At 47.3% G+C, this 70656-nt stretch overlaps 1 protein-coding gene across 1 annotated transcript; it reads left to right on the forward strand.

The window, feature by feature from the left end:
* Positions 1–25271: 25271 nt before the first annotated feature.
* LOC116745403 (myosin-3) lies at positions 25272–46827 on the forward strand. Its single transcript, XM_032616099.1, has 40 exons — positions 25272–25348; positions 25985–26196; positions 27934–28077; positions 28518–28674; positions 29741–29768; positions 30125–30233; positions 30820–30912; positions 31629–31692; positions 31775–31873; positions 32724–32827; positions 32916–33054; positions 33690–33808; positions 33892–34041; positions 34756–34926; positions 35022–35328; positions 35444–35514; positions 36087–36174; positions 36259–36376; positions 36762–36885; positions 36974–37110; positions 37196–37451; positions 37646–37888; positions 37981–38157; positions 38267–38412; positions 38492–38582; positions 38972–39361; positions 39460–39586; positions 40662–40780; positions 40952–41148; positions 41519–41702; positions 42313–42478; positions 42766–42890; positions 43398–43706; positions 43822–44025; positions 44107–44232; positions 45352–45522; positions 45615–45719; positions 45886–45981; positions 46080–46217; positions 46729–46827. Exons 2-40 carry the CDS (start codon positions 25993–25995, stop codon positions 46753–46755), a joined length of 5823 nt encoding a protein of 1940 aa, XP_032471990.1. The 5' UTR covers positions 25272–25348; positions 25985–25992; the 3' UTR covers positions 46756–46827.
* Positions 46828–70656: the final 23829 nt, after the last annotated feature.

The raw sequence follows: 70656 nt of genomic DNA on the forward strand, positions 1-70656 counted from the left end.
TAATTTTAGGAATTGCTTTTTTCCTTTTTCTTAAAATTTATTTTTGAATAAGCCATTTACATGGTTCAAAAGTCAAAACCATGTACGAAGGCATTCACTCTCTATGGGGAACCATTTGCTTAGTTTCTGGTTTACCTTTCTTATGTTTCTTTTTCCAAAAATGAGCAAATATGTATAGATATTCTTATATCTTCTTTCTTACACGGAAGTTAGCATTCTGTATACACTGTTCTGGGCCTTCCTTTTTTCCTTTTACAAACAATATACCCTAGAAATGACTCCATCTCAGCTTTTAGAGATCATTCTAATTCTTTTTCATGGCAGGCTCACCATATAGCCACATATTCTGTCATAGGGGTAAAGCATAATGTATTCAATAAGTTTTCTATTGCTCAATACTTGGGTTACTTTCAATCTTTTGCTCTTATGATAGTGCCACTATAAATAACCTGGCACTTACAGCGTTTTAGTATTTGTGGACTTACATCTTAGGGGTTGACTCCTAGAAGTGGTTTTGCTGGGTCAAAGGGAAATCGCATATTTAGTTTTTTTCTGAATTCCCCTCCATAGCAGTTGCTATGGAATTTTTCACCCACTAGGAAAGCATGAGAGTGTGTGTTTCATCACAGCTTTGCCAACAGAATGTTTTGCCCAGCATTTGGATTTGTTCCATTCTAATTAGCGAGAAAGTGCGGTTTCAATATGCATTTCTCTTAAAATAATGATGAGCATTTTTTCTCATGTTTAAAGACCACCTGTGTATCTTTTTGTGTGTTTTCTGCTTGTTTATTTGCCACTTGTTTCCATCTGAGAGTTTTTTTAAATCCTTCTCAATGTTTAAGAATTATTTATATATTAAAGACATTGGCCCTTTGTGATGCAAATTACAGATATTTTCTCCCAATTTGCCATTTTGTCTTTTGCTCTAATTTTTTTTTTTTACCATGAAGTTCTTTTTAATTGCTATGATGTTGTCTTTATTTTTTTACAGTTCTGAATTTTGAGTCATAGTTGGCCTCTCCCACTCCCAGATTAGAAAGGAATTCACCCATGTTTTCTTTTAGTACTTGTTTCATTTCTTTACATTTGGGCCTGATACATTTATTATTTAATGTGTGGTATGTGTGTGGTATGAGGCATGGATCCAAATTTATCTTTTTCCAACTGGCCATCCAGTTGTCACTCTACCACTTACTAGAGTCTGTCTTTGCCCTGATGACTTGAGATGCCCCCTTCATTTTGAATCAAATTTCCATATGTATTTGGTCCTTTTCCTGGCCTTTCTAGTATGTTCCTCTGGTGAGTCTGTCTCTTCCTGTATCAGTACAACATTCTGCATTATGTAGACTTTATTGTGTATGTTTTAATATCTGGTAGGATGTCCTGCCTGTGACTTTCCTTTTTTCTGGGTTTTCTTTATTGTGCATGTATGAAATTTAGAATTAACTATTTAGCTCCAGAAAGAAATAAAGTTGGTATTTTTATTGAGATTACATTAAATTCATATATTAATCTGGGTATAATTGGCATCTTTATGATGTTACATCATCCTATCCAATAGCAAGGAAAACCTATGTTTTTGTCTTTCAGTATTATTTTAAGGTTTTGTACATATCTTAAGTTTATTCTTCAGTATTTTATCTTATTTGTTGCTAATGGAGTCTTTTCTTCCATAGGAGGTCATATCTTTCAGTTGGTTATGCAAATTTTTTTAAACAGCTCCTCGGGTGTTTCTAAGGTATAGCCAAATTTGAAAAGCACAACTTTATTTATTTTTTTATTGAGGTATAGTTGATTTATTGTGTTAGTTTCAGATGTATAGCAAAGTGATTCAGATACACACACACATATATGTATATACTTTTTCAGATTCTTTTCCATTATAAGTTATTACAAGATATTGAATATAGTTCCCTGCACTATACTGTAGGACCTTGTTGTTTATCTATTTTATATAGAGTGGTGTGTATCTGTTCATCCCAAACGCCTAATTTATCCCTCCCCACCCTTTCCCCTTTGGTAATCATAGGTTTGTTTTCTATGTATGTGAGCCTTTTTCTGTTTTGTCAGTAAGTTCATTGGTATTATCAGTTTTTTTAGATTCCACACATAAGTGATATATGATATTTGTCTTTATCTGACTTCACTTAGTATGATAATCTCTAGGTCCATCCATTTTGATGCAAATGGAATTATTTCATTCTTTTTTATGGCTAATAGTCCATTTTGCATATATGTACCACATCTTCTTCATTCATTCATCTTTCTTTGGACACTTAGGTTGCTTCCATGTCTTGGCTATTGTAAATAGTGCTGCTATGAACATTGAGGAGCATGTATCTTTTTGAACTAGAGTTTTTGTTTTTTCTGGATATATGTCCAGAAGTGGGATTGCTGCATCATATGGTAACTCTATTTTTAGTTTTTTAAGGAACCTCCATACTGTTCTCCATAGTGGCTGCACCAATTTACATTCCCACCAACAGTGTAAGAGGGTTCCCTTTTCTCCACACCCTCCCAGCATTTGTTATTTGAAGACTTTCTGATGATGGCAGTTCTGACTGGTGCAAGGTGATAACCTTATTGTAGCTCTGAGTTGCATTTCTCTAACAATTAGTGATGTTGAGCATCTTTTCATGTGCCTGTTGGCCATCTTCGTGTCTTCTTTGGAGAAATGTCTATTTAGCCTTTCTGCCTGGTTTTTTTTTTTTTTTTTTTTTGCGGTACGTGGGCCTCTCACTGCCGTGACCTCTCCCATTGCGGAGCACAGGCTCCGGACGCGCAGGCCCAGTGGCCATGGCTCACGGGCCCAGCCGTTCCGCGGCATGTGGGATCCTCCCGGACCGGGGCACGAACCCGAGTCCCCTGCATCTGCAGGCGGACTCTCAACCATTGTGCCACCAGGGAAGCCCTCTGCCTGTTTTTTGATTGGGTGGGTTGTTTGTGTGGTTTTTTATTTTTGGCTGTGTTGGGTCTTCGTTGCTCCACGCAGGCTTTCTCGAGTTGCAGGGAGTGGAGGCTGCTCTTCGTTGTGGTGCACGGGCTTCTCATTGCAGTGGCTTCTCTCATCGAGCAGCATGGGCTTTAGGCACGTGGGCTCAGTAGTTGTGGCTCACAGGCTCTAGAGCGCAGGCTCAGTAGTTGTGGCGCATGGGCTTAGTTGCTCCGTGGCATGTGGGATCTTCCCGGACCAGGGATCGAACCGGTGTCCCTTGCATTGGCAGGCAGATTCTTAACCACTGCCCTCCAAGGAAGTCCCCAGTTGTTTGTTTTCTTGATATTGAGCTGTATGAGCTGTTTGTATATTTTGGAAATTAAGCTCTTGTCAGTTGCATTGTTTGCAAATATTTTCTCCCATTCTGTAGGTTGTATTTTTGTTTATGGTTTCCTTTGCTGTGCAAAAGCTTATAAGTTTGATTAGGTCCCATTTCTTTATTTTTGCTTTTATTTCCTTTGCCTTGGGAGACTGACCTAAGAAAACATTGCTACAGTTTATGTCAGAATGTTATGCCTATGTTCTCTTCTAGGAATTTTACGGTGTCATGTCTTATATTTAAGTCTTTAAGCCATTCTGAGTTTATTTTTGTATATGGTGTGAGGCAGTGTTCTAACTTCATTGATTTATATGTGGCTGTCCAGCTTTCCCAGTATCACTTGCTGAAGAGACTGTCTTTTCTCCATTATGTATTCTTGCATCCTTTGTCGAAGATTAATCGACTCTAGGTATGTGGGTTTATTTCTGGGCTCTCTGTTCTGTTCTATTGATCCAAATATCTGTTTTTGTGCCAATATCACACTACTTTGATTACTGTAGCTTTGTAGTATTGTCTGAAGTCTGGGAGGGTTATGCCTCTAGCTTTGTTTTTTTTTTCCTCAGGATTTCCTTGGCAATTCTGGATCTTTTGTGGTTCTATATAAACTAGGATTATTTGTTCTAGTTCTGTGAAAAATGTCATGGGTAATTAGATAGGGATCACAATAAATCCATAGATTGCTTTGGGTAGTATGGCCATTTTAACAATGTTAATTCTTCCAATCCAAGAGCATGGGGTAGCTTTCCATTTCTTTGAATCATCTTTAGTTTCCTTTATTTATTTTATTATTATTTTTTTGCGGTATGCGGGCCTCTCACTGTTGTGGCCTCTCCCGCTGTGGAGCACAGGCTCCAGACGCGCAGCCTCACGGGCCATGGCTCACGGGCCCTGCCGCTCTGCGGCACATGGAATCTTCCCAGACCAGGGCACGAACCTGTGTCCCCTGCATCGGCAGGCAGACCCTCAACCACTGCGCCACCAGGGAAGCCCTCGTTTCCTTTATTAATGTTTTATAGTTCTCAGCGTATAAGTCTTTCACCTCCTTGGTCAGGTTTATTCCCAGGTATTTTTTTTTTGGATGAAATTTTAAAAGGGATACTTTTTTCACATTGTCTTTTTTTTTTTTTTTAACATCTTTATTGGGGTATAATTGCTTTACAATGGTGTGTTAGTTTCTGCTTTATAACAAAGTGAATCAGTTATACATACACATATGTTCCCATATCTCTTCCCTCTTGCATCTCCCTCCCTCCCACCCTCCCTATCCCACCCCTCCAGGCGGTCACAAAGCACCGAGCTGATCTCCCTGTGTTATGTGGCTGCTTCCCACTAGATATCTACCTTACGTTTGGTAGTGTATATATGTCCATGCCTCTTTCTTGTTTTGTCACAGCTCACCCTTCCCCCTCCCCATATCCTCAAGTCCATTCTCTAGTAGGTATGTGTCTTTATTCCTGTCTTACCCCTAGGTTCTTCATAACATTTTTTTTCTTAAATTCCATATATATGTGTTAGCATACGGTATTGGTCTTTCTCATTCTGACTTACTTCACTCTGTATGACAGACTCTAGGTATACCCACCTCATTACAAATAACTCAATTTCGTTTCTTTTTATGGCTGAGTAATATTCCATTGTATATATGTGCCACATCTTCTTTATCCATTCATCCGATGATGGGCACTTAGGTTCTTTCCATCTCCGGGCTATTGTAAATAGAGCTGCAATGAACATTTTGGTACATGACTCTCTTTGAATTATGGTTTTCTCAGGATATATGCCCAGGAGTGGGATTGCTGGCTCATATGGTAGTTCTATTTGTAGATTTTTAAGGAATCTCCATACTGTTCTCCATAGTGGCTGTACCAATTCACATTCCCACCAGCAGTGCAGGAGTGTTCCCTTTTCTCCACACCCCCTCCAGCATTTATTGTTTCTAGATTTTTTGCTGATGGCCATTCTGACTGGTGTGAGATGATATCTCATTGTAGTTTTGATTTGCATTTCTCTAATGATTAACGATGTTGAGCATTCTTTCATGTGTTTGTTGGCAGTCTGTATATCTTCCTTGGAGATACGTCTATTTAGGTCTTCTGCCCATTTTTGGATTGGGTTGTTTGTTTTTTTGTTATTGAGCTCCATGAGCTGCTTATGAATTTTGGAGAGTAATCCTTTGTCAGTTGCTTCATTTGCAAATATCTTCTCCCATCCTGAGGGTTGTCTTTTGGTCTTATTTATGGTTTCCTTTGCTGTGCAAAAGCTCTGAAGTTTCATTAGGTTCCATTTGTTTATCTTTGTTTTTATTTCCATTTCTCTAGGAGGTGGGTCAAAAAGTATCTTGCTGTGATTTATGTCATAGAGTGTTCTGCCTATGTTTTCCTCTAAGAGTTTGATAGTTTCTGGCCTTACATTTAGGTCTTTAATCTATTTTGAGCTTATTTTTGTGTATGGTGTTAGGGAGTGATCTAATCTCATACTTTTCCGTGTACCTGTCCTGTTTTTCCAGCACCACTTGTTGAAGAGGCTGTCCTTTCTCCACTGTACATTCCTGCCTCCTTTACCAAAGAAAAGGTGGCCATATGTGCGTGGGTTTATCTCTGGGCTTTCTATCCTGTTCTGTTGATCTATCTTTCTGTTTTTGTGCCAATACCATACTGTCTTGATTACTGTAGCTTTGTAGTATAGTCTGAAGTCAGGGAACCTGATTCCTCCAGCTCTGTTTTTCATTCTCAAGATTGCTTTGGCTATTCGGGGTCTTTTGTGTTTCCATACAAATTGTGAAATTTTTTGTTCTAGTTTTGTGAAAAATGCCAGTGGTAGTTTGATAGGGATTGCATTGAATCTGTAGATCGCTTTGGGTAGTAGAGTCATTTTCACAATCCAAGAACATGGTATATCTCTTCATCTATTTGTATCATCTTTAATTTCTTTCATCGGTGTCTTATAAGTTTCTGCATATAGGTCTTTTGTCTCCTTAAGTAGGTTTATTCCTAGATATTTTATTCTTTTTGTTGCAGTGGTAAATGGGAGTGTTTTCTTGATTTCACTTTCAGATTTTTCATCATTAGTGTATAGGAATGCCAGAGATTTCTGTGCATTAATTTTGTATCCTGCCACTTTACCAAATTCATTGATTAGCTCTAGTAGTTTTTTGGTAGCATCTTTAGGATTCTCTATGTATAGTATCGTGTCATCTGCAAACAGTGACAGCTTTACTTCTTCTTTTCCGATTTGGATTCCTTTTATTTCCTTTTCTTCTCTGATTGCTGTGGCTAAAACTTCCAAAACTATGTTGAATAAGAGTGGTGAGAGTGGGCAACCTTGTCTTGTTCCTGATCTTAGTGGTAATGTTTTCAGTTTTTCACCATTGAGGATGATGTTGGCTGTGGGTTTGTCATATATGGCCTTTATTATGTTGAGGAAAGTTCCCTCTGTGCCTACTTTCTGCAGGGTTTTTATCATAAATGGGTGTTTAATTTTGTTGAAAGCTTTTTCTGCATCTATTGAGATGATCATATGGTTTTTCTCCTTCAATTTGTTAATATGGTGTATCACGTTGATTGATTTGCGTATATTGAAGAATCCTTGCATTCCTGGAATAAACCCCACTTGATCATGGTGTATGATCCTTTTAATGTGCTGTTGGATTCTGTTTGCTAGTATTTTGTTGAGGATTTTTGCATCTATGTTCATCAGTGATATTGGCCTGTAGTTTTCTTTCTTTGTGACATCCTTGTCTGGTTTTGGAATCAAGGTGATGGTGGCCTTATGGAATGAAATTGGGAGTGTTCCTCCCTCTGCTATATTTGGAAGGGTTTGAGAAGGATAGGTGTTAACTCTTCTCTAAATGTTTGATGGAATTTGCCTGTGAAGCCATCTGGTCCTGGGCTTTTGCTTGTTGGAAGATTTTTTTTTTTTTTTTTTTTTTGTGGTTGTTTTTTATTGAACTTGGTTAATGTAACATGCTTCTGTGATTTTAGGTTTTTTTTTTTAAACATCTTTATTGGAGTATAATTGCTTTACAATGGTGTGTTAGTTTCTGCTTTATAACAAAGTGAATCAGCTATACATATACATATGTTCCCATATGTCTTCCCTCTTGCGTCTCCCTCCCTCCCACTCTCCCCATCCCACCCCTCCAGGCTGTCACAAAGCACCGAGCTAATATCCCTGTGCCTTGCGGCTGCTTCCCCCCAGCTATCTACCTTACTACGTTTGTTAGTGTGTATATGTCCATGACTCTCTCTCGCCCTGTCAAAACTCACCCTTCCCCCTCCCCATATCCTCAAGTCCGTTCTCCAGTAGGTCTGCGTCTTTATTCCTGTCTTACCCCTAGGTTCTTCATGACATTTTTTTTTCCTTAAATTCCATATATATGTGTTAGCATACTGTATTTGTCTTTTTCTTTCTGACTTACTTCACTCTGTATGACAGACTCTAGGTCTATCCATCTCATTACAAATAGCTCAATTTCATTTCTTTTTAAGGCTGAGTAATATTCCATTGTGTATATGTGCCACATCTTCTTTATCCATTCATCCGATGATGGGCACGTAGGTTCTTTCCATTTCCGGGCTATTGTAAATAGAGCTGCAATGAACATTTTGGTACATGACTCTTTTTGAATTTTGGTTTTCTCAGGGTATATGCCCAGTAGTGGGATTGCTGGGTCATCTGGTAATTCTATTTGTAGTTTTTTAAGGAACCTCCATACTGTTCTCCATAGTGGCTGAACCAATTCACATTCCCACCAGCAGTGCAAGAGTGTCCCCTTTTCTCCACACCCTCTCCAGCATTTATTGTTTCTAGATTTTTTGCTGATGGCCATTCTGACTGGTGTGAGATGATATCACATTGTAGTTTTGATTTGCATTTCTCTAATGATTAATGATGTTGAGCATTCTTTCATGTGTTTGTTGGCATTCTGTATATCTTCTTTGGAGAAATGTCTATTTAGGTCTTCTGCCCATTTTTGGATGGGGTTGTTTTTTTTTTGTTATTGAGCTGCATGAGCTGCTTGTAAATTTTGGAGATTAATCCTTTGTCAGTTGCTTCATTTGCAAATGTTTTCTCCCATTCTGAGGGTTGTCTTTTGGTCTTGGTTATGGTTTCCTTTGCTGTGCAAAAGCTTTGAAGTTTCATTGGGTCCCATTTGTTTATTTTTGTTTTTATTTCCAATACTCTAGGAGGTGGGTCAGAAAGGATCTTGCTGTGATTTATGTCATAGAATGTTCTTCCTATGTTTTCCTCTAAGAGTTTGATAGTTTCTGGCTTTACATTTAGGTCTTTAATCCATTTTGAGCTTATTTTTGTGTATGGTGTTAGGGAGTGATCTAATCTCATACTTTTACATGTACCTGTCCAGTTTTCCCAGCACCATTTATTGAAGAGGCTGTCCTTTCTCCACTGTACATTCCTGCCTCCTTTATCAAAGATAAGGTGTCCATATGTGCGTGGGTTTATCTCTGGGCTTTCTATCCTGTTCCACTGATCTATCTTTCTGTTTTTGTGCCAGTACCATACTGTCTTGATTACTGTTGCTTTGTAATATAGTCTGAAGTCAGGAAGCCTGATTCCTCCAGCTCCTTTTTTCGTTCTCAAGATTGCTTTGGCTATTCGGGGTCTTTTGTGTTTCCGTACAAATTGCGAAATTTTTTGTTCTAGTTCTGTGAAAAATGCCAGTGGTAGTTTGATAGGGATTGCATTGAATCTGTAGATTGCTTTGGGTAGTAGAGTCATTTTCACAATGTTGATTCTTCCCATCCAAGAACATGGTATATCTCTCCATCTATTTGTATCATCTTTAATTTCTTTCATCAGTGTCTTATAATTTTCTGCATACAGGTCTTTCGTCTCCTTAGGTAGGTTTATTCCTAGATATTTTATTCTTTTTGTTGCAATGGTAAATGGGAGTGCTTTCTTGATTTCACTTTCAGATTTTTCATCATTAGTATATAGGAATGCCAGAGATTTCTGTGCATTAATTTTGTATCCTGCTACTTTACCAAATTCATTGATTAGCTCTAGTAGTTTTCTGTTAGCATCTTTAGGATTCTCTATGTATAGTATCATGTCATCTGCAAACAGTGACAGCTTTACTTCTTCTTTTCCGATTTGGATTCCTTTTATTTCCTTTTCTTCTCTGATTGCTGTGGCTAAAACTTCCAAAACTATGTTGAATAAGAGTGGTGAGAGTGGACAGCCTTGTCTTGTTCCTGATCTTAGTGGAAATGCTTTCAGTTTTTCACCATTGAGGATGATGTTGGCTGTGGGCTTGTCATATATGGCCCTTATTATGTTGAGGAAAGTTCCCTCTATGCCTACTTTCTGGAGGGTTTTTATCATAAATGGGTGTTGAATTTTGTCAAAAGCTTTCTCTGCATCTATTGAGATGATCATATGGTTTTTCTCCTTCAATTTGTTAATATGGTTTATCACATTGATAGATTTGCGTATATTGAAGAATCCTTGCATTCCTGGAATAAACCCCACTTGATCATGGTGTATGATCCTTTTAATGTGCTGTTGGATTCTGTTTGCTAGTATTTTGTTGAGGATTTTTGCATCTATGTTCATCAGTGATATTGGCCTGTAGTTTTCTTTCTTTGTGACATCCTTGTCTGGTTTTGGTATCAAGGTGATGGTGGCCTCGTAGAAGGAATTTGGGAGTGTTCCTCCCTCTGCTATATTTTGGAAGAGTTTGAGAAGGATAGGTGTTAGCTCTTCTCTAAACGTTTGATAGAATTCACCTGTGAAGCCATCTGGTCCTGGGCTATTGTTTGTTGGAAGATTTTTAATCACAGTTTCAATTTCAGTGCTTGTGATTGGTCTGTTCATATTTTCTATTTCTTCCTGATTCAGTCTTGGCAGGTTGTGCATTTCTAAGAATTTGTCCATTTCTTCCAGGTTGTCCATTTTATTGGCATAGAGTTGCTTGTAGTAATCTCTCATGATTTTTTTTATTTCTGCAGTGTCAGTTGTTACTTCTCCTTTTTCATTTCTAATTCTATTGATTTGAGTCTTCTCCCTTTTTTTCTTGATGAGTCTGGCTAGTGGTTTATCTATTTTGTTTATCTTCTCAAAGAACCAGCTTTTAGTTTTATTGATCTTTGCTATCGTTTCCTTCGTTTCTTTTTCATTTATTTCTGATCTGATTTTTATGATTTCTTTCCTTCTGCTAGCTTTGGGGTTTTTTTGTTCTTCTTTCTCTAATTGCTTGAGTGCAAGGTTAGGCTGTTTATTCGAGATGTTTCCTGCTTCTTAAGGTGGGCTTGTATTGCTATAAACATCCCCCTTAGAACTGCTTTTGCTGCATCCCATAGGTTTTGGGTCGTTGTGTCTCCATTGTCATTTGTTTCTAGGTATTTTTTTATTTCCTCTTTGAGTTCTTCAGTGATCACTTCGTTATTAAGTAGTGTATTGTTTAGCCTCCATGTGTTTGTATTTTTTACAGATCTTTTCCTGTAATTGATATCTAGTCTCATGGCGTTGTGGTCAGAAAAGATACTTGATACAATTTCAGTTTTCTTAAATTTACTAAGGCTTGATTTGTGACCCAAGATATGATCTATCCTGGAGAATGTTCCATGAGCACTTGAGAAAAATGTGTATTCTGTTGTTTTTGGATGGAGTGTCCTATAAATATCAATTAAGTCCATCTTGTTTAATGTATCGTTTAAAGCTTGTGTTTCCTTATTTATTTTCATTTTGGATGATCTGTCCATTGGTGAAAGTGGGGTGTTAAAGTCCCCTACTATGAATGTGTTACTGTCGATCTCCCCTTTTATGGCTGTTAGTATTTGCCTTATGTATTGAGGTGCTCCTATGTTGGGTGCATAAATATTTACAATTGTTATATCTTCTTCTTGGATCGATCCCTTGATCATTATGTAGTGTCCTTCTTTGTCCCTTTTAATAGTCCTTATTTTAAAGTCTATTTTGTCTGATATGAGAATTGCTACTCCAGCTTTCTTTTGGTTTCCATTTGCATGGAATATCTTTTTCCATCCTCTTACTTTCAGTCTGTATGTGTCTCTAGGTCTGAAGTGGGTCTCTTGTAGACAGCATATATAAGGGTCTTGTTTTTGTATCCATTCAGCCAATCTGTGTCTTTTGGTGGGAGCATTTAGTCCATTTACATTTAAGGTAATTATCGATATGTATGTTCGTAGTCCCATTTTCTATATTGTTTTGGGTTCGTTACTATAGGTCGTTTCCTTCTCTTGTGTTTCTTGTCTAGAGAAGTTCCTTTAGCATTTGTTGTAAAGCTGGTTTGGTGGTGCTGAACTCTCTCAGCTTTTGCTTGTCTGTAAAGGTTTTAATTTCTCCATCAAATCTGAATGAGATCCTTGCTGGGTAGAGTAGTCTTGGCTGCAGGTTTTTGTCCTTCATCACTTTCAGTATGTCCTGCCACTCCCTTCTGGCTTGTAGGGTTTCTGCTGAGAGATCAGCTGTTAATCTTATGGGGATTCCCTTGTGTGTTATTTGTTGTTTTTCCCTTGCTGCTTTTAATATGCATTCTTTGTATTTAATTTTTGACAGTTTGATTAATATGTGTCTTGGCGTATTTCTCCTTGTATTTATCCTGTATGGGACTCTCTGTGCTTCCTGGACTTGATTAACTATTTCCTTTCCCATATTAGGGAAGTTTTCAACTATAATCTCTTCAAATATTTTCTCAGTCCCTTTCTTTCTTTCTTCTTCTTCTGGAACCCCTATAATTCGAATGTTGGTGTGTTTAATGTTGTCCCAGAGGTCTCTGAGGCTGTCCTCAGTTCTTTTCATTCTTTTTTCTTTATTCTGCTCTGCAGTAGTTATTTCCACTACTTTATCTTCCAGGTCACTTATCCGTTCTTCTGCCTCAGTTATTCTGCTATTGATCCTATTTAGAGTACTTTTAATTTCATTTATTGCGTTGTTCATCGTTGCTTGTTTCATCTTTAGTTCTTGTAGGTCCTTGTTAACTGTTTCTTGCATTTTGTCCATTCTACTTCCAAGATTTCGGATCATCCTTACTATCATTATTCTGAATTCTTTTTCAGGTAGACTGCCTATTTCCTCTTCATTTGTTAGGTCTGGTGGGATTTTATCTTGCTCCTTCATCTGCTGTGTGTTTTTCTGTCTTCTCATTTTGCTTATCTTACTGTGTTTGGGGTCTCCTTTTGCAGGCTGCACGTTCGTAGTTCCCGTTGTTTTTGATGTCTGTCTCCAGTGGCTAAGGTTGTTTCAGTGGGTTGTGTAGGCTTCCTGGTAGAGGGGACTAGTGCCTGTGTTGTGGTGGATGAGGCTGGATCTTGTCTCTCTAGTGGGCAGGTTCACGTCTGGTGGTGTGTTTTGGGGTGTCTGTGGCCTTATTATGATTTTAGGCAGCCTCTCTGCTAATGGGTGGGGTTGTGTTCCTGTTTTGCTAGTTGTTTGGCATAGGTTGTCCAGCACTGTGGCTTGCTGGTCGTTGAGTGAAGCTGGGTGCTGGTGTTAAGATGGAGGTCTCTGGGATATTTCCACCGTTTAATATTATGTGGAGCTGGGAGGTCTCTTGTTGACCAGTGTCCTGAAGTTGGCTCTCCTACCTCAGAGGCAGAGCCCTGACTCCTGGGCTGGAGCACCAAGAGCCTTTCATCCACACGGCTCAGAATAAAAGGGAGAAAAAGTAGAGAGAATTGGTAGAAGTATGAGGAAAGAAAGAGGGAAAGGAGGAAAGGAAGGAAGGAAGAAAGAAGCAAAGAAGGAAAGAAAGGAGGGAGGGAGGGAGGAAGGAAGGAAGGAGGGAGGGAGGAAGGAAGGAAGGAGGGAAAGAAGGAAAAAAGACAGAAAGAAAGAAGATACAGTAAAAATAAAATAAAGTGGGGCTTCCCTGGTGGCGCAGTGGTTGAGAGTCCGCCTGCCGATGCAGGGGACACGGGTTCGTGCCCCGGTCTGGGAGGATCCCACATGCCGCGGAGCGGTTGGGCCCGTGAGCCATGGCCGCCGAGCCTGCGCGTCCGGAGCCTGTGCTCCGCAACGGGAGAGGCCACAGCGGTGAGAGGCCCGCGTACCGAAAAAATAAATAAATAAATAAAATAAAGTATAATATAGTTATTGAATTAAAAAATATTTAGAAAAAAAAAAGGGACGGATAGAACCTTAGGACAAATGTTGGAAGCAAAGCTATACAGAGAAAATCTTACACAGAAGCATACACATACACCTTCACAAAAAGAGGTAAAGGGGGAAAAATCATAAATCTTGCTCTCAGAGACCACCTCCTCAATTTGGGGTGATACGTTGTCTAAAGGAGGGAAGGAAGGAAGGAAAGAAAGAACGAAGGTAAAGTATAATAAGTTTATTACAATTAAAATTAATTATTAAGAAAAAAAATTTTTTTAAAAAACCATGGACGGATAGAGCCCTAGGACAAATGGTGGAAGCAAGAGTATACAGACAAGATCTCACACAGAAGCATACACGTACACATTCACAAAAAGAGGAAAAGGGAAAAAAATCATAGATCTCGCTCCTAAATTCCCCCTCTTCAATTTGGGATCATTCCTTGTCTATTCAGGTATTCCACAGATGCAGGGTACATCAAGTTGATTGTGGAGCTTTAATCCGCTGCTTCTGTGGCTGCTGGGAGAGATTTCCCTTTCTCTTCTTTGTTCTCACAGCTCACAGGAGCTCAGCTTTGGATTTGGCCCTGCCTCTGCGTGTAGGTCGCTGGAGGGCGTCTGTTTTTTGCTCAGACAGGACGGGGTTAAAGGAGCCGCTGATTCGGGGGCTCCGGCTCACTCAGGCCGGGGGTTGGGGGATGGGGGAAGGAGGGGCACTGCGTGCGGGGCGGGCCTGCGGCGGCAGAGGCGGCGTGACATTGCGGCAGAGGCCGGCGTGACGTTGCACCAGCCTGAGGCCCGCCGTGCGTTGTTCCGGGGAAGTTGTCCCTGGATCCCGGGAACCTGGCAGTGGCGGGCTGCACAGGCTCCGCGAAAGAGGGGTGTGGAGAGTGACCTGTGCTCGCACACAGGCCCCTTGGTGGCGGCAGCAGCAGCCTTAGCGTCTCCCGCCCGTCTCTGGGGTCCGCGGTTTTAGCCGCGGCTCACGCCCGTCTCTGGGGTTCACGCTTTTAGCCGCGGCTCGCGCCCGTCTCTGGAGATCCTTTAAGCAGCGCTCTTAAACCCCTCTCCTCGCGCACCAGGAAACAGAGGGAAGAAAACGTCTCTTGCCTCTTCGGCAGGTGCAGGCTTTTCCCCGGACTCCCTCCCGGCTAGTCGTGGCGCACCAACCCCTTCAGGCTATGTTCAAGCCGCCAACCCCAGTCCTCTCCCTGAGCTCCGTCCAAAACCGAAACCCGAGCCTCAGCTCGCAGTCCCGCCCGCCCCAGCGGGTGAGCAGACAAGCCTCTCGGGTTGGTGAGTGCCGGTCGGCACCGATCGTCTGTGCAGGAATCTCCCCACTTTGCCCTCCGCACCCGTCGCTGTGCACTACTCCGCGGTCCCGAAGCTCCCCCCTCCGCCTCCCGCAGTCTCCGCCCGTAGAGGGGCTTCCTAGTGTGTGGAAACTTTTCCTTCTTCACAGCTCCCTCCCACTGGTGCAGGTGCCGTCCTTATTCTTTTGTCTCTGTTTTTTCTTTTGCCCTACCCAGGTACGTGGGGAGTTTCTTGCCTTTTGGGAGGTCTGAGGTCTTCTGCCAGCCTTCAGTAGGTGTTCTGTAGGAGTTGTTCCACGTGTGGATGTATTTCTGGTGTATCTGTGGGGAGGAAGGCGATCTCCGCGTCTTACTCTTCCGCCATCTTCAAGGTCCCCCCTTGTTGGAAGATTTTTAATCAGAGTTTCAATTTCAGTGCTTGTGATTGGTCTGTTCATATTTTCTATTTCTTCCTGATTCAGTCTTGGCACGTGTGCATTTCTCCCAGGTTGTCCATTTTATTGGCATAGAGTTGCTTGTAGTAATCTCTCATGATCTTTTGTATTTCTGCAGTGTCAGTTGTTACTTCTCCTTTTTCATTTCTAATTCTATTGATTTGAGTCTTCTCCCTTTTTTTCTTGATGAGTCTGGCTAATGGTTTATCAATTTTGTTTATCTTGTCAAAGAACCAGCTTATAGTTTTATTGATCTTTGCTGTCGTTTCCTTCATTTCTTTTTCATTTATTTCTGATCTGATCTCTATGATTTCTTTCCTTCGCTAACTTTGGATTTTTTTTGTTCTTCTTTCTCTAATTGCTTTAGGTACAAGGTTAGGTTGTTTATTCGAGATGTTTCCTGTTTCTTAAGGTAGGATTGTATTGTTATAAACTTCCCTCTTAGAACTGCTTTTGCTGCATAGATTTTGGGTCGTCGTGTCTCCATTGTCATTTGTTTCTAGGTATTTTTTGATTTCCTCTTGGATTTCTTCAGTGATCACTTCGTTATTAAGTAGTGTATTTTTTAGCCCCCATGTGTTTGTATTTTTTACAGATCTTTTCCTGTAATTGATATCTAGTCTCATAGTGTTGTGGTCAGAAAGGATACTTGATACAGTTTCAATTTTCTTAAATTTACCAAGGCTTGATTTGTGTCCCAAGATATGATCTATCCTGGAGAATGTTCCATGAGCACTTGAGAAAAATGTGTATTCTGTTGTTTTTGGATGGAGTTTCCTATAAATATCAATTAAGTCCATCTTGTTTAATGTATCATTTAAATCTTGTGTTTCCTTATTTATTTTCATTTCGGATGATCTGTCCATGGGTGAAAGTGGGGTGTTAAAGTCCCCTACTATGAATGTGTTACTGTCGATCTCCCCTTTTATGGCTGTTAGTATTTGCCTTATGTATTGAGGTGCTCCTATGTTGGGTGCATAAATATTCACAGTTGTTATATCTTCTTCTTGGATCGATCCCTTGATCATTGTGTAGTGTCCTTCTTTGTCTCTTCTAATAGTCTTTATTTTAAAGTCTATTTTGTCTGATATGGGAATTGCTACTCCAGCTTTCTTTTGGTTTCCATTTGCATGGAATATCTTTTTCCATCCCCTTACTTTCAATCTGTATGTGTCTCTAGGTCTGAAGTGGGTCTCTTGTAGACAGCATATATATGGGTCTTGTTTTTGTATCCATTCAGCCAATCTGTGTCTTTTGATGAGAGCATTTAGTCCATTTACATTTAAGGTAATTATCGATATGTATGTTCCTATTCCCATTTTCTAAATTGTTTTGGGTTCGTTATTGTAGGTCTTTTCCTTCTCTTGTGTTTCTTGCCTAGCATTTGTTGCGTAGCATTTGTTGCCTTTAGCATTTGTTGTAAAACTGGTTTGGTGGTGCTGAATTCTCTCAGCTTTTGCTTGTCTGTAAAGGTTTTAATTTCCCCATCAAATCTGAATGAGATCCTTGCTGGGTAGAGTAATCTTGGTTGCAGGTTTTTCTCCTTCATCATTTTCAGTATGTCCTGCCACTCCCTTCTGGCTTGCGGAGTTTCTGCTGAGAGATCAGCTGTTAACCTTATGGGGATTCCCTTGTGTGTTATTTTTTGTTTTTCCCTTGCTGCTTTTAATATGCTTTCTTTGTATTTAATTTTTGACAGTTTGATTAATATATGTTTTGTCGTATTTCTCCTTGGATTTATCCTGTATGGGACTCTCTGTGCTTCCTGGACTTGATTAACTATTTCCTTTCCCATATTTGGGAAGTTTTCAACTATAATCTCTTCAAATATTTTCTCAGTCCATTTCTTTTTCTCTTCTTCTTCTGGAACCCCTATAATTCGAATGTTGGTGCATTTAATTTTATCCCAGAGGTCTCTGAGACTGTCCTTGGTTCTTTTCATTCTTTTTTCTTTATTCTGCTCTGCAGTAGTTATTTCCACTGTTTTATCTTCCAGGTCACTTATCTGTTCTTCTGCCTCAGTTATTCTGCTATTGATCCCATCTAGAGTATTTTTCATTTCATTTTTTGTGGTGTTCATCGTTGTTTGTTTCATCTTTAGTTCTTCTAGGTCCTTATTAAACGTTTCTTGCATTTTCTCTATTCTGTCTCCCAAGATTTTGGATCATCTTTATTATAATTACTCTGAATTCTTTTTCAGGTAGACTGCCTATTTCCTCTTCATTTGTTAGGTCTGGTGGGTTTTTATCTTGCTCCTTCATCTGCTGTGTGTTTTTCTGTCTTCTCATTTTGCTTATCTTACTGTGTTTGGGGTCTCCTTTTTTCAGGCTGTAGGTTCGTAGTTTCCGTTGTTTTTAGTGTCTGTCCCCAGTGGCTAAGGTTGGTTCAGTGGGTTGTGTAGGCTTCCTGGTGGAGGGGACTAGTGCCTGTGTTCTGGTGGATGAGGCTGGATCTTGTCTGTCTAGTGGGCAGGTCCACGTCTAGTGGTGTGTTTTGGGGTGTCTGTGGCCTTATGATTTTAGGCAGCCTCTCTGCTAATGGGTGGGGTAGTGTTCCTGTTTTGCTGGTTGTTTGGCATAGGGTGTCCAGCACTGTAGCTTGCTGGTCGTTGAGTGAAGCTGGGTGCTGGTGTTGAGATGGAGATCTCTGGGAGATTTTCGCTGTTTGATATTATGTGGAGCTGGGAGGTCTCTTGTTGCCCAGTGTCGTGAAGTTGGCTCTCCCACCTCAGAGGCACAGCACTGACTCCTGGCTGAAGCACCAACAGCCTGTCATCCACACGGCTCAGAATAAAAGGGAGAAAAAGTAGAGAGAAAGAATTAGTAGAAGTAGGAAGAAAGAAAGAGAAAAAAAGAAAGAAAAAAGGAGATAAAGTAAAATAGTTATTAAAATTAATTATTAAGAAAAAAAATTTTTTTAAATAAAAATGGACGGATAGAACCCTAGGACAAATGGTGGGAGCAAAGCTATACAGACAAAATCTCACACAGAAGCATACACATACACATAAAAAGAGGAAAAGGGGAAAAAATCCTAAATCTTGCTCCCAAAGCCTACTGCCTCAATTTGGGATGATTCGTTGTCCATTCAGGTATTCCACAGATGCAGGTACATCAAGTTGATTGTGGAGATTTAATCCGCTGCTCCTGAGGCTGCTGGGAGAGATTTCCCTTCCTCTTCTTTGTTCTCACAGCTCCCGGGTCTCAGCTTTGGATTTGGCCCCGCCTCTGCGTGTAGGTCGCCAGAGGGGGTCTGTTTTTCTCTCAGACAGCACAGGGTTAAAGGAGCCGCTGATTCAGGGGCTCTGGCTCACTCAGGCCGGGGGGAGGGAGGGGCACGGAGTGCGGGGTGGGCCTGCGGCGGCAGAGGCCGGCGTGACGTTGCACCAGCCTGAGGCGCGCCGTGCATTCTCCCGGGGAAGTTGTCCCTGGATCCCGGGAACCTGGCAGTGGTGGGCTGCACAGGCTCCCTGGAAGGGAGTTGTGGATGGTGACCTGTGCTTGCACACAGGCTTCTTGGTGGTGGCAGCAGCAGCCTTAGCGTCTCCTGCCCGTCTCTGGGGTCCGTGCTTTTAGCAGCAGCTCACGCCCGTCTCTGGAGCTCCTTTAAGCAGCGCTCTTAAACCCCTCTCCTCGCGCACCAGGAAACAAAGAGGGAAGAAAAAGTCTCTTGCCTCTTCGGCAGCTCCAGACTTTTCCCCGGACTCCCTCCCGGCCAGCCGTGGCGCACTAACCCCCTTCTGGCTGTGTTCACGCCGCCAACCCCTGTCCTCTACTGGCGCTCCGACCGAAGCCCGAGCCTCAGCTCGCAGCCCCACCCGCCCCGGCGGGTGAGCAGACAAGCCTCTCGGGCTGGTGAGTGCCGGTCGGCACTGATCCTGGGCACCGATCGTCTGTGCGGGAATCTCCCCGCTTTGCCCTCTGCACCCCTGTGGCTGCGCTCTCTTCCGCGGCACCGAAGCTCCCCCCCTCTGACACCCGCAGTCTCTGCCCGCGAAGGGGCTTCCTAGTGTGTGGAAATCTTTCCTCCTTCACAGCTCCCTCCCACTGGTGCAGGTCCCGTCCCTATTCTTTTGTCTCTGTTTTTTCTTTTTTTCTTTTGCCCTACCCAGGTACTTGGGGAGTTTCTTGCCTTTTGGGAGGTCTGAGGTCTGCCAGCATTCAGTATGTGTTCTGTAGGAGTTGTTCCACGTGTAGATGTATTTCTGGTGTATCTGTGGGGAGGAAGGTGATCTCCATGTCTTACTCTTCTGCCATCTTCCACCGGAGCTTTCACGTTCTCTTTCTGATATTTCATTGTTAGTGTAAAGAAATGCAACAGATTTCTGTATGTTAATCTTGTATTCTGCTACCTTGCTGAATTCGTTTATCAGTTCTAATAGTTTTGTGTGGAGTCTTTAGGGTTTTCTATGTAGAGTTACCATGTCATCTCCATGTTTTACCTCTTCCCTTCCAATTTGGATACCTTTTATTTCTTTTTCTTGTCTAATTGCTGTAGCTAGGACTTCCAATACTATGTTAAATAGAAGGGGTCAGAGTGGGCATCCTTGTCTTGTTCCAGATTTTAGCAGGAAGGCTTTCAGCTTTTCACTATTGAGTATCATGTTGGCTGTGGGTTTGTCCTAAATAGTTTTTATTATGTTGAGATTTGTTCCCTGTGTAACCACTTTGGTGAGAGTTTTTACCATGAATGGATGTTGAATTTTATCAAATGCTTTTTCTGCATCTGTTGAGATGGTCATGTGGCTTTTGTCTTTTTTTTTGGTTGACATGGTGTATCACATTGATTTGTGTATATTGAGCCATCCTTGCGACCCTAGGATGAATCCAACTTTATCATGGTGCGTGATCACTTTTATGTGTTGTTGGATTCAGTTTGCTAATATTTTGTTGAGGATTTTTGCGTCTATTTTCATCAAAGAATTGTCCTGTAATTTTCTTTTTTGGTAGTGTCTTTGTCTGGTTTTGTATCAGGGTGATGGCGGCTTCATAAAATGACTTTGGGAGTGTTCCCTCCTCCTCAATCTTCTGGAAGAGTTTGAGAAGGATCGATATAAGTTCTTCCTTGTATGTTTGGTAGAATTCCCCAGTGAAGCCGTACAGTCCTAGACTTTTGTTTGCAGGGAGTTTTTTAAATTACAGATTCTATTTCACTTCTGGTGGTTGGTCTGTTCAATTTCTTCTTGATTCAGTTTTGACAGCCTGTATGTTTCTAGAAACTTACCCATTTCTAGGTTGTCCAGTCTGTTGGCATATAATTGTTCATAGTATTCTCGTACTTTTTTTTTTGTATTTCTGCCGTATTGGTCGTTATTTCTCCTCTTATTTTATTTGGGTCATTTCTCTCAAAAAGCACGACTTTAAATGAAAATTCAGTGTTATCCTTCAATTTAAAGGTTATGGCTTAAATATTAATCAACTACCACACCTCAAATTGGCCACCTTTCTTCCAAGTTCTCTATTATTATGGAGCCATTTGTTCTCTACTTCCTCCCAGTGGTGACCTCCTGGTGATCTTTGATCTTTACCTTCCACATCCACACGCACCTGGTGGACTAGTTTGCTTGCCTCCTTCTCCATGGCATTGTTCAGATGCATGCGTTATTCTTCCTTCCTGTCCTCAAATACCCTGGCAAAGCCCTGGGTCATGCCTGCTGTTTATAAACTCCTTTCCTTGGAATGCCCGTCTTCTCCTGTCCCTCTCAAAGCATTCTTCCCTGCTTCAATCATGTTGCTCCAAGCTCCCAACCACACGGGCCCATCAATCTTCTGAACCATCTGCAGACTTCGGACAGCAGCCGCAGCTGCCCCATCTCAGGTATGGGACTCGTCTCTTCTTTGCCAGCGACTGTCTCTCAAACCTTCTCTCACTCTCATCTTTAGTCTTCTCCTCTGACTCTCTGTGTGTGGCATCCTCCCTTTTCCTGGTCACCTTTTAGCACCAGCTCTCCCTTTCACTCACAGATTGGGGTTTGACCTTTTAAAACGTTTGCTCTGATCGACTTCACAACTTCTGGCTCATGTCATAATTCTGGAAACATCCATTCCCTAAGCCCTCTCATATAATTAGTGCGGTGGTCGGTAGCGTGGCTCTGGCATCAACTCCAACTGCATTTTAACCCTGGATGTGCACGACTGTGCTTTGTGCTTACCTACAGATTTGACTTTGTTCCTAATAGAAAGGGGAAAGTAGGTGTTTGTTGAATTGAATTAAAGGAGGGTTATGGGCCCTCTCGGCTTTATTTATTACCTGGGGCTCTGGACACTGGTTCAGGACCTCCACCGTCACCTCACTGGCAGGGAATGGTCTTCGCTCAGAATAACCAAGTTCCCTGCTTCCACTGACACCAAATCCCCCTCAAGCGGGACATGGAGAAGGCACTTGATCCCGGAGGCATCTGCTCCTGCGGCTGACGTCATGCTCTGACAGAGTGCTGTCCTAGGGGCTCCATGTCCACATGCGGATCAGACATCAAACAGAAGTAGAGGAAAATAGCTCAAGAGGAAGCTGCCGGCTCTGACGAGGGGACTCAGCCACTCTCCAAATAGCGCCTCCGGAGCTGCCTGCATTCTTGAGACAATACATTTTCTTCCAGCGCACCCAGGAATAAACGCAGCTCTGCGTCCAGGCTGTGGGGATTAGTTCTCGCTGGGTGATGGCTGAAAGAACAAGGGCTCCTCCTTTTCCCATAAAGCTGGCTAATAATACACTGGTAAGTCATCTGTCCCCCAGCTGATCAGAGGAGGAATTCCACACCAGCCGAGGGTCCAGTTAGCCCTGAAAGCTGCCTGTTTAAGCACCAAGTGGTCTTCTTCTTTAAGATTTCTCTCTTTTTGGATGGAAATCTTAAAAACACACACATATATATATGTCCCTTCTGCCTCCTCATATCGATAAAACAAATATCCAATATGATCTACTCAATGTCATCAAGATAACCAGTCGTACTGTGTGTAACACATGGAAACCTTCAGACAGGGAAGAAAACTTCAAATCTACAATGTGCTGTAAACACAGCACTGGGCAGGGCATGTCTGACATTTTAATATCCTGTCAAATGCACATAACTAGTCTGTGAGGCAGCTGTATCATCCCCATTTTACAGATGAGAAAACAGGCTCAGAGAAGTCAGGCACAATGCCGGCCATCACACAGTAAATGAGAGGCGAGCGGTGGGACTCGCACCCAGGCCCGTCTGACTCCCAAGCCCCACAGCCCGCAGCTGCTGCACGTGCTACTCTTCCCTCCTACAGATAATTTCCCGACGGCCGTACTTTTTGATTCCTGGTATCTAGTTTTAAAACTTTTCTCTGTGGCAGTTATTGTTGTCATTTCTGTCCTCAGAGTTTCTTCTGGAGAGTGGAGCTCTCTGCCTAACCCTGACCCTCCTTCTCTGGCCTTGGGCAAGCTTCCTACCCCTCCTGCCTTCCAGCTCCTCCTATGCAAAAGCAGGCTGACCAGCAAACGACCTCTGAGATCCCCCAGCTGAACACTCTATACCTGCAGGAGGACGAAGCGTGATGGAAAGGAAGACGACAGGCTGCGTGATTTGGAAATGCTGGGGTGGAAGGCCGTCGGCACTTCAGAGCCGGGGCTGGGCTCAGTAATGTGAGCTGGGGCTGTTTTACAACGAACTCAGGGAAGACCTGTATGGAAAACATCCTTTCGGCTTCCTGGAGGTGGGTATGGATATGGTTATACAGAGAGACGGGTAAACTGGTGACAACACAAGGCAAAGAGCAAACTGACCCTTTTCCCGTTGCCCACAAAGCCCCTCCCAGCTGTAACTCTAGGTGTTTAAGAAGGAGCCGCCAGCACCTCTCCCTGTCCCGTGGCCACCCTGCTACGTCACTGCCCAAGGTGTGGTCAGGGCCCCTCGCACTCTCCCTCAGCCCCGTGGGGCTTGCTAACACCTCTGCTCCCACAGGTGACATGCACCTGTCCTGACCAGGCCTCTAAGGAGATGCCTGGCCAATGGCACAGAGACTTGGACTGATGTCACTGGGCAGGCAGGACAGGACCTCAGGCAGACCGCTCCCCTTCAGAGCACGGATGCACCCTTTAGGAGGGTCGGGCTCTCTTCTTGGATGAGGAGGGGCTCTAGGGACGGGGGTTTCAGTCCCAGCTGGAGCAAGGAGGTGGCGTGGGGTGTGTGTGACAGGGAGCAAGCCCACAGCAGGCTGCTGGGGCAAGCGAGCGGGTTCCGTACTTCCTGACTCCCCCGCTGGTGGCCACTCACCTTTCTGGCCTTCACAGAGCAGGCACTTCATAAATGTGCGCTTTGATCTAAAATCCCCTAAATGTCAAAAACGATTGAGCCACCGTTTATCCTAGAAACTATTAAGGGTAAAGGCTGCATCTTCCGTTTCTTGTGTACCTTCTTGAAGTGCTCTGCATTGGGGCCAGCATACAGTGGGTGTTTAATTAATGTCCCTGCACCTTGGGGACCACAGTCCTGCTCCCCCTGCCCTACCCACACCTCTTCGAGTGGCCTCCGTATCCACGCCTGGTGTGGATGCGTTGGGAGGGGCAGCTCTTATTCTCAAGTGGGAACTGCTGACACTCTTTAAAATTAATGACCAATTAATGAGGATGCCCGCTGGCCACCCTCCCAAAGATTTGTCAGGAAAAATAGGGAAAAAACAGACATAAAGTAGAAGGGAAAGAAGGTTCATTCTTCTCCAGAAGCTTCATTTTTCCAGCCCTGACTTAGAAACGACCAGACTTGTTAGACAGCACCCCCCAATCACCCCCCGTTTCTCTGCAGGCCATGCCTTCCCCCTACCCCCCACCCAGGCCAGCAGCTGGTCTTTCCTAATCCGTAGTATATCTCAATAACAGCAGGTCCTTAAAGCAGCTGTTGCTGTGGATACTGTCTGGCCGGGTAGCTCCCCCGTCATTAATTTACTTGTTGGTCTTACTGGCACTTAAGAAAGGATTCAGTTAATAATGATACTAATGAGATAGAAAGTTACACAGTGAAAGGAGGAGGAGGAAGAGGGTCGTTGTTGTTGTTGTTTCTGGCCGAGTTTTACAATCACACCACCCTGTGTTGTGACAAAAGTCTTGCTCAAAACTCCAAGAGGATTTTAATAGTTTTGTCCTTGGCTTCCTCCCTTTTCCCACAGGACAAGATTTCTAAGTACCTGCTGCCCAGGGCTGCACACTGATGTCTGAGCCCGTGGCGCCTGCAGGATGGAGTTAGGCAGGAGCCCCAGCGAGGCTGTCCCATCACACTGAGTGAGGACACCCCGGGCCCAAGTTCAAAGGAAGGCATCTCAAACCTCCAGCTTTCCCCAATGGGAAAATGGTTATGGATCCCGCTCATTTCTATATATACCTCTCCCTTGGCAACGACAAAAAAAAAGTGAGGAAGGAGCTGGTCCTCAGCTTGTGGTGTCGGTCATTCTCTTTCCAAATATAGAGAAGGAATGAGCGGTGACGTTAGCAGGGGGTATAAAAGTCAGCGGGCAGCAGCCCCTCTGTAGCTGCTCTGTGGGTGGAGGAGAATCGCAGCGCCCCTCGCTGGCTCTTTTCCGAGTGCGGCTTGGAGGACGCCACCTGGTGCGGGCCTGTCTGGTTTTGGTAAGGTTAGTTAGAGGCAGAGCTGGGCCTTGGGCCCAAAGGCCCACCCCGCTGCCTGCAGCACCCACGTCCTCCGGCCTGCTCTCCCCTCAACGCTCCGTGGGCCACGGCCTGCCCTTCGCCTCTCCGATCTGTGCAGAGGCCAGTGGGGTCGCCGCCTACCCTGCCCTCACCTTCCCCACCTGCGCTGCGTGCCTGGCGGGTGTCCGTCGGCCAATCTGAGATTTCTCCCTGTTCACCGAAGACAGGGGGCCTGATCCCCTGGCCTTTTTAACAGGGATTCTGTCCTTCCTGCCCAGTTCTGAATGGGAGGCACTGCAGACTGAGGAGGGTGCCGTGCTGAGCTGGTAGGAGCCAGGTTTGGGGCGGTTGGGGGCTTTTCCTACCTTCGTGGCTCACCTGTGGGTCACGTCCCATCTGCTCCTCCAGCTTGTCTCTGGGGTAAGGCTCTTTCTAAGTTACTAGTCCTTTATCCTTATTTGGTTAGTTCATCAGGACCCGATTCAGAACCGACCCAGACACTCCCGTGTCCTGAGCTTGCTTTCTGCGTATTTATTGCAGGTCTGATTTCCCACGACTGCTGTTGTCCGCTGTCTTCCCGTGGGTGTGACCCTCAGGTGAGGAAGCCGGTCGGGTCCCTTGGCTCAGAGGTCTCTAGGGTACCAGTTCCTCCCACCTCCGATGGCCTGGAGGGTGAGAGCCCTGTAGAGCTTAGACCAGGACAGGTTAGGCTGGAGCGGAGCGGAGAGGAGGCAGCACCTGGGGAGATGCTCTGAGTAGATGCTGATGTCAGATGCTGCTTCTGTTCTCAAAACAGCACCGAAGGAAGCAAACGCCGGTGTCCTCCTGTGAGGAGGTAGCCACCCTGAGCCAGAAAGGTCCCAAATTCCTCAGCTATCTGCCGCTTAGCGCACTCTCTTTGAAGAATGCCGTTTATTTCTGATGGTGTTTATTTTTAAATCTTCCCTCAGCAACACCTGGGTTTTTGCAGAAGAGGAAAGTGAGTCCTGAGAACTGCACCCGCCTCTAGGGTCCCTTCGCCTGTCCGAGCCCCGGCTAATGGGGGAGCTTGGATTGCATACGCTCTGTGCCCTTTGCACAGAGTAGCTGCTCAATAAATACATGTACATTTGATTTTCCTGGGGGTCGATGGAGGGCAGCCTTGCTCCCGGGGCTCCACCTTGAAGGGCTCCCTCGGGGGCAGGGCTGGAGCCTGGGGGCAGCAGGGCTCACCTGGTGGGTTCGCCTTCCAGCCGACACCATGAGCAGCGGCACCGAAATGGAAGTGTTCGGCATAGCCGCTCCCTTCCTCCGGAAGTCAGAAAAGGAGAGGATCGAGGCTCAGAACCAGCCTTTTGATGCCAAAACCTACTGCTTTGTGGTCGACTCAAAGGAAGAATACGCCAAGGGGAAAATTAAGAGTACCCAGGATGGGAAGGTCACGGTGGAAACCGAAGACAACAGGGTAAGCCCCGTCCACACCCTCTGCAGGCCGGCCAGGCCTCTGTCTGCTCCCCATGGCTGCCCAGTCTGTGCGTCCGGTCCATACCCAGCCATCTCCAGACGTGGTTCTGGCACCGGAATGCCTCACCTGGCATCACCGCCTTAGCGTGCCAGGTGTCCTCGGAGGAAGCAGAGTGAATACTGGCCTCAGGTTGCACGGTGGGAGAACCACCTGGTTGTGGTTGGCCAAAACAATCCACGTTCGGGTGCTTTTGTTAATGTTCGTGTCACTCTAGGTCAGAGGGGACCAGCCCTGTGCATCCCAGGGGTGTGCAGTTGGGAGTCCAACAGTAGGAGGACCTCTGTTAGAACACTCTCCTTTGGTAGCCTAGGTTTCCCCCTAATTCTTCTAGCAATAGCCATCTAACTAAGGAAATAAGGAAAGCGAGTAAAGGATCCTAGTGGACCACAAGCTCGATGTGACATAGCAGCCTTCCCATATCATGAAGGCAATGAGCAGTGTAGCCCACTACATTCTGGCCCAGGTACTGTGGGCATGCTGGGAGGAATTCTGGACTTCACTACTCTCTGGAATCTAGAGCAGAAGAATCTGGAAATGTTCTAAGAAAAGTTAAAAAAAAGAAAAAAAAAAGGCAGGGGGGTGGTATCCAAAAGAGAAGTGTAAAGGAAATAGCGTCATTGGGTTGGATGTGAAGGAAAAAGGCACTGAAATTGTCCTGTGATGCTTGCAAGCACTGCAGCTCCAGAGGGCAGCTCTCAGTGCATTTCAGATGATGGAGTTAAGAACGGGCTTATGAAGCCACAGGGAAACCCGGAAGGTAGACCTGATGAATGACTGACAATCTAAGAGGTCTAGACCTCACAGGGAGGGCTGATGGCAGGGTGGTTTAAGTGCGTCTCTACTTAAAGGCAGGTTTTCCACGGCCTTGCCCAGAGGCGGGGTGGGGAAAACGACCATCTTCAAAGGAGGTCTCAGGAAGGAGGTGAGGGCAGAGCAGGGGAGAGGAAGCTGAGCTCCACGCCCACTACGCCAGGGTCCTCCAGCCCCGCCGGGCACTGGGGCAGGGGGCTTCTCTCGAGGGGAGCACAAAGGCGCCTGCCAGTGCCTGGAACCACCGCTCTGCCTCGTGGTTCCCTCTCCTGGCTTGTGACACTCCCGTCCCAGAAAGGGAGCGGGGCTGGTTCTCTTTCACAAGCAAGGGCCAGAGGGGGTGAATGGGCAAGATGCAGGGTGGGGGCTTGGCAGCTGCTTTCAGAGAGCTCAGAATGCCGGCTAACTCTGGGCACCGGCCTGGTGACCCAAGGCCACCAGACTCCTCTTCGGTACCTGCCTCAGGAACACCAGTGGACCTGCCATGTTCCCTGAGTAGACAGCAGAAACCCATGAGCTGCTGGAGCTGGGTTTCGGCCCAGCCGGCATCACGGAGCTGAGAGGTTTCCGCCGGCACCCGCGCCTGCATCATCCACGCACCCACCCACAGAGACCCTCTTCTCATTTCTGTCATCTTTTCCTCACCTCAGGCCCATTGGAGATGGAAAAAAACAAAAGCCCAAGTAACAGAAACAAATCCCATTCCGTCACCACCACTGCAAGCCGCCCCCAGCCCTGTCTCCCTCCCTGTCAAACGGGCGTTTTCTGCAGCACCTGCTTCTTCTGATCTGGGCGTGGGAGACAGATAGCTGCAGGGGCAAAACGCACAGAGAAGCCCAGGTGCGCGCTGTACCCCTTCCCTTTCAGACCCTGGTGGTGAAGCCAGAGGACGTGTACGCGATGAACCCGCCCAAGTTCGACCGGATCGAGGACATGGCCATGCTGACGCACCTGAACGAACCGGCCGTGCTGTACAACCTCAAGGACCGCTACACCTCCTGGATGATCTACGTCAGTGCCCGTGTTTGCTGGGTTCCCGGGACCTCTGACGGGGTGGGGTGGGGCTGAGCTGCTTGTGGTGGGATGGGCTCTAGAAGGACTGGTGCTGACAGCTGCTCACCAAAAGAGGGGGGGTGAAAAGGAGAAAGGGCGACAAGAGTGATGCAGCATCAGAAGGTGAGAGATGAGCGGGGCGGGAGGAGAGCAGCTGGAAGGAGGGGCGGGGCAGGCGAGGTGGGTCCGAGGCTGGGGTCCTGGCGCCGGCACCCACCAGCGGCGGGAGGTCCGTCACAACCCTCTTGAGTCTCAGCTGCCTCATCTGTAAAGAGAAGTCGTATCTTGCCTCCTTTACAAGTTTCTCGTAATGAGAAGTGAAATAACAAAAAGAAGGTTTTATGTGTACAGGCACACACCCATGTATACATACATATGTATTTTTTACACTCCCCCAGACCTACTCGGGCCTCTTCTGTGTCACTGTCAACCCTTACAAGTGGCTGCCGGTGTACAACCCCGAGGTGGTGGAGGGCTACCGGGGCAAAAAGCGCCAGGAGGCCCCGCCCCACATCTTCTCCATCTCTGACAATGCGTATCAGTTCATGCTCACAGGTAGGTTTCCAAGGAGGAAGCCTGGAGGCGGGGGGAGGGCTCAGGGAAGCTGCCATGCGATCCTGCACCCGCCCTGTCCAGTGTGCAGCCTCCATACAAAGGACAGGAGGGTAGAGGTGCTTAAAAAAGACGGAAGAGGCCACATATTTTAGGGGCTTGCAGGCCCTGGTGAGAAGTTTGGATTTAGTACAAGCATGGGTTACCTCATACGAAACTGACATTTCTGTGGGCCCAAAACAAAGACTGACAATTTCACATGGTTCAGCCTAATACAGTGAGAAGCCCGTGGCTGGTTGTAAGTGGGGGGCTTAACCTCTCTGGGCCTCATTCTCAAAGAGGAGTCTCTTCCAGCTCCCACCTAGGACTAAACAGGATAGTAGTGGGAAAGGGAACTGTGCAGTGAACTCTGACTGCTGGAGACATGGCGGAAAACTGGGAAGCTCTTTTTATTTTTATTAAAAATTTTTTTCTTGGACTATAGTTGATTTACAGTGTTGTGTTAGTTTCTGGTGTACAGCAAAGTGATTCAGTTTATATATATATATTCTTTTTCAGATTCTTTTCCACTATGGTTTATTATAGGATACTGAACATAGCTCCCTGTGCTATACAGTAGGACCTTGTTGTTTATTTTATATACAGTCGTTTGCATCTGCTAATCCCAAACTCCTAATTTATCCCTCCCCCACCCCCTTTCCCCTTTGGTAACCATAGGTTTGTTTTCTACCTATGTGAGTCTGTTTCTGTTTTGTACATAAGTTCATTTGTATCACATAATCACACACAGGTGGCATCGTATGGCATTTGTCTTTCTCTGACTTCTCACGTAGCGTGATCATCTCTAGGTCCATCCATGTGGCTGCAAATTACACTACCTCACTCCTTTTTATGGCTGAGTAGTATTCCAGTGTGTGTGTGTGTGTGTGTGTGTGCGCACGTGTATATATACACACGCGCACACACACACACCACAGCTTCTTTACCCATTCCTCTGTCAATGGACATTTAGGTTGAGGAAGCTCTTTTTATATTGCTATCAACTCTATTTTATCTTTCCCTTTGGCAGATCGTGAAAACCAGTCTATTCTGATCACGTAAGTATCCAAGGTGTAGAGTGTTTTCATAGCTATGGCCCTTTGTCCCCAGTGCAGAAGGGGAAGATGCCACTTGCTCTGTTTTGTTAATGAGAAAGTACCGAGAATGAAGTCTGTGATGCAAAGATGTGGGGCTGGGCGTTGGGGAGACGGGCAGGAAGGCCTGTGAGGCCTCAGGAAGCTGGAGCTCCCCATCCAGCCCGCTCAGCCGTGCCGTTCTCCCCCGGGGCCCCTGCTTCTCCGAGTGGTCTCACATTTGTTGGGAGGTGTGCGTCTGCTGTGGCTCGGGTGACATCTTAGGGGGCCAATTTACACTCACAGGACTTGTTTCTCTCTCTTTCGACTGCCCTGAATAGCGGAGAATCCGGGGCAGGAAAGACTGTGAACACCAAAAGGGTCATCCAGTACTTTGCAACAATTGCAGCGACTGGAGACCTCGCCAAGAAGAAGGACTCCAAAATGAGGGTATGGAGAGGAGAAAGGCTTGTTCTGCTTCCACTGCCAACCTTTGTCTTAACTTCAGAACGAGGGGGCAAGGGGAGGCGACACCCCACCTCCACAAGGAAGGGAGAGCAGGCCAGGATTTAAAGTCTCACAGGACAGCCAGTTCTCCTAGACGACCCAGCATGTGGTTGATGTTACAGGACCAGATCCTGTGATTGCCTAGAAAACAAGCTTCTAAGGCTCCACTAAGAAAAGTCACTTTGGGAGCAGCTCACATACACCAGAATCACACATACCAATTGGAGAGAACTGTAGTGTCTACTTGCCTTTCAAAACGAATATAACAGTATGAAATGAACACCAATGACCTAGCTACTTGGAGAATCAAGGAGCTGAAGGGTTAAGTGAGGAGGTTTAGGTCAAGACACCCAGCTTGAGCCAAATCTAAGAATGGCAAGCGTGAGGCGTGCTGATGGTTTGGCTGGGCCCCAGGTTGGAAAGCAGGGCAGGGAGGGTCCGGCGACCCGGGGCTGCAGGAGCGAAGGCAGCAGGTGCCGCGGAGCTCACTGTCGCGTGCGGCTCTTCCTGCCCCAACCCCCTGCTCCAGGGGACTCTCGAAGACCAGATCATCAGCGCCAACCCGCTGCTGGAGGCCTTCGGGAACGCCAAGACCGTGAGGAACGACAACTCGTCCCGCTTTGTGAGTTTGCACCGGCTCAAGCTGGGAGCTCCTCTGAGGCCCGCAAGTAGGCGAGGGCCCTGCTTCCAGGAGGCTGCAGTCCTGGGGGTGGACCGCAAAAGAAGGAAACAAATCAACAAGACAGTCTGGGACAAGGATTCCTTGGTAGACAGTGCAGTAAAGAGGGCGTGTGGTAGTGTAACTGTGAGCCGGGTCTCCTTTAGACGGGGCTGGCAGGGAAGCCCTCTTTGTGGGGGCGGGGGGCTGGCCTGTGAACCCCAAGATCCACAGGATGAGGACAGGGGACTGGCGGGGTCAAGGGACCTCAGGGGGTCCGAGGGGCTGCAGGAGGCAGGCAGCATGAGGGGAGGTGGGGAGGGGTGGTAGGGAGGGACCTGGAGCCTCGGAGTCCGTAGGCCAGGAGAAGGGGTTTGGGTTTCATTCAGGAAGCTACTGAGGGATCCTTTAAGAGGGAAGTGATATGGTGTGATTTGCATCTTGAACACAATCTCTCTTACTTTGTTGACTGTCTTGGGGGTCGGAGGGTAGGGGAGTGGCGTTTGGAGGCAGTGTGGAACAAGGGGATGGAGAAGGGAGACACAGCCAACCGGAAAGAGAGGGAGAGGAGGACATGCTTCACTTCAAATTACTGGGGAATAAGGTTCCCGTTCACATTCCCCAGGAGATGGGTAGGAACACTTGGAGTCACGGTACACCTGGTCTCCCTTCCCCCACAGGGCAAGTTCATCCGAATCCATTTTGGTACCACGGGCAAGCTGGCCTCTGCAGATATTGAAACGTGTAAGTAGATCCCTGGGATCAGGTGATGTCTCGGGACATCAGGGGAGCAGTTTGGAAAACAGTCCTGTGTTTGTGTTCCTAGATCTGCTGGAAAAATCGAGAGTAACCTTCCAGCTGAAGGCTGAGAGGAGCTACCACATCTTCTACCAGATTCTTTCCAACAAGAAGCCCGAGCTCATAGGTGAGGACGTCCCCAGAGGGGTTGGTCTGAGGCATTTCGGCTTTTGAGTGAGTGGACCAAAGAGAGCTGTGTGTATGCACAGGTGACTCGGCAGCCAGCAGAGGAAGCTTGCTTTAGAAATGGGATGCGGCTGTTTTGACAGTGACATGTCAATTTGAAAAACGCAATCCAATGGACAGTGAAAGGCTGAGACACAAATTGGTTTATTCAGCTCTGGTTTATAGAAACTGGCCGAATGACCAAGCAGTTAGTGGTCCTCTAGCGCCCCCTTGTGTTCTGGCACAGAAACCAACATTTCACCAAATGCTGTGAGGCCAACGCAAAATCGGATGAACCACCAGCTGGTGGATGTCCACCCTGCCCTTTGTCCCGCACCTAACAGGGGCCTCGTGCCCTTCTTTGCTCCCTGGCTGTGTCTCTGCTCAGCCTTCTGGGCCCAAGCCTGGAAATAGGCTGCAGCTTTTCAACAGGTTTTGGAAAAGACTGTGATTCTACCCAATGATCTGTGCTTCCCTCCCCGTGGCTCTGTCCTGGCCCACACTCGGCCAGTTTTCCCGATTAACCTTTCCCAACCGACATGGATCTGCGCCCTTTGCACGCAAAGCAAGAGAATTTAAATATTCTCTCTGTGGTTCTTATCCTACATGGCCTGGGCGGGCTGCAGAGTCTTCCCTGGACTTTATATTCAGCCACAGCCTGAGTACCGAGAGACTGTTTAAGAGATTTCTAACTCTACCCTTAGCCTGGGCCCCAGCAGCAAAAGTCTCAGCTGACGACACAGAAGCTGAAAGCCCCTAGTGGATGTTTTCTTTGCATCCATGTGACCTCCTCTAAATGGTCATCGTTGCAGAGCTGCTGCTTATTACAACCAACCCTTATGACTACCCGTTCATCAGCCAGGGTGAGATCCTGGTGGGCAGCATTGACGATGCGGAGGAGCTGCTGGCTACGGATGTAAGCAGACGGCGGGGGCGGGGGGCGGCGCGGGGCTGCTCCTCCATCACTGGGGTCAGCCGGCTGACGTGCTTTCTTCCAATGCCAGAGCGCCATTGACATCCTGGGCTTCACCCCAGAGGAGAAATGTGGACTCTACAAGCTGACAGGCGCCGTGATGCACTACGGGAACATGAAGTTCAAGCAGAAGCAGCGGGAGGAGCAGGCGGAGCCAGACGGCACCGAAGGTACCACGTCACCGCGGCGGCCGCGCGCCAGGGCCAGGGGGCGTCCGTCCAGCTGAGGTCGCTCGGGGCCTTTTTTTTTTTTTTTTTTTTTTTTTTTCCGGTACGCAGGCCTCTCACTGTTGTGGCCTCTCCCGTTGCGGAGCACAGGCTCCGAACACACAGGCCTAGCCACTCCGCGGCATGTGGGATCTTCCTGGACCGGGACATGAACCCGTGTCCCCTGCATCGGCAGGCGGACTCTCAACCACTGCGCCACCAGGGAAGCCCCGCAGGGCCTCTTTTGAAAGCACTTACTCCTCCTCATGCCTAGAGAGGCAAACCTCTGCAGGGCTCAGATGCCTACAGGCACGGTTACTGCCCCGTCTGCTGAATCACTAGAATGGCCCTGCTTCAGACACAGTAAGGAGTGACCAGGGGTTTCTGGAACCCAGTGCCGCCTTTTCATAAAATCTATCATATTCTCTGAGTGACTCAGCTCCCACCGGCCACAGGTAAGCAGTTTAGAGACACGGAATGTAAACACATGAAGATGGGCTGAGCCGAGCGTGGAAACATCCGGATGACTTTCAGAGTGGTTCTTCCGCTTTGCCAAGCATCAGGGGTTTCCCTTGTAATCAGCCTTCTTTTCCTGCCAGTGGCTGACAAGACAGCCTATCTGATGGGCCTGAACTCTTCGGACCTCCTGAAAGCTTTGTGCTTCCCCAGAGTGAAAGTAGGGAACGAGTATGTTACCAAGGGCCAGACCGTGGACCAGGTAAGTGGCTGCCGCAGGCTGGGAAAGGACGCAGCACCCGACGGCCGCTGCCTCCAGACTCACCGGCTGGCCCCTCCGCACAGGTGCACCATGCCGTGAACGCCCTCTCCAAATCCGTCTACGAGAAGCTGTTCCTGTGGATGGTCACCCGCATCAACCAGCAGCTGGACACCAAACTGCCAAGACAGCACTTCATTGGCGTCCTGGACATCGCGGGCTTTGAGATCTTTGAGGTTTGTGTTATACTCGTTTGGCTTTGTGTTGGGGGCTGGTTTTTGTGATCCTATAGGCGAGATGTCAAGGCAGCCCACACGTCATCCAGCATCACATCTTGGAGGAAAACAAGATGGAGGGTGGATCAGGTAGAAGAGAACATGGAAGGGTGTGTGTTATTTTAAGAGGGAGGAAGGCTTGTGTCAAGTGGAATTTTAAAGACAACCCCAAATGGATAAAAGAAAACAAAAAATCAAATGCAATTACTGACAATAGGGAGAGCCAGAAACAGAGAAGAAGTTGACAATAAGCCAACCATGTGATGTTTTACATAAATATCCTACAGGCTCTGGGTTAGAAGCACATAGCCATCCATCAAAGCATATGTTTGATGTCTGCCAGGTATAAGACTTGCAGGTGAAAAAAAGATGAGCTTGTAGTTTATAGAGGACAACGAGAAGTACGTAAGGCACACAGAAGACCAACTACAGATAAGGCAGGCCGTGGCCAGCGCCCAGGAGAGGCCCAGACCGTGGACTCAGGAGAAGCATCTTCCAGCTGGAAATCAGAGAAGACTCCAAGGATGTGTGGTCTCCGCTGAGCCCAAGAATGTGCCCATTCCTGAAAGCATAAATGAGCTGGCGAGAGCCCAAGACCATGAGGAGGAAGGCTGATGCGTGTTTGGTTTTGAAAGAAGTCTAACTTTTCATGTGAACCTTATGTTTTGGTGTCAGTACAACAGCCTGGAGCAGCTGTGCATCAACTTCACCAACGAGAAGCTGCAGCAGTTCTTCAACCACCACATGTTCGTGCTGGAGCAGGAGGAGTACAAGAAGGAGGGCATCGAGTGGGAGTTCATCGACTTCGGGATGGACCTGGCCGCCTGCATTGAGCTCATCGAGAAGGTACCTGCTGTGTGCACTCAGCAGCCGCCCCTCGCCGACCTGCTGCTTGACACTGCAGCTCATACCTGCCCCGTATGCACCCTGCCTTGGTCCAGCCGATGGGCATCTTCTCCATCCTGGAAGAGGAGTGCATGTTCCCCAAGGCCACAGACACCTCCTTCAAGAACAAGCTGTATGACCAGCACCTGGGCAAGTCCAGCAACTTCCAGAAGCCCAAGGCGGTCAAGGGCAGGGCCGAGGCCCACTTCTCGCTGATCCACTACGCGGGCACCGTGGACTACAGCGTCTCGGGCTGGCTGGAGAAGAACAAGGACCCCCTGAACGAGACGGTGGTCGGCCTGTACCAGAAGTCCTCCAACAGGCTCCTGGCACACCTCTACGCCACCTTCGCCATGGCAGACGGTAACAGACTCTGCGGGGTGCCTTGGACCCGCACTTTTTCATTCCACTCAGCCCACGGGACTGGAACGGCTCTGTAGGTCTGCTAACAGCACATGCCATCTTTTCTTTCTTTCAGCTGACAGTGGAAAGAAGAAAGTTGCCAAGAAAAAGGGTTCTTCCTTCCAAACCGTCTCTGCCCTTTTCAGGGTAAGAAAGATACAAATTTATTTGCTTGTAATTGGTTTAAGTCATCTCAAAATGAGCAACGCAGAGATGCTAAACTTGATTCACTCAGGAACAGTGATGCAGTCTTAATCTGGTCACTGTCACTTAGGGAGGGTGAGTGGCAGTATGGTGATACACAGAGGAGGTCTAATAAATGGAGGACCAGAACTGAGCCATCACTTTAAATGGCATCTGCCGCATGTGCCGGCTGGCCAGGGAGGCGAGTCCTCAGTACAGACCTTCCGACTTGCCTGAAGGACACAGGCAGTAGCATGTCCGGTGCCCAGTGGAGCTGGACACTCCTCTTGAGTTGATTTCAGAGGCATTTTGTACTTGGTTAGTCTCTGGTGGTTCACTGTGAAGCAAAAGTCTGTTATATCAGTTATTTGCCTACACTTCTAGCCAAAAGATTATTAAAAGAAAAAGTTAAATAATACCTTTATTCCTTAGAATTTATGATAAATTTAAAATACATACCTTACTTTTTTGTTACATCTCCGTTTCTGTAAAAGCCTATAGTAGGCTCACTATCAAATTTAATCTTTTTATTTTAGGAAAACCTGAACAAGCTGATGTCAAATTTAAGAACAACCCACCCTCACTTTGTGCGCTGTATAATTCCCAACGAAACCAAAACCCCAGGTAAGACACCCGCTGGCTCTGCAGGCGGCACTCAGGCTTTAGGAGGTTGTGTGTGAAGCTGACGTTTGCGGCTTCTCTTCCCAGGCGCCATGGAGCACAGCCTTGTCCTGCACCAGCTGCGCTGCAACGGTGTGCTGGAGGGCATCCGCATCTGCAGGAAGGGCTTCCCGAGCAGGATCCTCTACGGGGATTTTAAACAAAGGTGTGTGAGAAAATGCTCTGTCTGCTTCTCGAGAAGATGTGCAAACGCTGGGACTTGAGAGGGAGGAATCCTGGTATGAAAAGACCCGTTTCAAAAGAACAGCTGTGGACTCCATGTAGAATGATTAACCTACCACTCGGCCAAGGTATACAGTTTTCTCCCACATTTTCTCAGGAGCTTATCTGACATACAACACGTCAGAAAAACACCTGGCCTAAGAGTCAGTAGGCCTAGGTTCTAGGCCACTCTGGCCTGTGACCAAGAGCAAGATTCCTTCCCTCTCTGGACCTTGGCCTTCTTGCCTCTTGGAAGAGAGGCCTGAACTGGTTTCCAAAGTTCATGTCTTTGCTAATGGTCTACGATGTTTCTGTGTCCACAACGGCAGATACCGAGTGCTGAATGCCAGCGCCATCCCTGAGGGGCAGTTCATCGACAGCAAGAAGGCGTGTGAAAAGCTGCTGGCATCCATCGACATTGATCACACTCAGTACAAGTTTGGACACACCAAGGTACTGCATCAGCTCTGAAAGATGTTGGCGTGTGGTCCCCGTTAGACTTCTCCGGAAAACTGACTCAAGTCATCCTTCTCCCCTCAAGGTGTTCTTCAAGGCTGGCTTGCTGGGAACCCTGGAGGAAATGCGGGATGACCGCCTGGCCAAGCTGATCACCCGGACGCAAGCTGTGTGCAGAGGGTTCCTCATGCGTGTGGAATTCCAGAAGATGGTGCAGAGAAGGTCGAGCGGGGTTTGTGCTCAGACCTGAGCTCTTCAGGAGAAGTGGGGAGTCTCTCTTAGAAAAACACTGATGTTTTGTTTTTAGGGAGTCCATCTTCTGCATCCAGTACAACATCCGAGCCTTCATGAACGTCAAGCACTGGCCCTGGATGAAACTGTTCTTCAAGATCAAGCCCCTCCTCAAGAGCGCAGAAACCGAGAAGGAGATGACCACCATGAAGGAAGAGTTCCAGAAAACCAAAGATGAACTCGCCAAGTCAGAGGCCAAAAGGAAGGAACTGGAGGAAAAAATGGTGACTCTCTTGAAAGAGAAAAATGAGCTGCAGCTCCAAGTACAAGCTGTAGGTGTTTAGGAATTTTTTTAAAACTTTCCTTCTAGATTTGATTATTTAAGAAAATGACTTTTGGTGGGAGTTTTGCTTTTTAGTTGCGATGCTTCGTAAAGGACTTCATGTATAACAAAATACTGGAATGTCACAAATCTTATCTTTTAACCATTAAAGGAAATCATGATATATTTTCTTCTTTTTTTAAGGAAAGTGAAAACTTGTTGGATGCAGAGGAAAGATGTGATCAACTGATCAAAGCCAAGTTCCAGCTTGAGGCAAAGATCAAGGAGGTGACTGAGAGAGCTGAGGATGAGGAAGAGATCAATGCTGAGCTGACGGCCAAGAAGAGGAAACTGGAGGACGAATGTTCGGAACTGAAGAAAGACATAGATGACCTTGAGCTCACACTGGCCAAGGTTGAGAAGGAGAAACATGCCACAGAGAACAAGGTGGTACACTCTTTGTGGGCCCTTCCAGCTTGATGTGGTCAATGCAAACCCGACTTGATCTCTTCTTGTAATTGCCTGTGGCTTCTTCTTAGGTTAAAAACCTTACTGAGGAACTCGCTGGTTTGGATGAAACCATTGCAAAGTTAACCAGGGAGAAGAAAGCCCTCCAAGAGGCCCACCAGCAGACGCTGGATGACCTCCAGGCTGAAGAGGACAAAGTCAATTCCTTGAGCAAAATCAAGAGTAAACTGGAACAGCAGGTGGATGATGTGAGTAAAGGATGCTAGTCGGGAGGCCTGGGCCTCAGGGTGGGAAGAGCCCCCGAGAACCCTCTGGTGCAAAGCATTTGTTCTCAAAAGGAAACGGTGACTTTTGCAGCTGGAAAGCTCCCTAGAACAAGAAAAGAAGCTTCGTGTAGACCTGGAAAGGAACAAAAGGAAGCTTGAGGGAGACCTGAAGCTTGCCCACGAGTCCATATTGGATCTGGAGAATGACAAGCAACAGCTGGATGAAAGGCTCAAGAAGTGCGCCCCGAAACCACCGAGTTCAGCTTTCCAATTCCCAGGTATTTGGTCTTCACACGTTCTGCACTTCCCTTCACAGGAAGGATTTCGAGTACAGTCAGCTGCAAAGCAAAGTGGAAGATGAGCAGACTCTGGGCCTGCAGTTTCAGAAGAAAATCAAAGAGCTACAGGTAGGAGGCGTTTGGGACTTTTCTTTCACACGTGGTCACGTACAGTGGGTGGGGGGTGTCTATTACACGTCATTAGAGCAAAGCGGGCAGGACCATGGGTCTCCTTTCTGCTAGGCTGACACAGTAGTGATGAACAGTTTTTCCGTAACTGTTGACAAAGCACATAATTGAAGTATTTCAAGTCCACATGCAGTTGGAATGGACTATATCCTGGGTGGCCGCTGCAGGGGTAATGCCTGTGTCGAGGCAGGAAAAACTCGTGTCAGAGAAAATTGGCAGCATTGGTATCGTTCGGGGAACAGTCCGAGAGTGGTTTGTCTAATGGGAGGGGAAGCTGGCCTGGTGTTGACACTGGAAGTCAGGAGTGTCGTGGGGCGGCCTGCCCTCAGGCCCGCATCGAGGAGCTGGAGGAGGAGATCGAGGCAGAGCGGGCCTCCCGCGCCAAAGCAGAGAAGCAGCGCTCGGACCTCTCCCGGGAGCTGGAGGAGATCAGCGAGCGGCTGGAGGAGGCGGGCGGCGTCACATCCACGCAGATAGAGCTCAACAAGAAGCGTGAGGCCGAGTTCCTGAAGCTGCGCCGGGACCTGGAGGAGGCCACCCTGCAGCACGAGGCCACGGCGGCCACGCTGAGGAAGAAGCACGCGGACAGTGTGGCCGAGCTGGGGGAGCAGATTGACAACCTGCAGAGGGTCAAGCAGAAGCTGGAGAAGGAGAAGAGTGAGTTCAAGCTGGAGCTCGACGACCTCGGCAGCAATGTGGAGAGCGTGTCCAAGTCCAAGGTGCGGGGTGGGGGGCGCCTCATCCTCAGGTGAGGGGGACCCTGCCTCCTTCCCACCTGATCGCTGACTCAGCTTCCTCCCCCTTCTCAACCCTGCAGGCGAATCTGGAGAAAATCTGCCGCACCCTGGAGGATCAGTTAAGCGAGGCCAGGGGCAAGAACGAGGAATGTCAGAGGAGCCTGAGCGAACTGACCGCACAGAAGGCACGTCTGCAGACGGAGGCCGGTGAGCGCCGGGAAACGGTGGGGGCAGTGCCTCCTGGACACCCACAGAGGGCAACTGGTCAGAACGAAAGGCAGGGTTTGTTTGGGGGAGGATTTCTAGGGAAGCAGATTTTCAGGAGAGAGGCAATCAGAATAACCCACGAAAGCGCCATTTAGAATGTCCCAAAGGAGGAGAGCACTGAAAGTTCAGTAAGAAGGAGAGAGACATGGACTGGAATGAGGAGGGACCCAGAACACCACCTGCTTCAAGCGCTTTCAAAATTAATGTAACCCTGCCTCAAAAAGAACCTAGAGGGCAGAAGTGGGACTAGGAACCAAGTCCCATGGCTTTTCTACTTCTCGCTGCACGTTAATGCAGATTCGTTGTCTGCAATGGGGGCGTTTTAAACAGTAAAGAAAGAAACACGGCCAATTTGTATAGGCTCTTGGTGTGTGATAAAAATACAGGGCAACATTATCCGGGACTCCCACCTAGAAAGGACTGGTTCACCCAGCGCTGGTCCTCCAGCCCATCATCACGGGTGAACCAGTCCTTTGTAGCAGCTCGACCGAGACAGTGACAAAAAGAAGTTCAGGGGCCACTTCTCCCATGATCTTGGGAGTTCACCCCTGGAGTCCGAAGGCCTCTCCCCCACCTTCTTTTTCTCTTGCCTCTACGTAAGCATATAAACCAGAACCACCGTAGCCACCCAAAAATCCAGCTTCAAACTACTGAAACTAGAAGTCCTAAGGAACGCAGCTAAGAGATGCAGTATTTCCCCCAGTGACAAACAAGCAAACAGCTGGAAGCACCAGCCACTGAAAGGTCTGATGGGAGTGTTTAGGTGGTGAGGTTTTGGTTTACAATTATTCTTAAGTTTTACTGACAGAAGTTACTCCACGCTTCTGGAAGTTTACAACAGTATCTTACCAGGGTGTGCTTTCAGTTTCCTCTTCACGGACACATCCCTTCACCCCCAAGAAAGGACCACACCTTGTAATTTACTCTCTCCCCAGATCTCAGCACAGTGCCTTACATACAGTAGGAACCTGGTGAGTGAATGAATGAAGTGAAAATATTTCCCTTCTGGACACAGGTGAGCTGAGCCGTCAACTGGAAGAAAAGGAGAGCATAGTATCGCAGCTTTCCAGAAGCAAGCAAGCATTTACCCAGCAAGTAGAAGAGCTCAAGAGGCAGTTAGAGGAAGAGAGCAAGGTACGTCCGCAGAGGGAGCGCTCCCCGACCTAGCCTTCCAGTACCACCTGCAGAAACAAAAGGCAGCTCTACTCACAGGTGATGACAGCGGGAGCACACTTGGATTGCATCATGCACACGGCACTAAAATGGCCATCCGCTGGGGCCTCTCCTCTGTCCTGACTTTTGCAGGCCAAGAGCGCCCTGGCCCACGCCCTGCAGTCCTCCCGCCACGACTGTGACCTGCTGCGGGAACAGTATGAGGAGGAGCAGGAAGCCAAGGCCGAGATGCAGAGGGCGCTGTCCAAGGCCAACAGCGAGGTGGCCCAGTGGAGGACCAAATACGAGACGGACGCCATCCAGCGCACGGAGGAGCTGGAGGAGGCCAAGTACACAACCCTATCTGTCTTCAGAAGAAATAGAACTCCTAGATGATCAAGTGACAGAAGGCACTGACTTTAGAACTACTCGCGAGTGAATGTGTTACGATGTTTCCCCATCTTCTATGTCTTTTAAGGCAGTTCTGTGCCAGTAGAGGGAGCCGGTGTTAGCACATTTCATTGAGACAAACGACTTTGACCTTGGTTAGAGAAAAGGCAGGCTGTTGGTCACTGGTTTTTAGCAGACAGGAAGTTCTCCTGGGCTTATGAAAGGAAATCGGCGTTTGAATCACATAAATTAGTGATTCCAACTTGGTGAATAGTGATGTTCAGGAGGATTGAAACTTAAAGCATCTGCTTCTCTTTCACATTCTTCAAGGAAAAAGCTCGCTCAGCGCCTTCAGGATTCCGAGGAACAGGTTGAGGCGGTGAACGCTAAGTGCGCTTCCCTGGAGAAGACCAGGCAGAGGCTGCAAGCAGAGGTGGAGGACCTGATGGGCGATGTGGACAGAGCCAACTCCCTGGCTGCCGCTCTGGACAAGAAACAGAGGAACTTCGACAAGGTGGGGGTGAGCTCCCTGCCGGCTGAGCACCGTGACACAGGGGTACCTGGTGGTACCTGACTCTGCCCCAGTAGCAGTGTGACCTCAGGCAAGCCCCTGAAACAATGGGAGTGGGATGCGGGGGGAGGTCCCTTTCAAACACTGTCAGTGGAAACAAGCCACCGCCTCCAATGTTGTCCAGTCCCGAGCGTTTCTGTACCCCCACACGGCTGGTCTGTCTGGGGGGCTGATGTGGGAATCCAACTCGGGTCCCACTGCGAGGCTTTGTGGCAGCTTCCCCTTCAGTATGACAGGTAAGGTTGCTTTGAAACAAAGTTTTAATGAAATATTTAGAAGTACAGGGCCGTTTTCATATTGGGAAGAGGGCAGTTCGGCCCAGCTAATTCTTTCTCAAAGGATCCACTTGCTTTTCATAGAGGGCAGTTGTTACTGACCAGTGACTGATCTGGAAATCTTGGTTAGCCAACAGTCAGGAACAAGGGGCTAGGCAAGCGACACGGCAGAGGCGGCCCCAGCTCCCAGACTGCTCACCCTCGCGGGCGTACTTAGATAGAAACTAGCCGAGAGGCGCTCGTCAACAGAGGTGCCGCCTTCCTCCCCGGTGCTGCAGGTGCTCGCTGAATGGAAAACCAAGTGTGAGGAGAGCCAGGCAGAGCTGGAGGCATCTCTGAAGGAATCCCGCTCCCTGAGTACTGAGCTCTTCAAACTGAAAAATGCCTATGAAGAAGCCTTAGATCAACTTGAAACTGTGAAACGGGAAAATAAGAATTTAGAGCGTAAGCAGTTTGTCTGAAATCCTGCTTCATGCTATTGCCGGAGCGTGGGGCTGGAGGGCCGTGACTGCAGGACCCAAACCCCAACACGAGAGTCCGTTACCGCACACACAGGAAGCGTTCAGATCCGAGGGGTTGTTTCTGAGTCTCTCTGTACACAGTATCTTACCTCTAGGAAACAGCATCCGTAGAACTATGATAAAGTAGTTAAAAGCATTTGGTTGGTGCTTGCTCTGCCTGGAAAACTGCACGGAGAACGTTCCGAGGCAACCCAACCTCTTTCTTTGCAGAGGAGATAGCCGATCTCACAGAACAAATTGCCGAAAACGGTAAAACCATCCATGAACTGGAGAAATCAAGAAAGCAGATCGAGCTGGAAAAGGCTGATATCCAGCTGGCCCTTGAGGAAGCAGAGGTGAGCAGAACGCCGGCGAGGCATTGGCCTGGAACAGCTGCTATGATGGTGGGGCTCCAGCTCAGGAGGCCAGGCGGCCCCGATCTGGGTCTGTAAAGTCACAGTCCTAACGCCGGCTTCTTTCCTATCAGCTTGCATGGACTAACACCTGTGAATACCTGTGAATTATCTTGAACTTACTGGAGAAAATCATTACGTTAAAATAGGTCTAAAAATGAGATTTTACAAAAATCTTAGATGAATTCAAAATATCTATAAAGTGCCTCAAGCGCCTAAGAAATGTGATGATTTAAATGTTATTGTTTGATAGTATAATAAAAACAAAGTGCAATGAAACATCTTATTTCTGCACTGAAGGTAAGTTAGGGATTTTTTAAAAAAGAGTTTTGAATATTGCAGAGTTAGAATTACAAACATTCTATTGGAGGGTTTTTTGCCCCAAAGAGTAGCGTAGCAGGCTCTCTCCCATCACTGGTATTATTTCTGTCTTGTTCTTGTTCTTGAAAGGCCGCTCTTGAGCATGAAGAGGCCAAGATCCTCCGAATCCAGCTGGAACTCTCACAAGTGAAATCAGAAATCGATAGAAAGGTGGCCGAGAAAGACGAAGAGATCGAGCAGCTGAAGAGGAACTACCAGAGAGCAGTAGAGACGATGCAGAGCGCCCTGGACGCCGAGGTGCGGAGCCGGAACGAGGCCATCAGGATCAAGAAGAAGATGGAGGGGGACCTGAACGAAATCGAGATCCAGCTGAGCCACGCCAACCGCCAGGCCGCAGAGACCCTCAAACACCTCCGGAGCGTCCAGGGGCAGCTGAAGGTTTGCGCACTCCCGGTGGGAAACCTCTCCCAGCCTCAGACACGCCAGCTGTCGGCTGGGCTCATGGTCCTCAGGCCTCAACTTCAGCCGGACGTTTCTGTTACTGTCTGGCCAGGATACCCAGCTCCACCTGGATGATGCTCTCCGGGGCCAGGAGGACCTGAAGGAGCAGCTGGCGATCGTGGAGCGCAGAGCCAACCTGCTGCAGGCCGAGATCGAGGAGCTGCGGGCCACTCTGGAGCAGACGGAGAGAAGCAGGAAGACGGCGGAGCAGGAGCTCCTGGACGCCAGCGAGCGCGTCCAGCTCCTGCACACCCAGGTGGGGGAGGGGAGGGGAGGGGGGCGGGGCGGGGCCCCTGCTCTGGGGCGCGCCTGGCTAACACCCCTCCTCCCGTCCCAGAACACCAGTCTCATCCACACCAAGAAGAAGCTGGAGACAGACCTCCTGCAGCTCCAGAGCGAGGTGGAGGATGCCAGCAGGGACGCGAGGAGCGCTGAAGAGAAAGCGAAGAAGGCCATCACGGACGTGAGGCTCCTCCCTGCCCTGCGTGGCTGCCAGGATTGCATTTCATCCAAGCCCCCTTCCTCTCCAACTCATTAGATAGGGTGGGGCCTTCCCAGGGCACACGTGGTGTGAGTTCTGCTCCAGAAGTGCTCCCCACCTCCCCGGACAGTCAGCATGTCTCCTCCGGCACGTTTAAATAGTGGACATGAGGGCTTCCCTGGTGGCGCAGTGGTTGAGAGTCCGCCTGCCGATGCAGGGGACACGGGTTCGTGCCCCGGTCCGGGAAGATCCCACATGCCGCGGAGCGGCTGGGCCCGTGAGCCATGGCCGCTGAGCCTGAGCGTCCGGAGCCTGTGCTCCGCAACGGGAGAGGCCACAACAGTGAGAGGCCCGTTTACCGCAAAAAAAAAAAAAAAAAAAAAAAAAAAAAAAAAAAAAAATAGTGGACATGAGAAATAAGGGAGTGTGGATAAAAAAAAGACCAGAAGGAATTATATTCCTTTCTTATGCCCTTGGAGAGGTATGCTCTTCTTTCCTTCAACGTATGACTGATTCCAAATATAAAAATGAGACCCTCAGACGTCAGGATCCCACCAAATGTCACCTCACAGGAAGCCGGCTTCCCTCCCGCCGGCACCCAGCCTTCCTGCTCCAGAGGCCTTGGTTCTGGGCTCGTAGCCCCCACAGCGCCACCTGCTGCTCGATGGAGGGCACAACCTTGTGACGATTCCTCCCTCCTTGCTCAGGCACCCCCAGTTCCCTAGAGGCCTTCCCTTAGCCCCATTACCCCACACCCGTGACGCCAGGTTATGAACTCAGAATTCTCTAAGTCACGGGTTGGTGATAATGGTGATAAGGAAAGAAGGAATCTCCTTGGAGCTAGGGAGGTCCCAAGGAGGCCAGTTTAAGAAAGGGAAGAAACTATTTCCCATCCAGCCCTTGAAGGTTTCACTTCTTACCTTATGCTACATGCCTGGTGCAGCTCTTCTCAGGTCCCATGGTGGAACGGTGGGGCTCAGTCATCCCGTTACCTATTGTCCTTTGTCATCAGCATGGCTCTGGTCCTCCGGGTACCCAGATTCCGACAGCTCCAAGCACTTGACCTTGGTCTGCATCTGAGTGGGATGACGTGCTTTTCAGGCGGCCATGATGGCCGAGGAGCTGAAGAAGGAGCAGGACACCAGCGCCCACCTGGAGCGGATGAAGAAGAACCTGGAGCAGACGGTGAAGGACCTGCAGCACCACCTGGACGAGGCTGAGCAACTGGCCCTGAAGGGCGGGAAGAAGCAGATCCAGAAGCTGGAGGCGCGGGTACTTGCAGGACAGGCCCCAGCCTACACAGAGCTTTCTGGCCTCTCCCGTTCGTGCTCCAGCCCCAGACTAATTTACACACGTTCCCTCAGATCCGAGAGCTGGAGTTTGAGCTTGAAGGGGAGCAGAAGAAGAACACCGAGTCTGTCAAGGGCCTGAGGAAGTATGAGCGGCGGGTCAAGGAGTTAACTTACCAGGCAAGTGGAAAGAAACCCCACGGGCATTTCCTCTGTGAAGTGCGAACACCCTCCCGGGTCCTCTCTCCAGAAAACAGGGAGAAATCCTTTAGCCCCAGAGAGAACTGGGACCTCTTGCATCCCTTCTGGCCCCTGGCTAAGTACTGTCCCATGTTCTCTCTTTCAGTGCGAAGAGGACAGGAAGAACGTGGTGAGATTACAGGATCTGGTGGACAAACTTCAAGTGAAGGTCAAGTCCTACAAGAGGCAGGCCGAGGAGGCTGTAAGTCCGCGGGACCCCAGCGCAGCGCCTGGCCTGTTTTCTTGCGAGCCCCAGAGAGGCGCTCGCTGATCGTACCCGCCCCGGCTCTTTGCTTTTAGGATGAACAAGCCAACGCGCATCTCACCAAGTTCCGGAAAGCTCAGCATGAGCTGGAGGAGGCTGAAGAACGGGCCGATATTGCCGAATCTCAAGTCAATAAACTGCGCGCGAAGACCAGAGACTTCACCTCCAGCCGGGTAGGTGGCCCCGCGGCACTGGGTGGGGAGGGCGATGCGGCGGGAGGTGTGACTCCCGGGGAGGAACCCGCCGTGATGGACGGGACCTTGGAGAACCTTCGACTTCAGAACCGGTCAGTCTCGGGCTCAGGAAGAGAAAGGATTTGCTTAAAGCCACGTAGCTGCGTAGAGCCCGGCTAAACCCCGGTCTGTGAGTCCCAGTAGAACACCGTCCTGAAAAGCGGCGAGCGGTTCCTGCGTGGGCTCGGACGCCCTCTGCCGGCCGGCCGCCGTCTCTGCGCCCACTGTAGGTGTAGGTTCCTAGATCCCTGGGCTGTTCTGAGGACCAGGCTCTCAGGCTGTGGGGTGACTGCCGCCACGTCTGCACTCGTGTATCCGCCTGCGATCCAAGGAATATCCCGTGTCCCGCTGAAACAGACAAGCAAGCAACCCCAGATGCTCGCTGGGAGGGGGCGTGGCCGGAAATGCGGCTCTGCCATCTGACAACTCAAAATGCCCACTTTCTCCCCAGATGGTGGTCCATGAGAGTGAAGAGTGAGTGATCCTACGCTGGAACAGGACAGAAAATATGCGAAATATGTATTTTCATGGTTCCTGACGCTTAATTTCCATGTGATTGCTTTTCACATGCAATAAATTTTGCTTTGTTTTCAATTTGGGGCTGTGTCATTGTATTTGTTTTCTCTTCCCGGTGTGGAAATGGTTCATTGGTGGTATTTATGCCCAATGTTGAAATCTCGGTATGCAGATGTCTTGATAAAGTCATTTGGCCTATTTTCAGGTGTATGTATGTGGGGACAGGGAGAGACTGCTTTTGGTTTAAATTTGAGATTAGGGCAGAAATAAAAAGTACTCCTAGGTTAACCACTGCTTTGGTGGGAGGAGGGGGAGATTGTCCAAAGAGTCATCTCCCAACTATGACAAGGGGGACACACGAAGGTTTGGTTCAGGAAAGCCCCGTCTCAAGCTGAATAGGGTTTTAAGGCAGAGGCCAGAGTCCCCCTACATCTTCTCAGAGAACCACCCTGGAATCTAAACAAAAGCTTCTCAGGCAGCTCCACACAGCGCCGTGCTAACTAACTACTAGGAATACACAAATGAGCAAAACAGCGTCTGGTCCCTCCAAGAACTCACGGTGAATCTACCACTGAGGTGCTGGGAGAACTGGACAGCTACATGTAAAAGAGTGAGATTAGACCACTCCTTAACACCATACACACAAATAATAAAATAAACGGATTACAGACCTACTATAAAACTCTTAGAGGAAAACATAGGCAGAACACTCTATGACCTAAATCACAGCAAGATCCTTTTTGACCCACCTCCTAGAGAAATGGAAATAAAAACAAAAATAAACAAATGGGACCTAATGATACTTCAAAGCTTTTGCACAGCAAAGGAAACCATAAGCAAGACGAAAAGACAACCCTCAGAATGGGAGAAAATATTTGCAAATGAAGCAACTGACAAGGAGTAATCTCCAAAATATACAAGCAGCTCATGCAGCTCAGTATTAAAAAAAAACAACCCGGGCTCCCCGGGTGGCACAGTGGTTGAGAGTCCGCCTGCCGATGCAGGGGACACGGGTTCATGCCCCGGTCCGGGAAGATCCCACATGCCGCAGAGCGGCTGGGCCCGTAAGCCATGGCTGCTGAGCCTGCGCGTCCGGAGCCTGGGCTCCGCAATGGGAGAGGCCACAACAGTGAGAGGCCCGTGTATCGCAAAAAACAAAACAAAAAAACAACCCAATCCAAAAACGGGCAGAAGCTCTAAAGAGACGTTTCTCCAAAGATATACAGATTGCCAACAAACACATGAAAGGATGCTCAACAGCACTAATCATTAGAGAAATGCAAATCAAAACTACGATGAGGTATCACCTCACACTGGTCAGAATAGCCATCATCAAAAAATCTACAAACAATAAATGCTGGAGAGGGTATGGAGAAAAGAGAACCCTCTTGCACTGTTGGTGGGAGTGTAAATTCATACAGCCACTATGGAGAACAGTATGGAGGTTCCTTAAAAAACTAAAAGCTACCATATAACCTAGCAATCCCACTCCTGGGCATATACCCTGAGAAAACCATAATTCAAAAAGAGTCACATACCACAATGTTCATTGCAGCTCTATTTACAATAGCCAGGACATGGGAGCAACCTAAGTGTCCATCGACAGATGAATGGATAAAGAAGATGTGGCACATATATACAATCGAATATTAGTCAGCCATATAAAGAAACTAAATTGAGTTATTTGTAGTAGGTGGATGGACCTAGAGTCTGTCATACAGAGTGAAGTAAGTCAGAAAGAGAAAAACAAATACCATAGGCTAACACATATATGTGGAATGTAAAAAAAAACGGTTCTGAAGAACCTAGGGGCAGGACAGGAATAAACATGCAGAAGTAGAGAATGGACTTGAGGACACGGGGAGGGAGCAGGGTAATCTGGGACGAAGTGAGAGAGTGGCATGGGCATATATATACACTACCAAATGTAAAACAGATAGTGGGAAGGAGCTGCATAGCACAGGGAGATCAGCTCGGTGCTTTGTGACTACCTAGAGGGGTGGGATAGGGAGGGTGGGAGGGAGATGCAAGAGGGAGGGGATATGGGGATATACGTATATGTATAACTGATTCACTTTGTTATACAGCAGAAACTAACATACTATTGTAAAGCAATTATACTCCAATAAAGATGTTAAAAAAATTTTTTAAAAACCACTGAGTTCTTGGCTCAGTCTCCACTGTTTCAAAGCCACGCAACAGAAAATCTCACCCTTTATCCAGGGTAAAACTGTCTTTAGCATAAGGGAAAATACAGCAGAAGTCAGAAAACTACCTGGACGACCTACGACCGGAAACAGCATCTTCAAACGCAGACTCATTTGTTCGTCGTTATCAGAAGTAGTTGTCAAGTTCCCTTCTTTACCTGATTCTAGGTGACTAGATGACCCAGCTTGACTCAGGAGGAGTTAAAGGCCCAGGGGAGTTCAGCACCTCCTGGGATTTGTCATTCTACAGAAAGAAGGTCACTATGGATGTCAGATTTGGCCTATCAGTGATTTCAGATAATTTTACCTCAAAGACCACATCTCTTTGATGTGCTTTCAATGCTTTCTGGCAACAATGTGACTAGAAAGTGGTGTGGCCTCCTGGTGGTGGCTGTTACTGAGAGGAAATCACAGCAATGAGAACAGGTCTGGTCCCGACCCTGGCCTGAGGCTGGGCCCAAAGGGCTGAGGTTGCTCTGAGGCTCTCAGTCTGTACAAGGACAGCTATAAGCTGCCTTCTGGGGAAAGTGGGGAATAGAAAAAGAAAATGAAGCTTCTCATTACAGAGGTATTCAAACTGGTAGATGAAGAATGAAAATGAAAGACCTGGTATGTCACCACTGTAATATGAATTATGAACCCCTGATGAATTATGGCTACTAGCGTCACAAAAATAAGACAACCGGACGTGACATGCCTCCTGACAGAAGTATACACACCACCGCCCAGGAAGAATTCCTGCCAGCAATCTAACAGGGGTCTGATCAAGACCCTAAATGTGTCCACCAACTTACAGGAAAAGCAGAAACAGACCCAAGATACAACCAATAAACTCCAGAATACGAGGAACTCAACTGAACACAACATCTAGTTTTTTCAATACATAAATGGCAAGGAGAAATACATTAAAGAAATGGAAGGGGGACACTATAGATTAAAGGAGACTTAGACCTACCCCCCAACTGCTCTGCCTGGACCTTGTTAGGACACACACATGCATATCCCATCTGGTAAAATTCGAATACTGATGGGATATTCAATGATGATATGGGATTATTGTTCATTTTCAAGGTAATATTGTGATTATGATTTCTAAAATAGCCCTTATCTTTAAAAAATACATAATAAAATACAGGTAAGAGGGACTTCCCTGGTGGCGCAATGGTTAAGACCCCGAGCTCCCAATGCGGGGGCCCAGGGTTCAATCCCTGCTCAGGGAACTAGATCCCACATGCATGCCACAACTAAGGAGCCCACCTGCCACAACTAATGAGCATAAGTGCCGCAACTAAGGAGCCCACCTGCCACAACTAATGAGCATAAGTGCCGCAACTAAGGAGCTGGTGCTGCCTGCAACTAAGGAACCCGCTTCCCACAACTAAGGAGCCTGCCTGCTGCAACTAAGACCTGGCGCAACCAAATAAATAAATATTAAAAAAAAATACAGGTAAGAAAGGAAGAAAGAAAGAAAAAAAGAAGGCAGGTAAGCAGGAATGGCCACCTTTGCAGTGAATTTGTTTCACAGAATTTCAGACAAAGGATTGAAAAAAAGAGGTCCCTGATGCATTTTATGCAGAACTGGGCTACAAACTTGAAAACCTCTGAGACTGTAGGACCTGACACGTCCACACACTGGCAAAGTGCAGTATTTCCCATGAAGAAGATGAGGAGATGGGTTCTGGAAGCGATCCGTAACTATCTCTTTTAGGCTCTGATTTTGTGAAGGATAAAATGGAAAAATTCATTTTCTGTGAGTTAATATTGTGACCAACTGTGCCAGTGTCCATTTATTCCATGAAGCAAAGGATGCCCGTGACGATAGAAAATACAAGCCCTGTTACTGTGGAGAGAAAGCACGAATTTCATTCCAAATAAGGCCCTGCCGTGCCCCATGTGGGAACAGGTGTGTCTGGGAACGGAGAGGAGGAGGATGGACTCAGGCCCTGTCCCTGAACTCCTTCCCCGGGCTCTCAGCACCGCATATTGACTCAGTGATGACAAGACAGGACTATCGCCCCGCCCCTGCTTTACAGATGAAGAAACGGAACCACAGAGTAGCTTGCTCGAGGTCAAGATGGCAGAGCTGGGATTCTCTCTAGATCCCAAGACTCCTTTACACTACAAAGTGCTGCCTACCTAAGCAGCTGGGAAACAGATGCAAGAAATATAACAGCTTGAGGAGGTGGGCTCAGGGGCGAGGGTCCATCAGAACTGGATGGATAAACTCACAGTGTAATGTTTTTCCTTTTGACTGTTGACTATTTCCGTTAACTTCCTCCAGGCCTCCACTATAGCCCTTCTCTCGACCACCAACCCAGCCCACCCCGTCTTCGGACAGTCTCCCCTCAGACAGACCAAGTTCAGTAGGAACTTGGGTGACTTAGCTCATTTGCAATATCTCCTGGTCCTTTTGCACGTGAACCCCAAAACAGGATGGCAAAAAAGGGTGAAGGTGCCCCCTTCCAGATAAGCTCTCTGGGCGGAATCCCACTACCTCCAGATTAAGGGCCAGTTCAAGTTACTTTTCCTTTTTCTAAATAGACTCACTTTTCTCTTCTATTATATTTTTCCTGGTAGTTGGACATAGAATTAATTTTTTCCCCTGTAATTCTTATACTATCCAGAAAATTCTTCCTGGATTCTTTACTGAGCCTCGAATCTCTTGGCAGTAGATTTCTATTTTTTATTACTTTTATAATTTTTTAATTATACAAAAAATACGTGCTCAACACAGGATTTAAAAAACATATCTGTCAACTCTAAAGAGACCGCGGGCTAGGACTCCTTTATTTGGAAGTGATGAGATCTTGATTTACGATTTGCAGAGGGCCCCCTTCTTAACAACATGCAAGGGATTCAGCTTCTAATAAGAGCAACGTGTCCTCATGGGGAGCAAATGGCTGCAGCCTGCAGCCTCCTCCTGCTGGGGAGGGCAGCCTTCTCTGTCTCCACGCCTGGTCCCCGCGACAGCTGAGAGCTTTAATAAAGCAAAATGTGCCTGGGAATGTGGGCTGAGGAAGCTGCCCAGAACACAGAGGCCTATTTCCACCCCTCCCAATAATCCCACTGCTAAAAACATCTGAGGCTGAGAGGTCCCGAGGCTGCTTGCTGGGGCTGAGCCGTGATCCGGTTACACTGAGCAAGGCCGAGACATTCCGGAGGCCCCTGTGCCCACAGGTGCAGCAGCTGCGGCCCAGGAGGGCACGGATTATTTTTAGCTAACATGTTTCATGCTTTCCACGGCAGTGAGCAGAAAGAAGCCTGGGCATTTGGCGGCCTTCTCCATGTTCTATCAACTTAGAGGTGGCCCTGAGGAGCCCTGAGGAGGTCCAGGGAGCAGACGAGAGTCACCCTTAGGCCACCTTCATCAGAACCTGACACCAGCTTGTGGAGAGAAGGAGCATCTCAGATAAAGAAAATGGACCATTGTCATCAGCAGATGGTTACTCAGTGACCCAGAGATACACAAATAAATGAGACGGAACCTTGAACCGCAAGGACAGTCAAGGAGATATAAATATTCAAATCATGATGATGGAAAACAAATCAAAACCAAACACAGAGGCATGGGAGACTGAGGAAGGTGAGCGGGTGACACGCTTTTATAATCAGAGACCAAAAGAGTCAATCCCCTTAGCAGTGAGTACAGTGTTCTGTACACAGCAGGTGTTCAACGCATGTGCTGAACTGAATTCCTAGTAAGAAGGGAAAAGAGGTGGGGGACTCTGTGTGCCTGGGGAAAACCAGTTCTTCTGATTTTCTGCTTCTCCTGTCACTAATAAAGACACAATAATAACCCAGAAGCCGGTCTTTACCAATCTGTCAGCAATCCTAACCATGCACTTGAATTTCTTGGCTTCCTGAAACGACGGTTGTGGGCATGGCTATCTGTAGCTCACACTGGCTCAGAAGCCTGGAGAGAGAGTCAAGTACACCCGAGGAGGCCCAGGGGGGCGAGGTGCTGCCGTGTGAAGACCGTGCCCGGTGTGGAGCCGGCATCGCCCCACGCTTTGCCGCCACCCGTCTCAGGTCTGCGGTCTCACACACTGACTCATTCACCTGTCGTTTACCAGCTGCCTACTATGTGCCCAGGAACAGGAAAGGGGCGGACAGAAGTCTCCAAGAAAGCCAGACCAGGAAAAGGGAGAGAGGCCTCCTGCTCTGAGGTCCCAAGTCTGGCGGCACGAACATTCCCAAATACGGCGCAGCCTCAGCACGGGGCGGGATTAGCATCGCGGCAGCTGCACCTATTTTGGGCCTGGGGGTCTCTGTCCCCTGGGCAACAGGTGTGGAGACATGAGGAAGAAGGCATTTACGTGGGCTTATTTTCGGGGCTTCCTGGCCTCATGCCCAGGGGTCAGAGCCAGCCTTTCACGTAAGGGTCCACAGCTAGAAACCCAACACCTCCTTCTGTCTCCCTAGGGGCCCACTGGCCTGTCTCCCCTCCGCCCCCAGGCTGGCTTGAGATGCCCACCAAGTGGAGTCAAGTCAGGGAGGCAGAGAGAAGTCGGACCTTTCTCGCCAGCCACCACAGTGGTCACGTCCCGGTGCCCAGCGGTGGGGATGAGGGGAACGTGCCTGGGACTGGACACCATTTAGGCTCTGTTCTAAAAGGTGCTCTCCAGGTCATTCCCACAGCAGCCCAGAGGCAGCGAAGGCGGGGTGGTCCCTTTCGGAAAGGAGAATAAAGGACACGAGTTCTTCTCTGTTTAAGTGACTTGCCTCCAGTCCCATGGTAAACCCAGACCACAGAGGGTCTCAGGTGTAGTGTCACGAGTGACCAACAGACATACACTGAGTCAGTCTGACGTGGCCACAATCAACCTCCCACGGCCGAGAGCGTGCAGCCCACAGGGCCCATCCTCGCCTTCCGAGTGGTTCTGAGGGACACAGCAGCACAGGCGCTGGGAGGCCCCCCGGGAGGATCAGCTGGTCCTGGTGCAATCGGAGGGGCCGTGAATAGTGTCTTCTGCCACCTGCCTCTCCCCCTTCGTCCGTATCACCCTAGGGAGGGGGCAGAGTGGCAGCACCCACGGGGCTGCCCCCAAGCCTACAATCAGTCCTGTCAGCCGTGAGGGACCCCCAAACCTCCGGACCCCAGACAGCTCTACAGCTGGGATTCGAATTCCCAGCTCTGGTCCCAGGGACATTTCTGCTGCCTGAGTGGCTCAGTGCTGACACTCAGTTCACGCTCGCTCGACCTGTCCTGCCTTGTAAGCCTGAGCAGTCTACTACCGTCATTTCATCCTCTGAAATACGGGGTTAAAGATGAACACGGGCCGTTTTTGTGGCCCGAGCCATCTCTGAAAGGAAATATTAATAGTAGTTCCATGTTTTAAATCATCCTGAGCTCCTGAGATAAAAAGACAGTTTGAATATTAATCATTACAGCAAAGGAAGAAGCACTTTTGTCTCTTCCTGCCTTTCATGGTTGCATGGAAACCCCTCCTGAGTTTTGAAGGCTGGTGAGGTGAAGATGTGGGATCTGAGGTTCACTCAGGTCACAAGTCATCTGGCCGATAGGGCTCAAGGCAACCAAAGGCACAGCCAAGTCCACGCAAATTACTCGATAGGGCTTCGTCCTCCCGAGTTCTCCTACCTGAAACACAACTCCAGTCTGTCACTGCTCTGCCCAGACACCATCAGTGTTCCCCTCTGCCTACCAGCTGAGCACACACGCCCTGCCTATGCCCCACATGCCCACAAACGTGCTCCTCCCACCCGGCCAACTCCCCCAGGGCCACCTCCACGTGTTGAAACCCTGACCTATCTCGGGGCCTCTTGGTCCTCTGCACCCACCAGCAGTCATGACCTGAGACCTGGCACACGTTTCCGGGGGTACGTTTTTACTCCCTCTGCTCTCCCTAAGGAGGAGTTGCGACTTCCTGTCTTCCTCATCTTTGTATCACAGTTCCTATCCCCATACCTTGTATTTCAAACACACACGCACATGTGCACGCACACACACACACACACACACACACACACACGAGCTTAGTCACTGGAAGTACTAGGGTGAGAACTAGGAGTAAGAAAATTCCAGTTCGTCTTTTTTTTCTTTTAACATCTCTATTGGAGTAGAATTGCTTCACATGGTGTGTTAGTCGCTGCTGTGTAACAAAGTGAATCAGCTATACGTATACATATATCCCCATATCTCCTCCCTGTTGCGTCTCCCTCCCTCCCACCCTATCCCACCCCTCTAGGTGGTCACAAAGCACCGAGCTGATCTCCCCGTGCTATGCAGCTGTTTCCCACTAGCTATCTATTTTACGTTTGGTAGTGTATATATGTCCATGCCACTCTCTCACTTTGTCACAGCTCACCCTTCCCCCTCTCCATATCCTCAAGTCCATTCTCTATGGCTGTGTCTTTATTCCTGTCCTGCCCCTAGGTTCTTCAGAACCTTTTTTTTTTTTTAGATTCTATATATATGTGCTAGCATACGGTATTTGTTTTTCTCTTCCTGACTCACTTCACTCTGTATGACAGACTCTAGGTCCATCCACCTGACTACAAATAGCTCAATTTTGTTTCTTTTTATGGCTGAGTAACATTCCATTGTGTATATGTGCCACATCTTCTTTATCCATTCATCTGTTGATGGACACTTAGGTTGCTTCCATGTCTTGGCTATTGTAAATAGAGCTGCAGTGAACATCGTGGTACATGATTCTTTTTAAGTTATGGTTTTCTCAGGGTATATGCCCAGTAGTGGGATTGCTGGGTCATATGTTAGTTCTGTTTTTAGTTTTTTAAGGAATCTCCATAGTGGCTGTATCAATTTACACTCCCACCAACAGTGCAAGAAGGTTCCCTCTTCTCCACACCCTCTCCAGCATTTACTGTTGGTAGATTTTTTGTTGATGGCCATTCTGACAGGTGTGAGGTGATACCTCACTGTAGTTTTGATTTTCATTTCTCTAATGATTAGTGATGTTAAGCATCCTTTCATGTGTTTGCTGGCAATCTGTATATCTTCTTTGGAGAAATGTCTGTTTTAGGTCTTCTGCCCATTTTTGGATTGGGTTGTTTGTTTTTTTGACATTGAGCTGCACGAGCTGCTCGTAGATTTTGGAGATTAATCCTTTGTCAGTTGCTTCGTTTGCAAATATTTTCTCCCATTCTGAGGGTTGTCTTTTCATCTTATTTATGGTTTCCTTTGCTGTGCAAAAGCTTTTAAGTTTCATTAGGTCCCATTTGTTTATTTTTGTTTTTATTTCCATTACTCTAGGAGGTGGGTCAAAAAGGATCTTGCTGTGATGTATGTCATAGAGTGTTCTGCCTATGTTATCCTCTAAGAGTTTGATGGTGTCTGACCTTACGTTTAGGTCTTTAATCCATTTTGAGTTTATTTTTGTGTATGGTGTTAGGGAGTGTTCTAATCTCATTCTTTTACATGTAGCTCTCCAGTTTTCCCAGCACCACTTATTGAAGAGGCTGTCTTGAAGAGGCTGTCTTTTCTCCATTGTATATTCTTGCCTCCTTTATCAAAGATAGGGTGGCCATATGTGCGTAGGTTTATCTCTGGGCTTGCTATACTGTTCCATTGACCTATATTTCTGTTTTTGTGCGAGTAACACACTGTCTTGGTTATTGTAGCTTTATAGTATAGTTTGATGTCAGGGAGACTGGTTCCTCCATCTCCGTTTTTCGTTCTCAAGAATGATTTGGCTATTTGGGGTCTTTTGTGTTTCCATACAAATTGTGCAATTTTTTGTCCTAGTTCTGTGAAAAATGCCATTGGTAGTTTGATAGGGATTGCACTGAATCTGTAGATTGCTTTGGGTAGTATGAGTTCCAGTCTTAACGTTGCTTCCAGTTTCTTTCATCATCTTGGTCAGCTCACTCTCCAGGTTTCGGGTCCTTACCCGGAAAACGAACGATCCGCACGACCCCAAGGTTCCTAACCGAGCTGGACATCAGGGTGCCTGGTGTACTTTTTAAAACACACAGAATTTAGAGTTCTGCCTGGAGAGTCTGATTCGGTAGGTGGGCTAGAGCCTGGGGATCTGCATTTAAGCCTCCCCTGTTCATTCTAATGATCTCCCTAAAGGTAAACTCTTAAAGCAGCTATTTTAAAATTCAGATTCCTGGTGCTGTGTAATGGGAATACCCTCCCCTAGGGGTACCCAGCACGGAAGAACTAACAGCATCTCAGCAACACTGCTTCACACTTCCCCACCTCCTGGTCCATCTGTTCCCATGCCCCCGGCTGACCCGCTTCCACTGCCACCAGTGCCAGTCCCCAAGCCATGTCTTCCACATGCCTGACAAGCCTTCTTGTGGACAGCATCTGGGCATCTCTGGTGCGCTACCTGGAGTCCCCGCTAGGTGGCACCACTGCTCTGCCGGCCACAACAGTCCCCAGCAGGACTAAAGACCTAAAGTTCTCCAGGGGCCAAAGCTGATGGGTGGCTCTGGCAAAGTGCAGGTGGAAAGTGGGAGAAGACTCCCCCTCTGCCCTTTGCCTGCACTTCGGTAGAGAGCCCAGAGAAAAGCCGTGCCACAGTGGAACCAAGGCAAAAGAAGACCCACTAATCCCATCCCGTCTTAATTTAAAATGTTGCTATTTTGTTCATCATGCATTCTTTTGCATTAATTTTGATTTTTAAAATATTGCATTGAAATATTATTAATCTCATTAATGATCGAGTCCTTTGCTGCCTCCTTAAATTGTGCACTCACTCGCCTCACCGTAGTCCCAGGCTGGGCCAGAGCAGCGTGGTTTATGCCCCAGTACCCTGAGGCGCTATGGAGACAGCTGCGTCTGCTGCTGTGGATGGAGGGTGCCTTCTCGTGGATCCCGACGCCAGGCTGGGGCAGATCTTAGGGCAGATGCCGGGGTCAGTTCACCATCATGGCAGGAGCCCAGTTCCTCCCAGGCTAAGGTCTGCCTCAGGAGGCCCCTCAAACTCCTTGTGAATCCACTTCTGCCAAGTCCCCATAGAGTCCTGAATCCCAGAAATGCCACCGCCTGGCCACAAGCCAAAGCCCCTGCTACTGGAGGAGACCAGTCTCCAGCCCCCGACCTGCCTACCAGAGGGTTCCCTGCCCTCTGCATGGCCTGGCTGAATTCATTTCCTGAGGGAATCAAATGCCTATCACTCCCTCCTGTGCACTGTGTGGGCTCCTGTTTCCTCTCTCCCTCTTGTTTTGGGGGGGTCTTTTTATCTTCTCTCCCGTAATGAGCTCTATTTCTTATAGCTCTGGTGGCACCTCTTCTCATGGGCACCCAGGCACCCCTTGCAGAGTACAGTGAAAGCACAGAACGTGAAACAAACCAGCCATTGAACCCACAGAAATAGCAGAGTCAAAGCACTCAGTCACTCCCTCTAGAGCTACCTGGGAGCTCTAAAAATCCCCAGACCCAGGCCACACCCAAAAGCAATTAAATCACACTCTGTGGGTGCAGTCCTTCTCCCCTCTCCCACCTCTCACCCTCCAGGCATCAGGAGTTTGTAAGCCCTCTCAGGTGAGAAGATACCAGGCCAAGGGTGAGAACCCCTGCATGGAGCAGGCTGGGCCCCTACTGAGCCTAGGCTGCCATCTACAGGCGAGAGCGCGCACTGCTGCCCAGTGGTAAGAGGGCAGATGGGAGGGGCAGACAGACAGCAGAGGCTTTAGGACTGAGAGCCCACCTTCTAATGAGTCTCTCCTGCCCCACCAATGAGTCTCATGTATAAACTTCCCAGTGGCCTCCAGTCAAAGCCCTTGCAAAGGTGTCTCACCTCCAAGAGCCACCATTTTCACGCATGGGGCAGCCCCTACAGGTTAGCAACGTGCTTTGACATGCAGCTGAAACCTGCCTTGAGAACTCTGCTCCCCTGGCCCTGGGTCTGCACCCTGGAGACACACACAGAATAAACCTACCCCGCCACCCCGGCTCTTCAGGGGTCGTAAAACAGCTGCCAAACTCCTTTGGATCTCTGCCTCTCAAGGTGAAAGAGCCCCATTACTTTTCCTGCCCCTCCTTCCTGGCTGTCCTCGTCTGGATTTGCTAGACTGGCAACATCCCTTCATCACGGGACACCCAGAATTCAGTCTAAATTTAAAATATATATAGAGAAGTAATACATACTCATTATAAAAATATGTTAGCTAAACGTAAAATACAAGTGCCCCCAGCCACTCCATTCCCCTCTCATTCCTGTGCCAGGGGCGGTGAGGGGGTGGGGCAGGGGTGTGTGTGGCTACCGTGGTTCAGAGGTTGGAAGCACCCAGAACTGAAGGTCGTATACCTGCAGCAAGAGCGAGCCCTCCTCTTTAGGCTCAGTTGATTCATCTGTAACATGTGAATGAGTAGCGCACCCTTCCCAGAGATTACAAACTAGTATGACACAAGTAAAGGGCCCAGCACAATGCCTGTAAACACATACTAAGTGTTTACTAAGTGGGAGCTCTTAAGGGCTACCTGAATTATCTCAGACCATTGGTGGAACCAGACAGGCATGAAGTACATTATTTTTCCTGATTATTATACTCACATCACAGCAGGACTGGGTTCATGTAGGTTAGTAAAATAAGTGCCAAAGCCCAAAATGCTGAGAGCATCCACTAAGAGGTTGTAAATAAAAGAGGCTCCCAAAGGAATCTTTTTAAGCCAGTGGGCGTTTGATGGTGTTTACTGCCAGAGGGCAGTGCTGGGTGACTTATGGAGGGATTGCTTCCTGGTCCGTCAAATGCTAACCCACCAAGCACAGCGGCCTGGGGAGTGCCTGGACTCTGCTTGTCTTGGGTTGAGCCACCGTGTCCTCTCTGTCCAGGTCTGAGATCCGCAGGGTACCCTGCTATCAGATTATCCAGAGCTGGATGCACCCAGACTCCGTTCTGGTGGCCACCCCGCAATTCAGGGTCTCCTCAGTGCTTTCAAGCTCGGATTCTGTTCTTCCCACACTAGGACTTAACACGCACATTTACTTCTCTCCATTTGCTCACCTGCACCCCTGGCAGATCAGTCCTAAATTACAGCATTTCCCACCGAACCTAGCCTGAAGATCTTTCTCAGCATCTCATGTCAGAAAGTTGCTACCAACTGCTCAGACTTGACACCTGAGACTCGGTCATTCAGCAGATACTTCCTGAGTCTGCTCTGTGCCAGGCACTCTTCAACTTGTCATCCTTTCCCTGCCCAAGTCAGGCCCGATGAAAGGTTGGTTTCCCTGACATAGACTGAATTTTCTTGGGTCTCCAGATTCAATGTGACTCAGAACTGCTGTCAGCAAGGGTGCCCCAAAGTTCTGGGCTTATCCTGACAACGAGCAAAAGATAAGAAGCCACGAAATCTCAAATTCCTGTGACATACTCCTGGCCAGACTGTCATGGTCCTCTGGCTAAATTCAGAATGGTGACAACTCCCTCCCTGCCACCCTGACTCAAGCCCCAAACAGCCCTGTAAGAGTCTGACCCAGACCAGAAACAGTGCCCCAAGTTAAACTCCCCCTCCTCACGCCATCCTACCGAAAGATAAAGAAAATACTTACAGAGACTCTACTGCCCAGGTCAGTTCAGAAGTCAAATATCCTCTCTCCCTGTCAAACATGCAAATACTCTTGGACTTCCGCAGACAAGTGCCCCACTGGCTCAGGGGCCGCTCTGCCCCACCCTGCCTGGAGGTTTTCCTTCAAGAATGTTTTGATTATGCATGCTCTTAAGGGAAATAAAGGAAGGTGTTCTTTTACAATTAGGCAATTTTAGAGAAAGGGAAGTAGATAAAGTTCTTGAAGTGAGGGCTACAGACTATTTGAAGAAAAGGGAGAGGAAACATACAAGGAATCAAAGGGTTTAACACCGCTGAAACCAGAGAGATCATAAAATACTTGTGGGGGATTTATTGCTAAGGTGGAATTCAGCTGACTGAATGATACAAGATGCTCAAGATAGCAGTGAAAGAAGGGGAGGTGTCAGCCTGTTTAATCACTCCAGAAGGAGAGAAACACACGAAAGAGGTTCACACTCGAGTTATGTTATAAGCCTGGGTCAAGAGAAGGCATGAGACTGTGGGTCTCATCTAGTTTTAGGTACTAATGGTCCAACTTTGCAAAAATGGGAGAATCAGAAATGATGGTTAAAACAAGAGTTAAAAAGTCAAAAGACAAGGTATTCAAGAAGTCGCCTAATGGCCTGGGCAACAGAGAGAGTCATGTGCATCCTAATGGACCATGGAATGCAAAGGCAAGCAGCCTCCCTGCCTCGGTATTTCTTGAGGTCATCATAAGCATATTGTCAATAATAATAAGCCTAAATTCTCAGGAAAAGGTAAAATACTGTTAACTCTGCTCAGTTCAAGAGGACAGGAACAAAAGACCACATATTATATGATTTCATTTATGTGAAATGTCCAATAGGCAAATCCACAGAGACAGAACTAGATTAGCAGGGGCTTAGTGGGTATGGAGTTTCTTTCTGGAGTGTTGAAATGTTCTAAAATCAGACTGTGGTGATGGCTGCACATCTCTGAGAATATGCTAACTACCACTGAACCTTTAACGTTCAGTGAACGTTGTGGTATGTGAAATGTATCTCAGTAAATCTGTTTAAGAAGAGGACAGGAAGGTATGTAATACAACTTATAAAGATTCCATTAGTCATTGCTCCAAACTTCAACAATATAAAGGAATTAGAACCACTTACCAGGAGAATTCACAGTGTGCAAAATTTCGTTCTCAGGCAATGCTGGAAAAATAAGGTGTTTCTATATAGGCAACAGAATTGAATTTAGTAAAGAGATTGGAGAAAGAAAGGACAAAATATACCCTCTAAGAGGATTAAGACTCTTAGCGGAGGGACTCAGGAGATCATATGATCATTCAGATATAATGTCTTATTTAATGAATAAAGAAGTCTAAAATAGTACAAAAGGTTAAAAATAAAAAATATCTCCTCCTACCCCAGTTCATCAGTACTCTTCCCTGAAGTAATCACTGCTTCCAGTTTCTCATATATCCTTCCGTAAATGTTCTATTCATGTGCAAGTACCTACGCACACACACACACACACACACACCACACACGCACACCCTATAGTGCAATTAGACTGTGAGTGCAGGAAGAAAAATGGAAATTTTAAGGAAGAGCTTCCTTAATACAAGAGCAAGTCCTTAAAGTTACTCTACCATTTCTGTACGGTGGAAGCACTAGCTTTCATTCAAGCACACCAACAAACAGGGGGGCCAGGGGTGGAGCCTGACAAACGTATGCCTGAAATCCAGGACTGGCACCTGACTGGCATGTGAGTGACTCTGAGCGACGCTCACACAGCTCATTAGATCGAAGCCTTCCGAGGGACAGACTCCCCCACGTCCCCCACCTCTTGTTTGCAGAAAAGCTTTAGCCTCCTAGGCCTTCCCTGAGTCCGAAAGAATAAATTTAATCAGAGAATGAATTTAATCAGAGAAGTGACAAGAGCAGAAACAAAGGAAAGCAGTCAAGCAAGATAAAACGATAATAGTTTAGCCATAAAACAAAGCCAAGGATCTTTAGTTCCTCCCCAAGGGCTGTAGATAACATCCTGAGCCGTGTCCCTGAGCAGTTCTGCAGATACTGAAACCCCCACCAGGTGGAAGAACTTCACTGGGTGCGGACCACCAGCACCTAGACCCCAGACCGGTTGCAACCAGAAGACTGAGATTCCCACAACATCTTCCTGTTACCTCATCAGGACCAATCAGAGAATTACGCACAAGCCGGTCACACACCTGCAACCCTCTCTCTCACACTGTCTTTAAAAACCCTTCCCTGAAAGCCTTCGGGGAGTTCGGGTCTTTTGACCATGAGCTGCCCACTCTCCTTGCTCGGCACCCCTTACTTTCCTTCAGCACAACCCAGTGGCAGGAGATTGGGTTTGCTGCACGTCAGGAGAGCTGACCCAAGTTCTTTCCAGTAACAGAATCAACAGCAAAGAAACGTGTGTAAACATACCCAGAGTTCAGTTTGGACCTGCACCAGCATGCTTCATACTTTTCTCTAGAAAATTCCAGCGCCTATGGACACAAATACATCTTTGTTCTTCTGGTCTTAGGTTTATCTGGAAGCCCCCAAATCATACTATTGGTGGTGGGAGAGGGAGGTGGCATGTAGGGGGCCACGGCTGACACACATGCATGGAAGCTCACATTTGTGTGAGAAAAGTGAAGCCTTGGCATGAGGCACAGGGGAGGTGGCTAATTCTGCATACGGAGGCCAAATGATGGTACTACAGCAATCAAGAACATCACAGCAACATGACTACTGGGTACGTTTGTAGGGAAAAGCCAAAATGATCAGAAAGCTCAGTGTAAGGGCTGGCCTACAATCAGCTGTCACCTGAAATATTGCTCTAGCAGGTGATATATGCTGCTTAGCACAGTAACAAGGCGATTGCCTTATAATGTGGCATCAAGACACAAGGAGGACAGGCCAGGCTACAAAGTTCCCTTGAAGACTCTTCACCCTCAGCAGTATTTTTAGTCTTGGTAATTGTAGGAGGTGGATGAAGCACTGCAGTCCTCAAACTACGACAGCTCTCAAAACGTAAGGTCAGCACATGCCACCCCCGTAAGTCAAGGCTGCGAGAAGGATGGGATTAGCTGTCTCAGGACAGCTTTCCAGAAGTAACCTGTCTTGCAGAGTGATCTGAGCAACCATACTGAGGAGATTAAAGAGCCTGTCCGAAGGATGTCATAAGCAAGCAGCCCAGCTCAACGCAAAACAATCCGACACTTAGGAGACGGTGTTGTGGTAACGAACGAGTGTAAACGGTGGGGTGGGGGGGTCTGCGTGAGTATTCGAAAAGGGAAAATAGAAGAAGAAAACCTATCAGTGTGTCACCAGCAGGTCCAACAGGCACTCTGATTCTGGATGACTGATCCGGACCCTTTACACAAAAATAGCCTTAAAGAAATGGAGGCCGGGCCACTGGGTCATCAGAACTGGAGAGAAAAGGCACATAAGAAGGTCCAACTTTGGTTCTGTGCTCACCAAGTAACCTTCTGATCCCATTCACCAGGAAGAGACCACACCGGGACAAAGGCTGGTTCCACTTCTTGGATCCAGGAGAGGTCCCTTGAGAAACTGATGGACTGGAATTCTGGGACAAAAATCACCTCTTGTGAGTGTGGTTACTCATCTCTGACCATGTGACCAATCCTAGAGGCCCTGATAAAGTCGCATTCCTGAACTTCAGTTTCTCAGTCCTTCATACGACATCTATTAACCGTCTCCTCCACGCCAAGTGCTGTGGCAGGAACTGGTGAAACCCAGAGTAAGGAGAGAAGAGAAAGCAGCATTGCTCTGCTCTCAGGGACCTTCCAGCCCAGTGGTGACTGAGGCCTGGACAGTGGCTAAAAATCCCACTTGCTGTGGCTGAGCCTGAGGGGACAATGAGTGTCCTCTACTGTTACTGAATCAGCACTTACTTTGTATTTATTTTCTATCCGTGGGATCAGAAAATCAATTAATCCTAGACCTGGAGGAACCTCATACATCATCATATCTAGTGGGTCTCAGTCTTGCCTGCCTACAACTACCTGGAGAACCTCACAGACAGCACTGAGCTAGAGATGCTAACTGAGTGGGTCTGGAGAGGACGCCAGGATCAGTGCTCAAAAAATCTACCCAGGGGATTCAAAGGTAAAGACCAGGCTGAGAATCACAAATTAGTCCAACTCCCATATTTTTCTGCTGGGTAAAAAGAGACCCAAAGAACTGAAGAGACAGGCCCAAATCAACACGCACACAAATGTGATGCCCATGGAAAATCAGGGGCTTATAACCCTTACTCCAGACTATTATTTGGCCAGGCGATGTCTCTTAAATCTAGTTACCTATGTATGCTCTTCATAGTATTTGCGACAGACACATGCACTTTTATGTACTTAATATTTTTCTTTAAAACTAACGATTTTTAAATTTAAATGCTTATTTTAGCCTGTCCTCAGCAATAAAATTTGTGAAATATGCCTGGAAATTAATAATTATAATGCAACACATTTAGCCATAGGCCATCTGAGTCCACGCTGCAGCACACCTAGGGCATGTGGCACTCTTTGGGACCCAGAGGGCTGAGTTATTGGCAGCACTGGGAAGCCTTGGGAAGGTCTGGGACAGGTGCTGTACACCTTCACAGCAGGTGCTCACACGGGGGGGCGGGGCTGAAGAAACCTCAGGTGAGCAAAGGTACCAGGCAGCAGCTGGTCCTCATGGGTCTGTCAGCCCTTGGTGCACTCAGATTGGGAGGCCTGATTCATGACAGGGTTGGTATGAGGCAGGAAGGGGGCAACGACCAGAGGATTTATTTTACCTCTCCTGGAAAGGCCACAGGTCACTTGGAACCAACAGGCTATTAAAATGAAGCTGCCTATCCATCACCTGGAATCTGATGATGCCCACACTCTGAAATTGATCTAGAAGGAGGGGAAAATACCATCATGGGATGCCCATCAAGTAACAGCACAGGGCCATCCTTCAGTCTGATTCATAACAACTCAGGATTTTAAGTTCATCATCCTACTTACCAAGACTTACCTTCTTTTTGCATAAGCTCATTGATCTTGGTGTCTTCTTTAATATATTCCAAATTGATGTGCAATATTCTGGGAGAAAAGAAAGAAAAAGCAACTTATTCACCAGTCTCCTTTTTAGTTCAGGTTCAGGATGAGTTAGTTATTTGAGGTTTTTGTTTTTTGGGGGTTTTTTTGGCCACATGGCTTGTGGGATCTTAGTTCCCTGACCAGGGATTGAACCCAGGCCCTCGGAAGTGAGACAGCATGGAGTCCTAACCACTGGACCACCAGGGAATTCCTAGTTCTTTGAGTTCTGACTGACATATTGTTCACAATCAGGACTTTGATTAAGAGGTTTCCCAGTTTTCAAATTTGGGAGAGAAGTGGTGAATGGGAGTGGAGAATTCATCCTCAGCTGAGAGGAGATGACCCAGAATCATTATTAAAACCAACCTTCCAGAAGAAAACCTAAGACTTTGCACATTTCTCTCTTTGTCTCTCCCTCTTAAATTCTGAAAGGTGTTTCAAGGACCCGTCGGTTCCACTGCTAGGACAACCCAGGGATGCACTCTGATTCAAGTGCACAAGAAGACACAGACAAGGATGTTCATTGCAGCATTTTTTACAATGGGAAAAATCAGAAATGTCTTGAATCAATAACAAAATGGATAAATAAATTGCAGTAGCCATACAATGGAATAGCTATACAGCAATGAAAGTGAAGGAACCATACATTAACTTGGACAAATCTGAAAAAACAAAGTTGATGAAAAACAGCAAAAAGTAATTATGTATACAGCACCAAAATATTTTGGTTTAATTTAAAAATATAAAATAATGGTGCATATTGTTTATGGATACACACATAAAAAAGTTTAAAACACTGGACAGGAAGATACAGACCGACTTCAGGGAAATAGCTGCTGCTGAGGTGAAGGCAAAGGATAAATAATTGTAGTATTTTATTATTATTATTACTGTAATTTTTTTTTGGCTGCATTGGCTCTTCGTTGCTGTGCACGGGCTTTCTCTAATTGTGGCAAGTGGGGGCTACTCTTCGTTGCGGTGCACGGGCTTCTCATTGCGGTGGCTTCCCTTGCGGAGCATGGTCTCTAGGTGTGCGAGCTTCAGTAGCTGTGGCACATGGGCTAGTAGTTGTGGCACATGGGCTCAGTAGTCGTGGCTCGCAGGCTCTAGAGCGCAGGTTCAGTAGTTGTGGCACATGGGCTTAGCTGCTCTGCGGCATGTGGGACCTTCCCAGACCAGGGCTCTAACTCGTGTCCCCTGCACTGGCAGGCAGATTCCCTTCCCAACCACTACACCAGCAGGGAAGTCCCTACTGTAATTATTTTTAAGGATCTGAAGCAAATATGGAAAAACATTTGTTAAATCGAAATGATGGATCATGGATATTTGTTATTTTCCAGACTTTTCTGTCAGCTTGAAACTTCATAGTTGAAAAAAAGTTATTTAAGCTATTGAAGCTCTGAAGTAAATGCACACATATGAATTCATACACTGAACATTTGCTCATGACAGAAAGGCCTATATAGCCCATATAAGGGACAAATGCCAAACTCAACTTTTGCCAGAGGGGCTGACATATAAAATTGGCAGAAAGGGGCCTCCCTGGTGGTGCAGTGGTTAAGAATCCGCCTGCCAATGCAGGGGACACGAATTCGAGCCCTGGTCCGGGAAGATCCCACATGCCACAGAGCAACTAAGCCCGTGCACCACAACTACTGAACCTGTGCTCTAGAGCCCGAGAGCCACAACTGCTGAGCCCACGTGCCACAACTACTGAAGCCCCCGCACCTAGATCCCATGTTCCGCAACGAGAAGCCACCGCAATGAGGAGCCCGCGCACCGCAACAAAGAGTAGCCCCTGCTTGCTGCAACTAAAGAAGGCCCGCGCACAGCAACGAACACCCAACGCAGCCAAAAATAAATAAATAAAATAAATAAATTTACAAAAAAAAAATTGGCCAAAAGGATTTGCTAAATAGTTAAGAAAATACCATTTAAGTAACAAAATGTTATACAATTAAACAGAGTGGGTGAATTAAAAGGTTTTACTTAATGAAGCAGGCTTTTAAAAAAAAACACATGGCAAAATTTTTTAAATTATTTTGAGTTTACTTTAAAAAAATGACAAAAGTAATATACGCTCATTTTAACAGGTCAAACAATATAGAGACAGTTTAAAAAGTTGGTAAGTCCCCTCTCTTTTTCCAATCCCACCTCTGTCTCACACATTAACCAAGGTGAAAATGTTGATTTATCGCCCCTCTCTCTATAAAATCTCACAAATTATCTTGTGAATTTTTTCAAACCAATTCAATGTTTTAATGGGAAATAATTAATTTTTATCACTGCCAATGCCACCCATAATCATTTTAGAAGAATACAGGAAGTGCAAAAGAGCAGAAATGAGGTAAAATAAAAACACTGAAATGGGTGTGCATTTTAACTCACTGTTTGAAAAAATCTAATACATCTTTAAATACTGAATCAAAGGTTTAGGACAAACTCCACTTGCCAGCTCAAAGACGGCCAGCTTCGTTTACAACAGTCGCCTGCCATGAGGGGACCTTAATGATGACGGCCAGAGTGGTTTCCACTTCAGGCGTGATTTGGGTTGGTAAAACCACCAATCATACCCTCAGGTTCAAGGCAGGGCACCACCCTTGTCCCCTGAAGTCCAGCAGGGGGTGTGGTAAGAGGATGTTTCATTCTCCTCCCCCAGGCTGCTTGACCGCCATGGCTCAGCCAGCCCTGCTTCCCTCCTTCCTCACTCCCACCCTCTTGTCACTGCCCTTCTTTCTCCTCTGTCCTCCTCTCCACCAGCTCCCTTGCCCTCCTCCTTCCCTTTCTCCAACTGCCCAAGTGTCCATGTCACTCACGTCTTGGGTAACTGGAGCCCTTCAGCTGTCTGGGTCCCTGTTTGGAAGGACATCTCAGCGTGCCTGGGGCTCCGGGGGCAGCAACTTCCCACAAAGTTTCATGTCAGTGCAGGAGGCTGACTTAGATTTCCTTATAAGAACTTTACAAGAGCAAGTAAAATAAGTTATCTTATGTGCTGAAAAAGACTGCAGAATTGCCCCCGTCCATTTCTGAGCCTTCTATTTCAAAATAAAACTTTCCCCTTTCACAGTTTGGGGCCCTCATCATGAAGCCCGGGAGGATGTGCAGGAAAAAAGCTTCAAGGAAAAGATTCAAAGGTATAATTCTCTCTCCAGGAAGAGGAAGGCCCAGAGACACTGTGAGATGCTAGACACAGATTTAGGAAACAGGGGAAAAGTATGGACATTTTAGGTAAGAACAATCATTAACCTCTGTTGGTGATGAGCTTCAGAGACTGGGGGTGGGACTTGCCTGGGTAAGTGGAAGGTCCTTTCTCTTCTCTCTCTTTCCTTCCTTCCATAATATCTTTCTTTCTTTTCTACTTCTACTCAATCTTAAACGTTCTTCTCCAAACAGGTTATCTGAAAACAGATTGGCATCGCCAGCCTTGCCCCAAATGATTGGAATAGGCTTTCCTGGGACAATTTCTGGGGTAAAAAGTCAACAACTCCTATAGAAGGTATAACACCAAGAGCGAACCCTAAAGTAAACTATGGAATCTGGGTGATAATGACATGTCACTGTAGGTTCACTGACTGTCACAAAGGTACCCTCTAGTGGGGAGGCTGTGTGTGTTTGAGGGGTAGGGAGTATACGGGCATTCTCTGTGCTTTCTGCCCAATTTGCTATGAACATAAAAGTGTTCCAAAATAAAAGTCTATTAAAAAATTGTTTAAGGTAACAATCACTGCCAGGAAGCAGAAATGCATCCCGTACCCCACTGTACAACACAGCTAATTAAACAAACAAAGAAAAAAGGGGAGAGAAACACAGGTTTTCAAGAGAGTCCCCAGGGTCTAATATCAGCAGGCACCTAGTAATCGCGTAGGGTCAAGGAGCCTTGGAGGGAGGACACATGCCCTTGCTTGGCGCCAGGCACCCTTGGCATTATCATCTTACACAGGGAGCAGCAAGAATGTCTTCCTGATCCAAGGCTTGGGCGCCCCCTCCTTGATCCCCACAGGGAAAGAAACCTGAGCACAGAATGAGCCTGCTCAGTGTCCGCCTGACACTGCAAATCCGGCTGAGAGATGGGGCCGAAGCTGTAAATCCCCGTGGGGCTGTTCTCAAAAAACCAAGTGGTGGGGTCATCTAACTTCAGTTGATCTACCCGACCCCAGGCTTCTGTGCTGACCCGAGCAGGGAAACGTTATCATCCAGCATATGTTACTTACCAGGTAGTATACTTGGATTATCACGAACTCAACATCTGCTGAGTACACACAGTACTCCAGTCAATGGCATTTGTTGACTGTGTTATATATTCTCCAACTTGCTCCTTATGTTCCTTGCTAAGGAGGTGCTTCTCTTACCCTCTTTTACAGATAATGAAAACTGAGGGTCGGGTAGATCAACTGAAGTTAGATGACCCACCACTTGGTTTTTTGAGAGCTGTTAACAGTTTTCTAAAACCACAGTTATAGTGAGTTTTGGAGCCAAGAAGAAAAAAAGCTTGTCTGACACACACCAAGGTCCATGCTCTTACCTCTTCAATCCTGCTCTCTGGGTCTCAGTAATATTATGGGCAAAAATGTGTGGGAGAGCCCTTCAGGTTTTACTAGCAGCTTACCTGTTTCATAGTGTCCAGAACTGGACTAAGTGAAGACCCTTTGTCTTTCACCTCTACATGGTAGATCCAGTGCTACCATGTTTCTGTCTAAGGTCAAACTGTATCCCAGGCATTGTCCTCTTAGATAGTGATTGTGAGGTGGTAAAGGGACCTGCCATTCTAACCTGTCTCTTCTTCCCACCCTCATCAGTTATATATTAGTATACATACAATATGAAACTCTGACCACTATACCAGGTCAGTGTCGGACCTGACATTTCAAATTGAATGGTGAAAACAACTAGGTTGTGGGCTGATAAATACTCAGCCCGGGTCATCTGTTGCTGTGCAAAAATAAAGCTGAGCCATGAGCTTAGCTTGGCTCGTGAATCACAGGATAGGCCGTGAGACTAAAGATGGCCTCTGCACTTGGATTCAGGTCTGGCCGGCCATCGGCAGTGGTGATAGCAGCAGAATGCGTTTGCAAATAGGAGTGGGCTAAG

Source organism: Phocoena sinus, chromosome 20, assembly GCF_008692025.1.
Source record: "Phocoena sinus isolate mPhoSin1 chromosome 20, mPhoSin1.pri, whole genome shotgun sequence".
In the NCBI taxonomy this organism is placed as follows: domain Eukaryota; kingdom Metazoa; phylum Chordata; class Mammalia; order Artiodactyla; family Phocoenidae; genus Phocoena; species Phocoena sinus.

What these genes read in the sequence shown, in the direction of transcription:
- LOC116745403 (XM_032616099.1), top strand. Translation starts at nt 25,993, where the DNA reads ATGAGCAGCGGCACCGAAATGGAAGTGTTCGGCATAGCCGCTCCCTTC. An exon ending in GCATTGAGCTCATCGAGAAG is followed by an intron (nt 34,927 to 35,021) that starts GTACCTGCTGTG and finishes GCCTTGGTCCAG; the next exon opens with CCGATGGGCATCTTCTCCAT. An exon ending in CCGTCTCTGCCCTTTTCAGG is followed by an intron (nt 35,515 to 36,086) that starts GTAAGAAAGATA and finishes TTTTTATTTTAG; the next exon opens with GAAAACCTGAACAAGCTGAT.